Here is a 72,089-nt window from a genome sequence, read left to right as displayed (position 1 = left end):
AGTGTAGGTGTGGAAATTTGAGATCATGAGGGTAGAGTTACGGCTACTTTAAGTAGAAGATTTCATCAACCGTTGGGGCCACTGGAGATTGAAGTGAAAGCCATGGAGGTATGAGTGTCTTTTGCTTGGGATGTTGGTCTAAAAGATGTGGTCTTTGAATGTGATTCTAAGATAGTAGCTAATACTCTTTTGGGATAATACACACCACTTGTGGTTGTCTCAAACATTCTAGCTAGGGTAGCTTTGAAGCTCCTAGATTTCCTATCAATAAAAGTCTCCCATGTAAAGCATCAAGGCAACATACCAGCTCAAATTTTGGCGAAATATGTGAATGATATAGATAATAGTGATAATTATATACTGATTGAATCAGCTATTACTCATGATGTACTGAATTTATCTTCGTCTTAATAAAGTTACAAGGTGAATGTGGATGGGACGGTTTTTGCTTAGTCTCGACAAGTGAGTGTAGGTGTGGTAATTTGAGATCATGAGGGCAGAGTTACGGATACTTTAAGTAGAAGATTTCATCAACCTTTGGGGCTGCTGGAGATTGAAGCGAAAACCATGGAGGTATGAGTGTCTTTTGCTTGGGATGTTGATCTAAAAGATGTGGTCTTTGAATGTGATTCTAAGATAGTAGCTAATACTCTTTTGGGATAATGCACACCACGTGTGATTGTCTCAAACATTCTAGCTAGGGTAGCTCTGAAGCTCCTAGATTTTCGATCAATAAAAAGTCTCCCATGTAAAGCGTCAAGGCAACATACCAGCTCATATTTTGGCAAAATATGTGAATGATATAAATAATAGTGATAATTATGTAATGTGAATAGAGGAAAATCTGTCACTAATTGAGTCAACTATTACTCATGATGTACTGAATTTATTTTTATCTTAATAAAGTTACAATATGAATGTGGATGGGACGGTTTTTGCTTAGTCTCGACAGGCAAGTGTAGGTATGGTAATTTGAGATCATGAGGGTAGAGTTACGGCTACTTTAAGTAGAAGATTTCATTATCCGTTGGGACTGCTAGAGATTGAAGCAAAAAGCCATGGAGATATGAGTGTCTTTTGCTTGGGATGTTGGTCTAAAAGATGTGGTCTTTGAATGTCATTCTAAGATAGTAGCTGGTACTCTTTTGGGATAATACACACCACCTATGATTGTCTCAAACATTCTAGCTAGGGTAGCTCTGAAGTTCCTAGATTTCCGATCAATAAAAGTCTCCCATGTAAAGCGTCAAGGCAATATACCAACTCAAATTTTGGCAAAATATGTGAATGATATAGATAATAGTGATAATTATATAATGTGAATAGAGAAAAATCCATCACTGATTGAGTCAGCTATTACACATAATGTACTGAATTTATCTTCGTTTTAATAAAGTTACAAGTTTTTCATATAAAAAAAAAACTAAAAAGTATTAGGTATCATGGACATTTATGAATATTAAATATAAATGTACTTTGAAGGGTTATTGGAGGTGTAATAGAATATGAAATCACAGTGTATTTTTTTAGTGGTTGTTGAGAACTTCGAGGTAAAGATTTTTTATTTTTAGACTTCGAAATTTGTGTATTGTTATTTGTAGAAAAAGAAAAATATGCCCTCTGCAGGCTTATGATTGTGTTAAAAATTGTTTTTTTTTTTTTGGTTTTTTTTTTAAATCCAACTTAAAATACTAACAATCAATTAAAATTATTCTGGTTATGTAATGTATTATAAACCTAATTTAAAACACTAATATTACTATTTTCATGTGTGTTCTAATAAGTATTACTGTTTACTCAAAAAAAAAAAAAAAAAAAACTCAAAACATCCACACACATATATATAATTAATCGCCTAAAACAAAAGTTTAAAGAAATGTGAAATTATTGTGTACTCTCAAGTATCATAAATGCGTACTCTTTCCTCTCACATAAATGGTGGGTTTCACTAATTAAATTCATGGTGGGACTCACTATTCATGTGAGATGGAGAAATACTCATTTATGATACTTTGAGAGTACCTAATAATTTTCCTAGAGAAATTATGTCATGTCTATTACTTCCTAACTTACAACACAATTCCTATCATGTATGATGGTAAACACGACTTGCTTGTAGAATTTATTGGAACACGTGTGCGATATAATTTTGTATTTATCAATACTGATACAAGGTTTTGAAACCCGGACCGTTCATTGAACCGTAAAAGGGAGATGTTCAAGATTTTTGAGATCGAACCGAGGTTGAACCGGGGTCGAACCGTGATGACGTTATAATTAATTTAATAATTATTTAAAATATAAATAATTATATTAAATTAGTAAAAATATTTAAAAATTAACTAAAATAGTGCAATTAAATATAGAGATCTATTCCTATCAAATATATATATATATATATAGAGAGAGAGAGAGAGAGAGAGAGAGAGAGATCTATTATTCCTTTATAGAAACAAAAAAATTTATCTTTCAAATGTATTTTCTATATCATAATTCATAACTTTAAGAAATATTAAATCCTAGTATTTTTTACGTTTGACTAGTAACTCATGGATTGTTGATTTAGCTTAAACGAATTACAATTTGCATTTAACATATGCTTGAATTTTCCAAGATTAGTTATTATTTGTAATATTTCTTTCACTATAAAATTAAATCCCGCACAAGGCAGGTTTAACACTAGTCAAACTCCCTCAAGTCAGACTTAGGCAAATCTATCGGGAAGCCAATAAATATGCAGACATGTTAGCCAAAACAGGATGCCTTTAACGTGAAGATTTTGTTGTTTTTGATGCCAATAAATATGGAAACTTCTCTTTTGTTAAGCTTTGATGTTTATGGTTTGTACGGTAATAGAATATCTACCTCTCTTGTGTCTTTTGGATGGTTTTTTAAAATTAAAAAAAAAAAAAAAAATTAATCTCCTTATTACCAACAAATTAGAATTATTAAAAATAAAGTAAAGAAAGTAAAAAGTAAAAGTGTGAGAATCGATAAAGCAAGTAAGCTTGTTCATTTATTGGATAAATTACAAAGTTAGTCCCTATTCTTTACACCATATTTTAATTTGGTCCTTAATCTTTCAATTATGTTAATTTGGTGCTTAACTTTTTCAATATCATGTCAAATTAGTCTCGATTATTATATCATAGATGAAAAAAGCTGATTTGTCAAGCATAATAATAAAAAATTATTTTTTATACTACGCCAACTGCTATTTGGAATGCCATATCAGCATAACCTTAAAAAAAATTGTGACTAACCTCACGTCCAAAATTAAATGATAATTAAAAATTTATTTAACATTTAAACATATCACATCAGTATTTAAATGAAAAAAAATCCAAATAACCAAAATTTTCATATTCTTTATACTTTTTTTTTAATTTTTCCTGCACTTTCCCGATAATCAAACATGTCTACGTTAAAAAAAAAATCTAAAAGAAAAACTACAGAAGGCAAACCTATATGAAAACGTCAGCAAAAGCTTGGAGCTTGAACCTAAATCAAAGAAAGAAAAAAACCTATTCTTCAAAGATCACCCAGCCAACACATTAGCTTCCCTACAAACCCAGTTGAAAATACATACACCGAAAGCCTCTGCTAGATTACAAACTATAGCTCTAGCTTGAATTCCTCAATGAACAACTCTGACCCAGCCCCTGAATAGCCTCTATGCAAGCTTTAGAATCACTTTCAACAATTACTCTCGCTAAGTTCTGGGCTAGAAATCGACCCAAACCCAAATCACTCTCTCTTTCTCTATCACTCTAAAATCGACCCAAACCCAGATCTGCTGCCACCACATTCCAAGAAGCTTTTAGATCTCCCATGGCGGACTCTTTGGAGACCAACACATATGGAATGCTCGATTTCAGCTTGGACTATGATTGAGTTGTAACTTGTTTGTTTTGGATTTTTTTTTTTAAGAATCTTAAGCTTCCTTGAAACTTGCTGGGTTTAGGGGTTTCAACCACCAAATGTGTTACTCAAAATGGGTTGTAGTTGGCTTGAGGAGATTGGGTTTCAACCACATAAATTGGTGTTTTCATTTCAAATCAATCTAAGATCTTTCGTTTTTTTTTTTTTTAGAGTAGTGGGTTTGATTATGAATGTGAATGTTTGAATATGTTTTCATTTCAATATGTGAAGGTTATATTTAAATCAACTGAATCGAAATTTGAAAGGGTTGATTTTTGTAGGATTTGATTTCAGAGTGTGTTTGGATGCCAAGAAATATTGAAAGGAAAAAAACGCAGATTAATATTTTCTTTCTTTTTCTTTATAAATTGATGAAGGAAGATTAATATTTTATTTAATTATAATGCTAATGTGGCAATCCAGATGGAAGTCTATGTGGCAAAAAAATCATTTTTTATTTTGGCTGTTAGTCACGTCAGCATTTTCCATCCATCATTTAACAGTAAGGACCATTTTGACACAATACCAAAAGGTTAAGGACTAAATTGACACAATTAAAAGGTTAGGGACCAAATTAAAATATAGTGTAAAGAATAAGGACCAATTTTGTAATTTAGCCTTATTTATTTATGTATTTCTAAATGCAAGCTTCAATCAAGCTTGAGAGGAGAGCATCTATAAATTAATTAATTATTTCTATTTTTTGAAAAAAAAAACGCACACACACAAGGGAGAACAAAAATAGTTACAACACAAATTCACATCATGAATTCTTCTCAAAAGTCATGGTAACTTTTAAGGGGGAGTAGGGCAAATTATGTTACACATAGCACACTTTTTTAAGCAACGTGGGATAATTATCAATTTTTTTAGAAACAAACACACACACACTTAAGAGAGGAAAAAAAAGTTTTAACACAAAGGCATAAATTAATTTTATTTTCATTAATTTCTCATTCTCTCAAAAATAGTTTACATTATTCAAATTATTTTCAAATCAATTGTATGGTATATTAAAAAAAATCATATAGAGATAAAGAAGCTAAAAAAGAAAGACATGGACAATCCGAAATATATACTTTAGTGAGAGAGTTACACCAAGATGAGATTAATGAAAGAATTAGAGCATTCACATAACTTCGTGTATAATAGAAAGATGTATAGAATTTATATAGTTTTGCTTAAAAATGACTCACATTAGTCTATGTATAATTGTGTAAATTTACAAAGTTTGCTACAGTAATCATATAAATTTATACTAACTGTTGGGACACGATTCGCAACCCAAGCCCAAAACGTATGGGATCTTGGCCCAATGAGCCTAACACAATAAATTTGTAGAGAGTGTGTCAAAGAACTAGGCCCTAATGAGTTAAACAACGGTTAGTACTGAATTGAATGGCAATCAAACACAAATAAGATATTCTGATATCAATGGACTTTCAGTCCGAGGAGATCACACTTGTATATATTGATCACAATTGGATAAAAAGATAATTTAGATTGCTATAATCTTATTTCTCTATTTTTCCGATCCCTTTCTCATGGAGGGTCTCTCACATTATATAGCTCCCTGTGAATCGAACATCTTGATTCTACACTTGTTGATTATCTGAGCCTCCACTTGAGTACTTGTTTCATCAGACACCCTCTCTGGCTTTCTGTGAGTTGTAGTAGCCAAGGTAACACTGTTCAGAAGTCTTCTCCACATAAATGCGGCCAGAAAAGTAGCTGCAATGCATTTAATGCAGTGACAGCAGCTTTCCCTAGATATTTTTGGGTTTCCTTCCTTCTTGTATGTTCATGAGGCATGTTCCTATCATTCTAACTTCTTGGAGGGTCATTCTAATTATTGGAATACATATTTGAGCTGCATACGTCACATCCGAGGAGTAATTCCTCCTCGGACCACCCTCCATTCGTTTCTTACTCATGAGACTTTAAATTGAAACCCTAAATAACTATTATATTAGAGAAACTTGAAAATTAAGTTAAATTAACCTATACTTCTTTGTTTGTATTTTTTTACCCCAAAACTAAAGAGTTTGGATCAAATAGAATAAAATTTCATACTTTTCAACCCAAAAATTAAGAATAAATATATAAATTTTGAGCCCGGAACTAAAAAGGAAACCTACGAAAAAATCAATTTAAGGCCCAATTAGTCCAAAATAGACCGAATGGACCAATGAGGACTAAAATAGACCAATTGGACCGAATGAGACCTAAGTAAACCAAATGGACCAAAGTGGACCGAATAAAATTTGTTAATAATGTTGTTGATGTGAAACTAACTAATCATGTCACTTTGTAAATTTTTTTAGATAGTAAATGATATCATCTAAATGTTCTTTTACTATTAAAAATTTAAATGAAAACATTCATAAGATGTATTATATTATTTAAAAGATTGTGCTGTTTGATTAACATTAATTTAAAAAATGCTTAAATAACTTCATGTACTAATAGATTTGGACAAAATAATTAAATTAATTTATTTAGTTATTTAGTAATAGATTTTACATTTGAAATGGATTGAAGTGGATGTAGTAACAATAAATATTATACTTAAACTTTTAGATTTTTATATATATATATATATATAGAGAGAGAGAGAGAGAGAGAGAGAGAGAGAGATTTTCCTCAACCAAAAAAAAAAAAATATATATATATATATATATATTATCACTCAACAATTATTTATTTATTTATTTGAGAAACACTCAACAATTAATTATTTCTTAATTATTATTAGAGTTGAAATTTAGAGCTAGTGTGGTAAGTTAAGGCTCCGATCGGTAACGGTATTTAAACAATGAAAACTATTATTTAAACACCATAACGCATATTTTCATATACTTTTTGACTCACACGTATTTTCACAAAACTTAAACAATATTACTAGAAATCTCTTACCAGTCCTAGACCACTACCAACCCCTTTATTTTCTTCCCTCCATCAGCATACTGTAAATTGAAAATACATAGATCTATTTGAATTTGACCTAAAGTTCAGTTTTTTTTTTTTTTTTAATTTTATTTTATGGGGGGTGCACATGATCATTTTAATTGAAATTATGAAAGATAAATGGAAGAATTTAAGTGAGCTCGATATAGTTACCGGACTTGACATGGGGTGGTGTTCCGAGCTACGATTATTGGTACTACATAACTCTTATCTGTACTAGACCACTAGCTGTCTTTGTACTACTACTACTGCTACAAAAAAAAAGTTCAAACCAAGGACAAACAAACAAATCACTGTTTCGTACACGGAAAAGAAAACACCAAAGTCGCAGAAGCTGGTGTCATGTATGTGTGGAGGCTGGTCCATCTTTTAGGTCCAAAGTTGTTCACCATTTTCAGTGTCCTATTCTGTTTCTATATTTCATATGTGGGATCAGTGGGTCACTGTCTGTTGTCGTGTATTGAGCCATGTTATTGCCCACCTTAAGTTACTCCTAATAAGTAAGGATTTTATTAATGTGTGCCTTAAGGACACACAATAATATACCAATTTTGAAAAAAGTTTTATCGGAAATTGAAAAAATGTTGACAGTTTTTTTAATTTTCGATAAAAATTTTCTAAAAACGAATTTGTTAATGGGCATACATTTGACCAGACCTAATAAGTAATAACTAGCAAAAATTACTGATAAAAACCAAATTTCCATTGAAGTGAAGAATATGTTTTGTCCGTGCTTCTTCCAAAATGGAGGGCAAAAAGATCAAACGTATGATGTAGTAATTTCCAAGGAATGTAATATTGCACGCAATAGATGAGGTTCATAGGTTGATGTAGATTATATTTTTGTTTTTTGGTCTGACTTTTCATATTTGATATTTTCAAAGAAGAGCCAGAGAAATATCTGTGTCCGACTCTTCTCATCCCTTAATAAATTTTTTTTTTTAAAAAAAGGGATTTATTTGGGGAGGAAAATGAAAAAGAGAGAACTATGAGTATAATGACATAAATGTACACGCAGGACCATAACTTTGAAAACTAATTCAGATTTTGAATAATAACTTCTAACATTATAACCAGAGCCAGATAAATTTATATGCATTTTTTTGTCAGCATTACACATGACATGGGGATTCTGGCATTTTACCCCTTTTTTAAAAAAAATTTGGCAATATGCCCGTTTCCAAACTATATAGGGACGTGCCCCTGTTTCGAAACTTGATTTTATCAAAATCGAGTTATGCCCGATCAAACTTAAAAAATAAAAAAAAATTGCATGGAACTCAAGTTTAGGGAGCTCGAGTTCCAAAACGCCACTATAGGGCTCCCTGAACCTGGTATGGGGCGATTACACTTAAAAAAAAAAAAAAAAAAATTGCAGGAAAATGCCACTATGGGGCTTTAAAACGTCACTATAGGGCTTGAAAACGCCACTATAAGGCTCCCTAAACTTGATATGGGGTGATCACACTTATAAAAAAAATTTGCAAGAAAACACCACTATAGGGCTCCCTGAACCTGGTATGGGGCGATCACACTTATAAAAAAAATTTACAGAAAAACGCTACTATAGGGCTTTAAAACGTCACTATAGGGCTTAAAAACACCACTATAGGGCTCCCTGAACCTGGTATGGGGCGATTACAAAACAAAAAAAAAAAATTTGCATGGAACTTGAGTTCCATGCATTTTTTTTTATTTATTTATTTATTTTTTTTTTTTAAGTTTGATTGGGCATAACTCGATTTTTTACAAATCGAGTATTAAATTGAAACTCAATTTTAAGGTAATCGAGTATCAAAACAGGGGCACGCCCCTATATAGTTTGGAAACAGGGGCATATTGCCAAAATTTTTTTTTTTAAAAAGGGGTAAAATGCCAGAATCTCCCACATGACATTAGAAGAATTTATTTTTTGGAATACTAAGTATTTAACACACACACGAGGAGATGAGAAAATGTCTTAATAACATTAGAAAAATTAAATTCTTATTATTGTTTTAAATTTATGAATTTCTCAAAGCTATAGATGGACACTCAATTTTTGATCATGTTGAATTGTCAAATTTATAAATTATGATAAGAATAGCATTATTTTCAAATGAATTCATCGTTGACACTCAACTTATTATGCTCTAATTACAACTTAACATATTAGTTAGTGTAAAATTGGTTGTGTCCCCTAAACTTATTAGAAGATTATTGTGTATTCTATAGCACAAAGTACCATATCCCAATAAGCCCCCAATTGAAACATTAGTAAGGAAAAGTATCTTCTAAAGCCACTCCATGGAAGAAGCCTCTTATGAACATGAAATTGCTATATTATACTCCAAGAGTGCAATAAATGCAAACACTCTCTTCTTACATAATAGTGGTCCTACTAATTAAATTTACGATGAAATTTATTATTCATGTGAGAAAAAAAAAAGTAAGCATTTACTATAGTCTCAAAATATTCCATAATTTTCCTTACCAACATTTAGCTCCCATGCTTATAAGACTAATCAGCTTATGAGAGGTCAGCTTCATAAGTTCTTATTTGTTAGGCTTATGAGAGGTCCGCTTCATAAGATCATATTTGTCTTTAAGGAAATGGTTTTCAGTATTTTTTTTTTTTTTTTTTTGGGTGACAATTTTCAGTTTGGCTACTACATAGGTTTTCTTTTTTAGGAAGACTTAGCATGTATTTGATTTGAATTATTTTGTTTATTTTTTTATGTATACTCTTTTAAAGTATTACTTTTTTTATGAGTAAAATTGTACTTTTGTGCAGTTCCAATAAATACGTAAATCTTCCATAAAAAAAAAATGTAAATATAAACTTTTGCGAACTCCATGGATTTCATATCACCTTTATGTTTTTAAAAAATACACACACATTTGCAACAGACCCAAACCTCAGGCCTTATTATTATTATTATAAAAAAATGATTTAACTACTTAAAATTTTAGTGAGTGTCAGACTTTCAGTTAACTTAATTTGTAAAGTTTTTTGTATAAGAGTCTTGAATTCGAATTCCGCCTACTATTTGATGTTTTGATGCGATGATATATAGCTTGTAAGTCCTATATTCAAATCTTATGGTTTCAAATAATAACAATAATAATAAATTTAATGAATTGAAGGTAATTTCACATAGAAGTTATTTTCCTTTAAAAAAAACATACAAGTTATTTTAAGTAATTGCATTTGAGCGTATTTCATACGCGATACATAAATTATGTGGGACACTACTCTAATCATATCATTTAATCACAATAATAATGAGTATGATAATTGAAGATATAACACAAAATTAACAAAGATTAAAAGCTAGTTAGATTAGTGCACTGAACACATTAGGATACAAACATGTGTCTAGTTTTGGACATGTATCCGTATTCTAATGTGTCCAATGCATCAATGCTCTAGACACTATCCCAACCCATTGGAAAGGAGGTTAAACTCTAAAATGTTCCCCTTTTTATTATTATTATTTTTTAATAAAAAAAGGGCATTTGGCTGCGGTAACAAGAACAAAAAGAGTTTTGAATTCCATCAAGCATTTGTAGTATTTTAGAAAATTTGAAATTATAACTTTAAGTAAAAGTTTTGCAATTTGCAATTTATGTTATATAATTCAGAGTTTTAAAGCATTATTTATTGGAATCTAAAAAACACTCAAATCACTGAAAAGTTTTTTAATTTGAAATTTATATTGCGAAATCTCTCATACTAAACTTTACTTACCAGCATTTTAATTTCATATACCCTCTTTTTGAAAAAATATATTGTGGTGGATGGGGGTAAATTGTGATCAAAGGGGTACTAACTCACAAGTCACAAAAATTTATCTTTGACAAACCCTTTATTGTAATTAGATGATGATCTACATGATGTGCAGTGCATAAAACATTTTGTAAAAAATTATATTATGTCCTATACTCCTATGTATAATATTTATTATATTTAATAATATTTGAGAAATCAACTTCAGTTATACACGTCATTAGAAAAGAGAGGACAATTAAGAATATGAACCAATTGCTCCCATGAATTCACAAATGTTTCATTATTTCCACTAATTTAAGCGTACAATTATCTTCTAATTCTTGGTAGAGTGTTGTACGGCACCGAGGTAGCCAAATCCAATTGGGCCTTGGATTCAAGCCCAGCAGCACGGCCCACATCTCCAATCTCTACAAGCCTCATAAACTACAAGCCCAAGTTTCATCACCTGACCATTGCTCGGCAAAGCGTTCCCAAATAATAAAGAAAGACTAATGTTCAAAAACACCATAGCATGCTTGGCAGTTCCCAGGAAACATCACTACCGAGCATTCCTACTTAAGTTGGAACCAAGTTCCAATGCCACATTCACCACATTCTACCCCCACCTAACCACCCACTTACAACTGATGGTATTGGACCCCCAATTGCACTAACTATGATTGTAATCATGGTCTCTCCACTAATCAAAGCTATAAATATGAGAAGATGGAATAGGAAAAGGGTTGTTAAAAGGTTCTCAAAAAATAGAGAGTAGAGAAAAAGAGTGATTTAGAAAGAGAAAGGAAAAACTACGTTGAATCTCTGTGCCGAGAACGACCCAAAGTAGGAAATTCTAAGCCCACCTTACAAGTAAGTTGTGAGCCCAAGTGAGGTCAGGCCCAACAGTCTCATTTTTTGTGCGCATAGGTGTAATTAAATTGAATAATGTTACAGACACAAACTATTTTACAACATTTTTACAAATTGCTGATGTGACAAATTCTTATTAGTTCTAATATGGGTCAATCACTAACATCACATTTTTACTTGCAATACTATTTGGAAAGAACTAAAGCTACATTAGCAGTTTGTAAAAATATTGTAAAATAATTTGTGTTTGTAACATTACTAAATTAAATTTACTTTTATATTTAAATGAACTATGTTTTAATTGTTGCTAAAGTAACTCAATTTGATCTACAATTTCTTAATTTAAATAAATTGCTTTTTTATATATATAAATCTTATAAAAATAACCATAAAAATTCATTTTCATACAAATAATTATTACACCATGCCACCATCTATATGTAATTAACAGGTGAAAATAAATGCATTTACACTCTATTTAATTATATAGCACAAATTTAGAGTAATGTTGATTCCACGTGTGTGTATATAAAAACATATCGCATGTCATAAAAAAAAAAAAAAAAAATTTAGGATTACTATAATTTTTAGAAATGAACATATTATTTGGGTAAATTCACATATTTAATTATTTCATCCGATTTAAGTATACAATTACTTTTATATTTTTATTGCACGCATCTTATTAAATTTTTTTCTTCCTTTTGATTATTATTTTTTAATTGTTTCCAAAAAAAACACAAAGAAAAATGACATATTGCATATCAAAATTATTGTAAATTTTATAAAAATAACCATATAAATTATTTTTATATAAAAATTAGCATACCATATAATTAATGCATCAAATTAATGCACTTATCACATTAAAACATGGAAATTAATTACAGTATAAATTATTATAGATAAATAAAACCTATAGATTAATATAAATTAATAGTAACATTTATATATACTAGCCTCTGACTACGTGCTCACGCGCGTGCTCAGAGACTCTTCTATTTTTTGGGTAAAGATTAATAATTTGCATTTATTATAATTTGAGATTTCTACTTTTTTCAATCAAAAAAAAAAAAAAAAATGAATACGTTGATGAGTTTTGTAAATTGGAGGAGTTTTAAAACTAATAAAAGAATAGATTCAAAAAAAAAACTAACAAAAGAGTGATCCTATTTTGTAGGAAGTTAGTGAATAGAAGTAGGAATTTAAATCAACATAAAAGTAGGAGTTTATTACAAGTATGAAGGAATTTCAATGCAGAAGTAGGAATTTATTATCTTTGTCAATTTACTATTTTAACCTTATCTTTGAGTTTTAGATAGGGGTATTTTTTACAGTAAAAAAACAATAACTAACTTTTTTTTTTTTTTGCCAATTTACTATTTTAATCCCCATTTTGACAGGAAAAAAAACAATAACTAACTTTCTGAATCTTCTTAATATATACAGGGATATATATATTTATTGAGAAGATTATAGATAAGTACATAAATAGATTCAGATTAGAGTGAGGATAATTTGGTCACCTAAAAAAAAATTGAACTGTACCACGGACCACTATAAATATCTGATCCAAAACGCACAAATATTTGACCAAAGTTCTCAAAGCAAAGCAAAGAAGGTGTTAGTAATTTAATTCTGCTTGAATTATTTGAAACTCTTACTTTTTAATTCAATAATTACGTGTTAGTTCATTTTAATATTTACGGAGATATAGCTCTGTTTGGTTTCCGAGAAAATTTGACCAAAGAAACAGCGTGTAAGGTTTACTCGTCGGTGAATTGTCGTTGTGGTTTTCAATCACGCGGAACTAATTAGACCTTTTTCAAACCTGAATTTTTTTTTTTTCATTTTGATTCTGAATTTTTGTTTTCTTTCACTTTCTTCAGTTTTCTCGGCGACCAAACAGTTGGTAAGAGTTTTATTAACTTTCTCTTTCAAATTATATAACTTTGATGCTTTTGATGCTGATTCTTTTATATCTGGTATCGTATTTTTACATATGATTTGGATCTTTAACTTCAAGTCCCAATTTGTGAGTTTGTGACTTTGTTTGCTCTTTGCAAGTACTTCTCTTTGCTTTAATTTCTCTGATCATTAGCCCTTGTTCTGTAAATGATTAATGTTTGGCCGATTGAAAAAAATATATTTGAACATGAACATTGATACCCAATTTGAAGCTAAACAAGAGTTAAGGATTTATTTTGGGAGCTATTTATGTATTGGGAACTTTGATTCATATGTACAATTAGCTATTCCATGAATTCATGAGCAATACTTCCTTCTCTCTAATAATTCATTGATGGGATTCACCAATAATTTTCCTATCTTTTCTATTTGGGTTTTAAGATTCAAGTTCATAATATTCCTAGTTTCATTGATCATATGAATTTTGAGTTTTAATTGTATCATGTAGTTGTTAAAAGTTGGCTTTTTTTTTTTTGGTTAGAATTGAGAGAATGGAAGTGAAGCAAGAGTTTGAGTGGAATGAAGCACAAAAGATTGTGATAAGTGTAGACCTTGTGACTGCAGCCAAACTGCAGCTTCAGTTCCTTGCCGCTGTTGATAGGAATCGTTACCTCTATGAAGGCCCTGCCCTTGAATGGGCCATCTATAGGTAATGCATTCTAAGAAATAGTTTTTTGGATTTTGCTGCTTGGTTTCAACTAATATGACTAATATACATCAATCTTTGAGTTTTTGGGGTTTTCTATGTTGGGGCAGTAATGGTGTAAGTTTTTGGATTGTAGGCTCTTCTCTGTTTTGGGTTTCTGGTGTTGTTAGTATTGTTATTGTTTATTTTAATTTGGTTTATTGTACTTAATTTGTCAAGATAAACAGAGATAGCTTATGAGCTATAGTATGTAAAGGTTTATGCATTCCTCCTATTAAGGCGAAGAAGGATTGAATTCATGGACTAAACAGTCATTACAATATAGAGGATTTTTTTATAATATTATGCATTGGGTAAAATGAAGTACAATTCCTTAGGTGAAGTACATTAGGTTCCCAATTAAATTCAAACACATATAACTGCAATAAATTTAATTGTCATTGCAAAAGGTAACATTGTTTGTGTTTTATTGATTGATGCAACGATGTGTCTAAATTTAATTAGGGAACCTAATGTACTGCACCTAAGAACTTGTACTTAAGTTTTTTTTTTTATGCATTTTATTCTTTCACCCTTTAGTGTATGCATTTAGAGTCCTCCAATAGAAGTTATGAATTATGAATATGCTGATTTCAGGTATAATGCTTGTTGGCTTCCCTTACTTGCTAAGCATTCCAAGTCCCAGATTTCTGAAGGGCCTTTGGTTGTGCCTCTTGATTGTGAATGGGTTTGGCATTGTCACAGGCTTAATCCAGTAGGATTCTGAACTTAAAACATATAAATTCAGTATCCCTTTTCTATTCTTTGCTCAATGGAGTTAGATTACTAAGCTCTTTTTTTTCTTTTCTTTTTTTCCTGCTTTTTTTTGTGGTTTTGTTATTCAGGTACAATACAAAACTGACTGCGAGAAACTTTATGGAAGAATCCTTGACAACTCTAATGTTGTGTCTTCTGTTCAAGGCAATTGTAATAGGCAAACTGAAGAAATTTGGAATAGAATGTATCCAGAAGAGCCCTACAACTTCAACATAACTCGTGCATTGTCAGAAAATGTCTCTCAGATGCTTTCTGGATTGGAAAAATACACAAAATATGATCTGGTTTCAGCTGTAAAAAGGCAGAGTCCTTTCTTTTACCAGGTATGATGAACTTTTTCTATTTTCTATTTTTATTTTGTGAAGTGTAGCCAATATATTTGAGTGAATTATTCAAATTGAGGTCAGGTCTTTCTTCATAATTTCTTCAGATTCTGATTAAAAAATAAACTGAATGCTTCTTGGAATTGCTATTTCAATTGTTTAACAATATGACAGGATAATGTGATGCCTTGTATTGAAATTGTTCTTAATTATTAATCCTTATCTGGGAGGCATGATATGAAAGTAAGTCTGTATATAATTCCATAATGTGGGTGTTACAAGGAACTTTTGTGTCTGAGACTTAATTTTAGACATGAAATCAGATAATTGGTGCTCTTAGGCTTTGTCATAAGTAGGATAAAGTGATAAGTTTTTTATAATTAATGTAAAGTGCCAGCCCTTACAATGTAAGTTAACTGTTTGGAAACACTGTATAATATTTAGGTAATCTACCTTGCTTGTTCCAAAATTATAATTAATATTTTGTATATTGTCATTATTGCTTCAAAGATTCATGCAGCAACTCAAACATATTACTTGATGTATATCCTCTGGATTTTCAAATTTTAACTTATTTCCTTTCTCATATTTGTGACAGGTGTCCAGACCCCATATGAATGATGGTCTCTTTCTTGAAGGAGCTGTCGCTAGATATAAAGGATTTTTGCATCTAATTAAGAGCAACAGGGATAAGTCCATAAAATGCTTTTGCGTTCCCACATATGACATTGATCTTATCTGGCACACTCACCAGTTGCACCCTGTTTCTTATTGTAATGATCTCATTAAACTACTTGGAAAGGTGTTGGAGCATGATGACATGGACTCAGATAGAACTAAAGGGAAGAAGCTTGATGTTGGGTTTTCTGTAACCACCAAGCAGTGGGAAGAGGCATTTGGTACACGGTATTGGAGAGCCGGGGCAATGTACAGGGGCACTGCCCCATCTCCTGTTACAACCACTCCTTTCTTATCTGACATGACTGGCAAGGAGGTAGTTGCATCCAAGGAGTTTCAGAAAATAATTCAGTTTCCACAGCTGAAGGTTGTGGAGGTAATCTCTGATCACCTCTTTTAGGCCATCTCCAAAATGTGGTATTTTTGTAGTATCTATCAGTTGCATGCCATTAAATCTCTCTCTCTCTCAATAAATATATCTATGTTTTCTATTTTCTTTCTATTTCTTAGCCAGTAAAAAAATACAGCAAATGGCTTTCTACTCTTGGAGCTTAAAATGTTACTGGATGAAGTTAAAGTGAAGCTATATAATATTAGGTTCATAAAGTTTCTTTTTAGAGTATTCTAGGATTTTTCACTGAAAAGTTCTATAATTACATGGGGCAGGATAATTATTATTTAAGATAATTTATAAATTATTTTTAATGACTCAAAATTATGCAATAAAATTCAATTACTACTAAATTCAGTACTAGCACTTTTAATAAAAGCATGAGTTTTCAGCTGCTTGTCTGGTTGTCAATCCTAAGATTTGGTGCTAGTAATGAACTGCTTATTGCTTCTGTTTCTATCTAAAGAATCTTCATGTGTTAAATAAAGGTATATGCAGCTGAGCTACTATTATTGAAACAACTCTAACGTTTCCTATTTTATTTTCTTCCTAATTCCTTTTTCCAGGTCCTTTTGGAGTTTGTTGGAGTTAAGAACTTACCAGAGGGTCATAAAGGAAGTCTGTCTGTCTCATTTTGTAAGATACAGCCTGATTCACTCTTTAATGCTAAGCGGAAATTGAGTATTTTGTCAGAGTCTGGAGAGAAACAGGTTGCTTCTTTTCAATGTGAACCGACAGGAGAGCTTCAGTTTGAACTCATATCCCATTCAACTTCCAACTTACCCATAACAAGGGCTCCCAAAATATTGGGTTCTGCTTCACTCTCTCTTCAAGACTTTCTGGAACCAGTCTCTAAACTTTCAGTGGAAAAATGGTTGGAGTTGGTGCCAAGTTCTAGCAATGTGATCATGAAACCAATCTGCCTTCGTGTTTCTGTCTCTTTCACTGTTCCGTCTCCGGCACCATGTGTGTTTCAAATGATTTGTTCTCGACCATTTTCAAAAAATTCTTGTTTTTTCCCTCTTCCTGGAAAGGTTCAGCATGCCAAGAGATTGACGCATGTCACTGATGAAACTGGTGCAGAAGTCATAAGCCTCCAAATGAGGTACATTTTTTTTCTTTCACAACTTCTGCTAGATAAGACTTAACGCTACCTGCCAACTCTTTGTATGTGGTTGTTATATATGTCTTTTTGTGTATATAGGTGTGTGGCAGATGGCATATGTTTGCATGACTATACTGCTTATGGCTTATGAGTGCATTCATGCTTGTATGTTAGTCATGTTAGTGACCTTGTAATCTATATTGTTAATGTAGGGACGTTACTGTTTCTTGGTAGGTTAAGAGTATGTCCAGCAATCATGAATCATTGCCTATGCAAACTTGGATTGGTGATTATTATTATTTTTTCACTTCTTCAGAATAAAAACCCTTGAGCAAGAACACACACAGACATATATTTCAAACCCATAATGTTGGGCATTCTATCTCCATTTTTTAATTCATGTGAGTGGAGGTTGAGGCTAGAATATATCATTCTATTTCCCAATTTATAGATCATTTCCTGAACCCGACAAGTCAGAGTTGCAACCATACAATCTGTATTATATGGTTGATCGAAATTAAATATATGGGCCATTTATTTTTGTATAAACTTCTGATTGTAATCAAACAATTTTCAAGGTTGAAGCATGCTCATGTATAAAAGCTGTTTATGCCAGCATTGGTTCATTAACCCCATTTTAAATAAGTTGCTTCCAAAGAAACCTTTTGATTACCAATCATACCATCTCATATCTTATGCAAGAGCATAGTGTCAGCTTACATGTCAGCAATGTGAAGGAAAACTGTCAGTCAGTTTAGGTTTCCATCTTTTTTATTGTTATTAATATTTGGTCAAAGTTATTTTTCTTACTTGTCAGCAATGTGGAAGACAATTAACAGTCAGTTTGTGCATCCAAGTATCTTTTTATTGTTATTAATATCGGGTCAGATTTATTTGTAGGATCTTGTTGGTAATTATATAGCTAGTAATCTATAACTTAGGAGTTGTCTATTGACTATCTAGTAAATTGTATTTGCTTCGGACATTGTCATGCATTTATTGTAAGCATTGCTTACTCATACATTGTATTTTCCTATAAATATCTATGAGAAATGTAAAGAAGATAGAGTGTGTTAAATTACCGATTGTCCTAAAAGCTTAAGCTATTAGGAAATGGTAAATTTAATCACTTAACCATAATTCTAATACCCCCCCCCCCCCTCTTTCATGTGTCTAAACTTCCCCTTTAATAAGTGGGAGCCCAACACATGGTATTTTAAACATTTTAAATGGGAAGTAGAGCAAAGGCAAGGATCGAACTAATGATCTTCTGCTTTGATATCATGTTAAATTACTGATTGTCCCAAAAGCTTAAGCTATTAGGAAATAGTGAATTTAATCACTTAAACTTAATTCTAATAGAGTGTTTTTAATTCAGAAAAGTGTTCTCAAGTGTGTCTTGCTTTGGTGTTGAGTGATTCCTTCTGTCAATGAAGTGTGTGGCTTGTTTGCATTGAGTGTTATCCACAATTAGTAGCATTAAGTAGTATGAGCTACCCCTGGTTGAGTGGCATCATGAGACTATCATTTTTTCCCTTAGTTGAATCTTTTGGATTAAACCATCCCCACGGGTCTCAGCCTGCATCAGTATCCAAACTTAGATCTATGAAAGCGAGAAATTAAGCTTGTGTGGAGATTTTTAGTAGTTGCAGTTATGAAAGGAACATGTAATCTAGATTGATTTACTCAAAACTAGGTTCTACATATTCTCGACTTACTAATGTATTTTGTGTAGAGTTTGTAGACCACTGTAATTTTCTATAATAATTAAGTGAACCCTCCAAGTTGAGGCAATAATCATTAGAATATTTTTAAAATATTATATAATTCACTGGTGGTTTTAGATGCTATAAAATATTTTGAAGCTGTGAATAATGATCATGCTGGTGTGAAATGCACTTCAGGGACTCAAAGGACAAGGTGAAGGAAAACTGCATTCCAAGGAAGGAAGTGATTGGTATTACGACTTCTGGTGAAACACTCACTCTTGCAGAGGCTGCTGGGACTGGGTGGTCATTAATGGATTCTCAGTGGTCCCTTTATCTTCAAAAGAAATCCAGTTTAGATGGTCATCTCTTTGAGCTCATGGGCAGTAGAATGGTATGCATAAGCTCTGGTTCCTAATTATCTCTCATTTAGGTCGTTTAGGACTTTGCACAAACATGTTCCTTTCGGTAGAATGGCTTTTGAAATGGTCAGAAATTATGAATAAGAGTTGTCTTAACTTTCTGATTGTCAGTCAGTTTATCAGTATATTAATATATTTTTGTGGAAACTATGAAATGGAACACATTGCTTTAGCTAATGTGACACCCTACTCTGTCTGTTTATTAATTCAGTTTCTAAATGCATTTTTTCGAAGTACAACTTTCTTAAACTTCACTTTTTTGTAAGTGCAATGTTTTTAAATTTCAATTTTTTCTTAGTACAGCTTTTTCAAACAAACTCCATGTTCAAAAATGTTGGTGCCAAAAACTGGACATTTGTGAAATTATGTGAATTAGGGCAATATGTTAAACTGACATTTGCGACATTATGTGAAAATTAGGGCAATATTTTAACCTGGAACCTTTTTCTTGAGCTTACACTTATGTTTTGCAGGAAAATTACCCTTCTCTTTTAGTGTTCTAATGTTTATATATTACAATTTTCTTTGGTGATGCATTTGCAATATTCGCTAGATGTATATGTTTGCGATACACTTTTGTCTGAGTTATTGTACCCTAATGTATAGCATTTATCAAGTTATATATATACATAATTGCCTGCAGGGTAAGTATTGAAGTGCCTCCTCTGAAGTTTTGTCTGGTGAATTTATATTATTGCCACAGGTAAAAATTTTCCCAGGAAGAAAGCTGGAGTATGAACCCAAACATTGTGAGAAGCATAGAAGTGAACAGGACTTTATGACAGCAATTGAATTCTCTAAGGAAGATCCATATGGCAAAGCAGTGGCATTGCTTGACTTGAAATCTGGATTTTTGAGGGTAAAAAGCTGCCAACTATCTTCTTTCTTTTTTCTTTTTTGACAAAAGAGTGTCTGAAATTCAGGATCTTTTTTTTTAATTAAATAGGTAAAGGAAGACTGGATGTTGGTGCCTGGAATTACATCCGCATTTATACTTACTGATATATTTAAGAAGGGAGGATATCACGGATTAACTGTGAATTGCAAAAATTTGGAGATGCATGGTCAAACTGAAGAAGTAGATGAAGTCCATGAGGGCAAAAAATCCAAACTGACCACTTCTGTAGCAAGTGAAGTAGAGTTGAATGTAGATGTGGCTGAAGGAAATGCTGCAATACCTGAAAAAGTTGGCTTGTCCAGTGGAGGTTGTGGGGGAGGGTGTGGTAGTGGGTGTGGCAGCGGGTGTGGTGGTGGATGTGGGAACATGATGAAGAGTGGTGGATGCGGTGGGTGTGGCAGTGGCTGTGGTGGTTGCGGTGGGGGGTGTGGAAATTTGATAAAGAGTGGTGGATGTGGTGGGTGTGGTTCTGGTGGTTGTGGCGGCTGTGGAAACATGGTGAAGAGTGGTGGCTGTGGTGGTTGTGGCAGTAATCCTACAAATGAAAATAAAGCTTGTAATTCATGCACGGATGATTACCCAAAGGAAACAACCATCTATGTCAATGAGGCAGTAGCAGCTTGATGCTTATGAGCATGATGGAAGATCCAAGAACTTCAAGCTATTTTAAGTTCTTATTTATATGTCATAGTTTCTTTATGTACAGGGGTTGCATCAAGAACAGTGTCTGGTCAATACAAGTATCTTCAAATCATCAAATTATTTGGTTTGGAGCATCACCGCGGTGCTCCTTTGGTGTACTATATCTGTGTGAAATATTTGCTCATGCAAAATAAAGTGTGGAGTTTACTGTATGTTGACTGCATTACAGACAATTCCGATTGTAAAACTGAAATATATACTCGTACTGTATTATAAGCTTTGTGCTGAACCGAGTTTATAAGAATAATAGTATTTAGTATACCGTAATATCTAGGGAAGAAAAGTGAGAAACAGCGTGGAGAGAAAATGGAAGACTGAACAAGTTCACTTTTTTTGGGTATAAATCCAATAAAAAGATATTGAGTAAATTTTTTTTTTTTTTTTTTTTTTGGGGAGAATAATATTGAGTGAATTTATTGTCAATGGCTACAACTAATTTTGTATCCAAAACTTGTCTTTAAGATTGAGATCATCAACCTTAAATTTTTTTTTTAAAAATTTAAAAATGGCTTAATAATACTAGTGGAGGCTAACTCATTTGATCAGACATGCTTGAGTGCCTAACAACTTTCCAGGCCCAAACCTAAACTAAGGACTTGGGTTTGGTTAAGTTAAACCACTGAGATGGATTAAAGTTGGTTCTCAAACTTATAAGTTATAATTTGGTGTCATTTCCTTTCTCCAACCTAGCCTCATACTAGACAACACTCATTCTTAGCCAGTCACATGGCGAGCATTAGTGGTATTTAAATGTCACGTTGGTTTTGTGACACTCACACTAGTATGACACTATTTTTTTAATGTACAAAAAAAGAAAGGGTTTTAACATACTTTCTAACCTCTTTCTTTTGTATTTCTTTTAGGACAAATAAAAGAATAAATGAAACATTTGAAAATAATTTTTGAATAATACATAGTGAATGCGTTTGGATTTGCACATTTCAGTCAAGTTTCTGCATTTGGCGTTTTGGACTAGCGTGCCACACACTGTTCATGGACCAGTCGAACAAGGAAAAACGTAACAAGTGTTCATGTACAATGTTTTCAACTTTAAAAATTATTTTGCTACAGTGTTTTCAGCAATAAGTTTTCAATTTTTAGAAAAATAAGTTTTATCCAATCAGACCCATAAACTCTTAGGCTTATTGTTTGGTTATTAATAATAATAATAATATACTTGTCCAACAATTTCATAAAAGAAGAAAAGAAAAGGCACATGCTTGTTATACATAAAGCATGAAATAAAGTTAATTCACCAATAAAAATAATTATGAATTTGGATTAGTTTTTGGTTGAAAGCTTATTTACTTGCTAATAGTTAGTTAAAGTATAATTGTACTTTAAATAATTGAGGTTTTAAAATGTTGTGCATAAACAAATAAGCTTAAAAGTAAAAGATTTATATTTGAGAAATGCACAAATTTTCATCAACAATGCAAAAAGTCTAATATAATTTTAGTAAATATACATTGAAAATGAGCTAATAAAAAAATAAAATTTATAATTTATAATGGATGCTTGGTGAGTAGGTCGAGTTCGGGTTCAACTTGGTTGAGTTAGGTTAATTTCAAGAATAGGTAAAGACGAGTTAAACTAAAACAGGTTGTTATTCCTACCCATGTCCTTTTTTTTTTGGTAATAGCTTAAAAGTAAAAGATTTATATTTGAGAAATGCACAAATTTTCATCAACAATGCAGAAAGTCTAATATAATTTTAGTAAATATACATTGAAAATGAGCTAATAAAAAAATAAAATTTATAATTTATAATGGATGCTTGGTGAGTAGGTCGAGTTCGGGTTCAACTTGGTTGAGTTAGGTTAATTTCAAGAATAGGTAAAGACGAGTTAAACTAAAACAGGTTGTTATTCCTACCCATGTCCTTTTTTTTTTTTTGGTAATTTAATGGATGCAAATCCAATTTCATCAAGTTTAATTACACATTCTTCTCACAAAAATTTTGAGCCCATATAAAGCATGAATTGAATAAAGCTCAAGTTAATGGTGCTATTACATGGAACAATTACTTTTTAAAGATTGAAATTGAAAGTTAAAAATTTTTCTTTTAATTGCAGACCTTGGATCAGAAATTCTTTAAAACTTTTTTTGCTATTTACTTTTTTAATTTTTCTCTCTTACATGCATGATGCCTAAAGTACATTTTTGCACGATGAGAAATGATTGAGTTCGAATAATGCAATAACTTTTAATGATTGAAATTGAAAATTAAAAAATAATAATAAAAATAATAATAATAATAATAATAGAAGTTCAAAAGTGAAAGTAGTTAAAAATAATTGTTAGGATGGGGTAATTCCCTAATTGCACTAGGTGCAGTATCCTAGTCACTAGCATGACACGCTCCATGTCAGTATGTCACCATATATCCATTCAAATTTCAACGGATAACTTATACTATAATGGATCTAACTAAATTATTGGGCAAATTTCAAATTATTTTGGCTAAAGTTCCCAAGTCCCTGTACCATCTGCCACCATTTCTATGAGGTGGACCCCATGGTTTTGAAAAAAACCTACAGGTCAGTCTCTTGCAATAATTTGTAGTTCTCGGGTTTGCAGCCTAAATTGACCATTGTAACCTTCCTCGTCAATGTCATGACTCATGATTCCATTAAATCCACCCTAAATTTAATTAATAAAATTCAACATATGAAAGAAGAAAATAAGATATTACCAGACATTTTATATATATATATATATATAGTATAATTAGTTAATTACTCATTCCATCCCAAAAAAAAAAAAATTTTGAAAAAAGGAAGATTTTTTTTTTTTTTTTTTTTTTTGTGTGGTAATGAATACAACTTATACCAATTTTTTTTTTAATAAGTTGTGATTGATAAATAATTTTTTTCCACATATATTTATTATTGACATCACTTTTATTTTCATTACTTACAACTTATCACTTCAATACATTGTGAAAAATATTTTATTAAAAGTTAAAACTCTACATTTATTCAAATAAAAAATGATAAATTGAAAAAATTAAATAATTTATGTTGATGAATCATGTTTGGGTAGGATCTATTAACTACACAAATCAACATGAGCACTATTTATATAATATTTTACATAATATTTGTGTACCAGTTGATATGGCATAACATTTAACATACTTAATAAACATGTCGTGTAAGATGGACAAATGCATGACTAATCTCGATAAATTATTAGGTCCACTTGGAGAATTGTTGAAGTGATCCTTCCAACTAATGAAATAATGTCACTTATACAAATGTGTGAGTCAGAATCCTAATCAATACAAAAATAAAAAATAAAAAAATCATTAAGTGATGTCACATTTGCACAAATGACAACCTTTTATTAGTTAAAAAGATAAGAAAGACCACTTCAACAGTCCTCCTAGTAGACCTAATAATTTCTCGACTAATCTCAACTTGTTTAATTAATATGACAAAAATTAATTATTATGAATAACATACACTAGAACATAAATTATAATAATAATTATAAAAAAATAGATCTTATAAAAATTATATTTCATAATATCAATTAAAATATTAATAATATATTATATAAACGTTCTTATTTGAACCTAAAAAAAAGTTTAACTAATTTTCATTTTGAGTAAAAGGATCAGGGCATCACATAAAAAACTCTTGATTCACCGTTCGAATTCACTTAATTTTTTAATTTTATATTTAAAATTCAGAGTTATAATGAACAAAAAAGACATTTGTTTGTATAGATTAAATAAGTTAATACTATCAAAATAAATCAACTTGTCTTGACACAAAAATATAAATCGGGTAACTGGAGATTACAGATAATTAACATTATGAGCTTATTAGTCATGCCCAAATTGATGTTTCCAACCATTTTAACACGAATCCAATTACATTAAAAACTACTAACAATCACCGCGTAACCTTGGCGCAATAGTTACTTTGCAAGTATTAAATGCTTATAGAGTGTGAGGGGAAAAGACCGGAATTCAAGTCTCCAGAAAGAAAATTCACACACATATACACTTAAATTAAGCTATAATAAAATTTCTATATTGTATTAAAAAAAAAAACAAAAACAAAAAAAATTGAGTCAAATACTTGTGTTGTGTTCCTCGCCACAAATCATAGTGGATGCTTGCAAAAAATTTCTAATTTCAGCTAAATAACTCATTCTCAAATGAACCCTAATTATCCGTTTAGTTTAAGTTTATTTCCTCACCTTTTTAGTTTTTATGTACCATTTTTTAAAATTTCTTTTATTTATTTATTTATTATACCTACCAAAGGCACAGATAGTCAAACCTATTGATTATGAAAGTTTATTACTACTAGCGATTCTCGAGATCTGTGCGAAACAGAATTGGAGTCGTTCCTTCATCCACAACCCCAAAAAATAAAAAATAAAAAATAAAAAAAGTTTGAAAAAATAGCAACCCAACAATCCAGCTAAAAGCTAAAATTGATGAATAGAGTCTAAGTAAGTACTACACCACAATGATGAAGATAGACAAGAACTAGCCAGAGCTAAAAAGTAAAACATAAGTTTTGCTTAAAAAAAAGTAAAAACATAAGCACGCATGGTAATCCAATAAGAACACGCCCAAGCATTACACCTACAATTATATATTTATAGGAGGTGAAATTATTCTTGGTTGATTAGCAGATAAAGAGAATGGAAGGGTCGCAGCAACACTCGTCAATAAGGCAACAGCAACACAAAGCCGCTAGACTGTAACAAATTAAACATTTAACCAAAACCCCATCAGACATAATAAAGAATGGAATTTTTGTCACATAAAAATGATTATGTAAAATTATACTTTCTAAAAGAGAGAGAGAGAAATATATAATTCAGACACATGAATGGATAGCTAGAGTAGAGACATATATATTTACCATCCCTCAAGGAAACCAGGATCCCTCCTAGGTGGTGGAGCTGCTGCATATTGTGGCGGTGCCATCACTGGGGGTCCTTGATAATAACCTGGGATGAATTGGGAAATATTATTAATTCATTAACCCCACCAATTATGGGGGCAAATAAAATATATAAATTGATTAAAATCTAAAAGAGAAAAGGTAAAGGCATGCACTGCTTTTATTAATATTATATTCCAAAGAAGCAAAAATTAAAAACCCAAAAGTGCAGAATTTATTTTTCAAAACTAAAATCAAATTATTATACAAAATACCATCTTAGATTATGAGCATATTGTGTCCAAAGAAATATATAGGGTTTCAAAGAAAAGTAAAGACAGTCCCTATTGCAAATCCCAAAAACTAAACTTTCAGAGCTTTCACACCTAATACCAAGCAAAATAATAATAAAAAAAAAAAAAAAAAAAAAAAAAAATGGTGATTATACTAAGGTAAAGTTTACCAACTAAATATATTTTCCCTCTTTCTTAGTAATCAGACAGTGTTTCAACCCCTAGTTCAATAAATCAAGAAAAATAAAAGCACAGGCTGTAATCCCAGAATAAAAGAACGAAAACAGAAAATAAGTAAATACTAATAAACAAATTAAAAAAGGTGGTACAAACTGGTTAAAAAAATTAGGAGAAAAGATTAAGTAGGAGTTAAGGAAAAGACTAAAGAGCATACCTTGAGCAGGGTAGGGATACGCATACTTAGGATCGCTCATCTCTGCTTACTTAACAAAGACCAAGCTTTCTACTCTGAAAAAACAGGCCCAACTAAAGAGAAAACGAAACTGGGAGTTTTCTGGAGGAGAGGACTTGACTATGTTTATGGTTTTTATATACTGTTGTTGTTGTTGTTGTAGTATTTGAGTGGGATTTTGTCACTACTCAAGTGCGGTATTATGCGGCGATATATTGAAAATAAGACAAGTGTTCTCGAGTCTCCTCCAAGTTAATATTACGTGGCAATTAATTGATAAAATTATATACCTGTACGTTTAGTTAATTAAAACCGATTTGGGTTTGTTTTTCTGTGTATTGAACTTACAGGATTTTTTTATTAAAAATAAAAAATTTATTGTAATTTAGATAAGTGTCAAATAAATGTCCCGTGTTCATATCTCAATGAGTTTTTAGTGCACGATAAACATTGAATTTGTCTCAATTTTAACGAGTTTAATGCACAAAAACTTGGACTCAACTCTTACCCCCATTGGCAATGTCAACTAACTATTTAGTGAGTTTTATTTTTTATTTTTTATTATTTAGAAGGAACTATTTAGAAAGTTAAGTGATTGGTTTAAACAAAAACATCTCCTTTTTTTTTCAAAGAATATTATGAAAAGGAATTGCTGTAAACTTTTGACGCACACAGTCACAAACACACCAAATCCACAACATACGTATCCCACTTATTTCGTTGGTTTTTTTTTTTTTTCTTTTCGTGGAAAAAGTTTGTTCTTCTTTCTTTTTCTCTTTCTTACTTTTTTTACTCTTTCAGAAATTATTTGGGCACTCCAGCATTTTTAATATATATAAAACGACCACTTTTCCTCCTTGGCCAAACATGCTAGATTGATTATCCAATACAGCTAATTTTATTGAAAATTAATAATTAAAAATATTACAATAAAATAATTTTTAAATATATAAATAGTATCATAGATCTATTTTCAATATTTTCTTAATAAAATAGTTGTAAGTCCGGTAACAATATATGAACGGTATATTTTGTTTTTGCACTGTAAATCTATGTGTATGAACAGTATAAGTTACTGTTTATACACGGTTAAAAATAAATAAATAAATAAAAAAACAAAAAACGCAAACACAGGTCCCTGACACGCATTCAAATGGAGCTAGAGTGTGGGGGAAGGGGAATACAGTGGAGTTGGTATTTGGTGAGAGTAGCAAACATCACAGCAGGACACGTGTCAAATGTACAGGTGGCAAGTTGGACGGTGATCTCATCTGGGGTCTTTTGCTGAGGACAGGTTGTCACTTTAGTTTCTTGCAGAAGAGAGAGTGCCCCAAATAAAACCACATATATGATTAGTTTTAGTGAGGCCCTGACAGCTCACGAGAGCCCTTTTTTTTTCCGACATAACATAAATACCCTGATAGATATATAGCTTTGCACATGGGTGGGTCATATTAATTTACCATTGGCCCTTAAATTGAAATTTTGAAAAATTATTTTATTAATGACAAATATTTGTAAAAAATCTTGTAATTCAATCAGTGAGCACTTCCAAATATTTTCAATTAAAACCTATTAAATTATCAAAAAGTAATAGAGATTCTCTTTACATTGAAAATTTATGATATTCTCGACAAAAGAGAAAAGAAAATTTATAATATTATCAAGAATTTGATGTAAATAGTATCTTAATTAAAGGCAACACAATGGTGCTTTAAGAACAATTCATGAGCCTTAAGCATGCAAAAACCTTTCTTTATGATTCAAGGAACAACACACGAATTTGTCATAAATAGTATCTTAAATTCTTTATTAAAGGGAGCCACTTTAAGAACAATTCATGAACCTTAAGCATGCAGAAACCCTTTTTTTTTTATGATTCAAGGAACAGCACAATTGATTGGTAGTTAGTTCCGTCTCCTTTAAGAATAAAACCTGCTTATAAAAAAAGGCAAAAAGAAAAATGACCCTTCAAATTCTTCCTCCAACTAATAGTAGGTGGTTCGTATTGCAACGTAAGATTTATGATTTGATATAACAAAATGATCTTTCATGGTATTATATAGCCAAATATATCTACTGATTTGGTGAAAAGGAACTATACTTCTATCTAAAAAGAAAAATGCAAAATACACAACATATTTTACAATTTTTTTTTTCATAAATTTCTATGATGATAAGTTGGGATTAATGAGAATATAGATCTACCTCCATCATAATTTTTTTATGCACCAATTATTCATAGTTTATTTCGTCAATAAATTATGAAAAATATATGAAATAGATTGTATCACAAATTAATTTATTCAAAACAAATAGATGGAAACAACTCGATGAGAATGCTTGATTCCCAGAAGGTCTATCCCCCAGGAAATTGCATTTATTGGTTCTAGTTGTTCCTAATTGTCAAAAATGATAGCAGTTGTCTGGGTGAGTGTATTACTTTCGGTCCTAGCTACATTGATACTTGATAGAGACTTCTTCTAATTATTCTAATTCTTTCTCTTTCTTTCTTTTTTCTCCACACGTTATCATTTGACTTGTGAACTTATTGGAAGACAATTTTCTTCCTTTCTTTCTTTTTAATTTATTTGTTTGATATATAAATGATAGTTACACTAAAGGAAGATGAGGGGATTTGAATTTTTTTGTTAAAAACACAGTGTATCAGTTAAGTTACTAGACACTTAGCTTATTTGGAGGCCATCTGATTTGAGACCAAATTTGGTTTACTATTTTAATTAAAAGATGACATTGGTACTCTTTCCTTGCAATAGTCTTTTTCTATTTTAAGTGAAATATAGAGAATTTATTTCAAAGTTTTTTTTTTAATTTTTTTTTTATTTACAGTTCACATAGCATTTGTCATTTAAAATTTTAAATAAATTGACATTATGGTGCGGTTTGGATAGCTAAAACGCAGCTCTAGCTAAAACGCAGCTCATTTTGTGTCTGCGTTTCAGCCTTTTTTTTTTTTTTTTTTTTTTCAGCGCATGAACAGTAACCCACACTATTCATGCACGTGGATTACGCAGTGCAGAGACATTGTGTACTATTCACGGGACCTACAACCACTTTATTCAGGAAAAAAAAAATTAAAAATAAGTTCCACGATACTATTTACACAATTAAAAATTATTTTACTACAATATTTTTAGTTTTTAGTTTTCAGCTATATATATATATATATTTATAATATTTTATTTGAATTATGAATGAATCTATTTAAAATAGATACCATCTTATTCCTATGTGATGTATATAGTAAATAAGCGAGATACCTTAAACTGCCATTAAAAAAAAGGGTTTTTTTTTTTTGTATATATTTGATACATAAAATAAAATCTTTTTCCATAAAAACATAGAAATGCATAAAATAATTAATTGATTCAAAAGGGATGTGAAAATAGAAAAGAAAAAAGAGATACAAAATGCTCATTTGCTGTAAGGGGGTGCGTTCGGGGGGAAAGGAATGGAGACCCTTTACTCTTTAGAATCTTTTACTCTGGCCGTTCACTTTATAACGAGTCTGTCTTTGGGTTACTTTAAAGTTTAAACTCCACGGCCCCCACAGAAGCATTTGCAAAGTGATAGTAAGAAAATAAGGAGTTAGATCTTGTGCAATATTTTAGGGTATTTTATTTGATGCAGTAGTTTTTAATGGTTGAGATTAAAAAAATAAAATAAAATTAGGGTATTTTATTTGATGCGGTAGTTTTTAATGGTTGAGATTTAAAAAAAAAAACCAATAACAACAACATTCAATCGTAACCATTAAATAAAAATAGTTGGATAAAGTAAAAATATAAAAAAGTGATAAAAAAAAAGTTTTGTAAGTGAGAATGGGGTAATTGCACCCGATTGTGATCCAAACAATACCCAATTTAAGATCATGGGCGGCGCTACAGGTTATTTTGGAGAAATTATAAGATCTACATGGTGGACAAGTGATGTGGTCTACTATTCCACTAATAAACTTTCACTTGTTTAAAATTGTTAGTTAAAAAAAAAAATTTAACAGAAATTAATTACTGACTCAGCAATTTTAAACAAATTGAAGTTTTTTAGTGAAATAGTGGACAAGTGACATGGTCCACCAGAGGACTCTATAGTTTCTCATTATTCTGGGAGTTTAAATGAATCCCCTGACTTCAATATATATATATATATATATTATACAAAATATTTTTTTAAGTTTAATACTTTAATTTATTCTTAAAAATACTTTTTTTTTTCACCTTGACTTAAATCTTGTACACCCTTATTACAAGTATTTCAGCCTCTAAGAGTAAAGATTATAAATTTATATTATATGTGTGTGAGTGTGTCAAATATATTACTTTTTACTATAATGCTATTTGTGTGAATTATGATGTGTGTATAGTATAAATATATTATATAACTTTATATAATTTAATAATTAGGAAATAGAGAGTTTTTTTTTTTTTTTTTTTTTTTTTTAAATTTTCGTGTATTGTTATCATATTATAATAACTATTTTTTTTTTTTTATAAAGTTAGTAAAATTCAAGAAAAAAAAATTGTAACATTAGTGATTGTTTAAGTATTTGATTGGTTAAGTAGACACGTAGTGTATAATATTATGTAATATGAATAAGTTTGGTCGTGTGTGTCAATAATTAATACAGAGTCAATGAAATGAGAATTGAGATTAGTAATTTATTTTAAAATATTTTTATAAAAACAAAGACAAATAGATAATGTGGGTACCTTGGATGTACTGATTTTTAGCCTTTGGCTTTTACACAGCATCCTCGAAGTCCCACATTGAAGAGAACTTTTAATTGATGGTACACTACTCCTTCGCTTCATAGCTTATAAGACAGAAAGTGGGGGAAGTTCTCTTCGATGTGGGACTCCAAGGATCCCTAAACAAAATTTCTGGAGCTGCTACTGTTTAAGATGATGGCATTTTGATTTTTTGATTTTTTATTATTGGCATTCTTTTTTTTTACCCCAACTCCATGCAAAGTTATCAAAGTTTGTTGGATGTCTTCTTTTCTCGTTTTTTAGCTATCCATTTTGTTATTTCATGTTCAATTGCTTTATTTATTTATTTTTTTGATACATCCATAGTTGAACTTGAGGGTGTGGAGATTTAGATCCTAATATTAAAGAGTTGTCAAACAATTAATCTACAAGACTTTTGGTCATTAGATAAGAAGAAGAAAAAAAGTGTGCACCCTATTATAATATTTGAAATTATTAATGAGCTTTTTCTTAATATTAATGTGCCTTGATTTACGTAAATTAGAAATCAAAATAATGAGCAACGCTACAAATACAAACTATTTTATAATATTTTTACAAACTGTTGATATAACAAATTTTGTATTAATTCTCATATGGACTCATTACTAATATCACATTTTTATTTATTAATAATTCGTCTATCACATTAGAAGTTGTAAAATAGTTTATAATTTTAACATTTTTCTAGAATAAAAGATATCATGCATGTTATGTCATACTAGTTAGCTGTATGAACGGAGGAAAGTAGAAAACTCCAGAATTCAGGGTAGGTGAAAGGTGAAGTCCAAAATGATGTAGCACATCTTTTATTTTTATTTTTTTATTTTTTATTTTATTTTATTTTTTTGAGAAGAATGTAGCACATCCTTGATTAAATGAAATGGTAGATTAATTTTTATAAAAATTAATCTTTAACTAAAAAAATGCTATGTTTATAACTTTTATACAATATTTTCACAATAAATCTTAAGTGTCAGGTTATTATGAGTTATTATTAATAGACGAAAAAGTAATTTCAATGATAAGTTTAAATTAAAATCAATAACAACTTACCACCTATAATTTGTTGTGAAAATATTATGAACATAGCGCTTCTCTTAACTAGAAGATATAAAATTAAAGTTCTTTGACTTGTAATTGAACTCATGATATTGTGTCATATAAACTTTTATGATTTTACAATTTTACACTGTCATGATTTAATTTACTTTAATTTTATTCTATTTTATAAACCCAATAAGAATCTTAGTACATCATTTTTTTTAAATAGTAGAATATATAATTTCACATACAAAGACAAGTATAAAAATGAGAAATGCTAGAGTATATAGTTCCATCATCTATGCATAAACATTATTATAATAAATGTCTATTAATAAAAATCAAAATTATTAAATTTCATATTTAAATAATAAATAAATAAAAGAGAAATAAAAATCATATTGTGTTAGATTTTTATTTATTTATTTGTGTATTGCATGAATTATTGCTTAGTAAAAAAACAAAAAAAGCCAAAGCCACTTCTATAATTATGATGAGTAATTGTGTAAAGATATTGCTCATAAATGGATTGATATTCCCCAGTAGAGTTTTAAATCAAGGATTTTATTAATGTATACTCTTAGTACATACATTAGTAAATCATTTTAGGAAAATTTTTATGAAAAAATGAAAAAGTTACCAACTTTTTTAATAGTTTTTTCAATTCCTTATAAAATATTTTAAAAAATAAATGATTAATATGTGCTCTAAGGACATACATTAACCAAACCCTTAAATTAATACTAATGGTTGTTGTAGGGACACGATTATTGGACGGCCCAAAAATAACGTTGGGCTCGCACATGAAAAATCCCTCACAATATGATTTGTAGAGAGTGGGCTTAAAAGGCTTGCCTTTGATCATGGGGTGATGGTCCGGACCTGATTTTAGGCGAACTCATGTAAAAAAGGGTTCAACCTGAACATCCAAGCTCTACGGCTTCGTAACCTGAGGGATTGGACTCCTCGGATTTAGTCCGAGGAGCATTAGGTTCTTCCCCCGGTTACCCGGCAGTGGGTTTTTTGTGGTGTGCATACATTGTTAAGGTGTTTTCACCCCTGGAGTCTTTCTCCTAGAGATGGGATGGGAGGCTCTACGTTTTTGCCCTCTCCCCCCCCTTTGGCTTTAGTTTCCTTTTATACTCGTTTCCCTCCACTCTTTAGGGTCCACGTGTAGAGTTGTATTTATGGTCCTGATACTTGTCCCATCAGCCCATCCCTAAAGTCATTGGGGGTGGTGTAAAGGCTGCTTAGCAGGGTTCCTTTAGTTGCAGAACACTTAATGCATTGGTAGCAGCTTTTTCTTGGATATTTACATGCTTCCTTTTGTCCTTTTCCTTCTTAGTACTTATCCTCTTTCATGGAGTGGTCTGATGCGTCCTTTTCTCCTCAGCCTGGCCTGTCCGAGGAGGAATCCTTCCTTGGGCTGAGCCCTTGGGCCTTGATGTATAATGGGCTTGGGCCCTGAATTCTCAGGCCCCACAGTTGTTTATTACAATGACTTTAGCAAAAAGTGCCTTTGTACTTTGTAGGCGTTTTAGAGATTAGGATCCGTTTGGATACAGCTGAAAATTGAAAACTGAAACTGAAAACCGAAAAACACTGTAGCGAAATAATTTTTAAATGTGTAAATAGTACCGTAAGACCCATTTGTAATAAAAAAGTTGTTGAAAAGTGAAATTTGTGGATCTGTGAACAGTACACGATGTGCACTGATTGGTCCAAAAAAAGTTTGAAAAGTCAAAGTTTGCGGTTACTGTTTATTGAACAGTATATGAACAGTAACCGCAATCTGAAAAACGCGTGAAAAAAAAAAAAAAAAAAAAAAAAAAAAAACAAACAAACAAACAAACAAAACGCAGACGCAGACACAAGCAGCTCAATCCAAACGCAGATATGCTTTGGCTATGGAAGAAAAATCCAAAACTGTTTATACTTTGACAGCAATAGGAGACCTCTTTTAATAAAAGCTATTACTCATTAAAATGGACTTCTGCTCTGTCCACACGAATAAAGTTTTCAATCATTTTCGAATGCTTGCTCAAAAAAAAAAAAAAAAAAAAAAAAAATCATTTTCGAACGGTTTGCTAAATTACTCTTTTTTTTTTCTTCACCCTGTCAATCATGTTTTCCTTTTATTATTTTTTTTTATGTGTCCTTTTTTGCAAAAATCGTATCAAAATCAATTATTATTTGAACTCTTCAATTAAAAAATGCATAGGAAGTCTTTATTGTATTTTTATTATTAGGAGTTGGATAAATAAGTAAGGGTGGGCTAATTGTTAAGTTAAATGTGGGTGGGTTAATTTATTAGTTTAGTTTTTGAATACTCTTTATCTACTTGTAAATAATAAATATAGAAAAACAGGCAAAGAAAATATTAAGAGCGGGATTGGTCAAGAAGAAAGACTTCAAATTTGATGATAGGTTAGCATTACATTGTATTGGTATCTTGACTGAATTTTTTAGCATTATATTGTGCATAACAAGATCTCATAACATATTCAAAACAAAAGAGGTGTCTACCCACCATAATTCAATTTTTTGTAGTGAAAAAATTATTCAAGCAGTCCTCGTCCATAGTTTCTATCCCCAAAATGAAATGAGATTTTAGAAAAATAAAATAAAATAAATTATATAAGAATTAACATCTTATGTCAAGATCCTTGTAGTTCCTTTTTTTTTTTTTGGAGAAGAAAGAGCCTTGTAGTTCTTGATATTTCTAAATGAGACAACTAGATTCAAATTCCCCTTCTCCATCAGAGTTAATTCATCAATTTGTAATTTAAAAAGTTGATATTCAGCAAAACCTGTATATTTGCTGGGAATAGAAGTACTGCATACCACAAATATTTGCATAATGCGGATTTCACTTTCAATTATCAAATATTCCATGATACAAAGTGAGAAGTTCCTGAGTTCGCATTAATTTCCATGGATTATCATAATGATTAAACAAAGTAAGAAGTCCTTATACTCAACAAGAACAGCTTATGACAAGCAAATTAAGCTGGGTTACAGTTCATTCTTGTCTTCTCTTTCCTTTCCCCCTTCCATAAGAATTTAATCTGCTTAATCTTCTAGAGTGTGTCTCATGGCTTAAAGAAACAATTGCCATGATACACCAGAACGGCATTAACACTACCAAATGATCATCCAGATTAGTATAAAGACAGTCGAATGTATCATTTTATCCCTTAATGAGGAAAAATTTAATAACTGAATACATTTTGGACATTACCTTTTCCACTCTAGCAAGCATTGCAGGTGACAAGAGTTTAGACAACCATGATTCTCTTGTGAAATTCAATCTCATTTACCTTTTCAACTCATTTGGTTTTCAGGTCCCTATCCAATATCCATGTCCAAGGCCATTGATTTTTGCATCATTTCCATGGTCTTAGTTTCAACTTCTGGGCTCCCATCATGTACTTTATGCATTTAAATAGTTAAATTCAATCGATAACACTTGTTATATATTTACAACAACAAACATTCCAGAATCTGGAAGCCAATGAAATATTAACTTCGTTATCTGAAAGTGTATTAAATGACACCATATTTCCTTTCAAATAATGTCATGCTTCTCACCCCCAAAAATAAAGTCCATGCTTCAATAACAAGATTGATGCTTATTTCCAATAACAGGTGCAATTTTGAATTATAATAGGCCTCAATCAGTTTCAATTGAAATAAAATGTTCCAAATCTCCCAACATTAGTTTATGCTTACCCAAGGGCAATATCATTTTTCCATGATCATTTGCAAAGCTAAGATGTTGACAAGGATCTACTAAGATGCTTGTTTTAGTAGATCCATGTGACAAAGTATGCACACGATTAAATCCAACTAGCTGTTTAACTGGAGTGCCTTTAAATTTTTTTGGCACTTCAGAGAACAACATCACAACATGGCTTCCATCCATATCACCCAGGTTCATAACAGAAATTTGAACAGAAAATCTTAGTGAATTGCAAGATTCCACCTCATCAATGTGAATAAAACCAAGTTCATCTCCTACCTCGTGCAGTACATTTTTGCTGGAATCAGACTTGAGAGATCCCGATAAACTTATTTTGTTTGGTGCTGATAAGAACTTGTAGGTATAATTGGTGTAGCTTAGGCCTTGTCCAAATCCATAGACTCTATGTCCAGTGTAAAATCTGTAGGTTCTTCCAGGATAATCACGAGAAGGATCAGCCCGCAAGTTCATATCATTCATGGGTATGCCGGTGAATGCCTCAGGATACCAAGTAATTGGTAGTCTTCCACCTGTTATTCACATCCAAATATAACAACAAACTTCTGCTTTAAAAACTTTGAAGTATTTAGCTTCCGCAGAGCAAGAGACAATCTTAAATCATTTTACACAGCAATATAAAACAAGTAAACCTCTGTCATGGCATTTACAGTTGAGTCTGTCTCCGAATCATGTGAGAATTGCAGAGATTGACTCATTTCATTACCACTTGGTTATTACTTCTGGCCATAATAGAATGGCGGAAAAGAATACATGTGGCTGACCCTAATAATTTGTTGAGAATTCATAGTTGACCCCAATATTTTGGGACTAAGGTTTAATAATATTGTGTTGGTTATTGCTTCTGTACTTCTGGCAGTGATACTATTCAAGAGGATCGATTCATAAGTTTAGATGTTATGCTAAGGATAATTTATGATCTTGAGGTGCATACATATTCCTTTAAAACAAATTTAAAGTTTCTGATACCAACCAGGATTATAATCTCCAAAGATGACTTCTGCAAGTGCTTTTCCTCCAGCTTCACCAGGGTAACCAATCCAGAGAATGCTTGCAATGCATGGATCTTCTTCCGCAAATGATACATCAAGGGGTCCACCACCAGTAAGAACTAGAATCACAGGTTTTTTACTTGCAGCGGCCACAGAGGATACAAGGGCCTTCTGTTTACCAGGCAAGAGCAGACTAACTCGGTCATGATCTTCTGTTTCTTGGGACAAATCCAGCCCAGCGACTAGGATAACAAAATCAGCTTCTTTGGCAGTACGAACTGCTTCATCAAATCCATTATCAAAATCACAAGATACATTAAAGCAACCTTTTGCATAAGATGTCTTCTTTATGTATGCCTGAAATCCCTCAGAAAGGCTCTTTGGGTTGCAAGGAATTCCTACACAATTAATAAACCGCCAAAAAGCCTCTAGATCAGTTTCCAATATGAAGTTCTATTTTCATTTTATTTATTTATACTTCTAAACATTTTAAAGCTGCACAATTGAGAAGTATCAACAAATATAAGCATTAACATTGAGCATAGTTCAGAAATATATATATATATATATATATATAAAGATTGAATGGGGGAAGGAGGGGCATGCTGTAGTCAAAGAGAAGGGTCTGTGATAAATCCACAATCCATATGTAGTCATTCATACTGTTCCCAAAATTGGATAACTAACTTGTGAATTAGTACTTAATCTGCTTCCATGGCAACAATTGATTGTGAGCAATAAATCAGAAAACAGATTTTGGAAATGTACAAAAAACCGTAAATAAAATCTTAGCATGATCAATGAAAACTTTTATGAACCCATTAACTACACACTTAAATCATAATAGAAACCATACCGGTGTAGCCACCGCCAAGTAAGCTTGCATTGTTTGCCATTGGACCTATAACAGCTATTGAATTGACAACATTTTTATCTAAAGGCAGGAACTTTTTATCATTTTTCAGAAGAACAATTCCCTGCCTTGCTGCTTCAAGTGCCAGTGTCTTATGCTTGGAGTTACAGACATCTTGAGGTCCCAACTTTCCAAATTTCCCTTTTCTGGGGTCTCCGTCAAACAGCCCAAGACGGAGTTGAACCAAGAAAAGATTGAGAAGAGCTCTATCTATGTCTGCTTCCTTCACCTTCCCTTTTTCAATAGCAGATTTTGTATTTCGGAGCATATATGTTCCACAATTTATATCCGTTCCTACAATTAGAGCATACATTGTAACTTTTGCAGGGAAAGATCCACTAATTGGATTTATCACTAGAAATTGTGAACTATAATCAAAATTAACAGTTATAAAGACCTGCTTTTAGGACATCAGCAATTGCATCCTCTGCGGTTTTTGTGTAATTCTGATATTCAAAAACTGTGGCCACAGCATCACAGTCTGAGGTGATATATCTGTATGTAATGCCACCAATGGGCATGCCTATGAGTCTTCTAATCAATCATATTTGAATGTGCAATTTTATCATTCATATCAAATAAAGAGCTTTTAAAAAATCTTTACCCGTTGAAGTCCCATTCAGATCGAGCTTTTTGTAGGAGATCTCCTCGCGCACACGCAGGAACTCCATTAATTGCATTGTAAGAACACATTAAGCAGCTTGCTTTGCCTTGTTGAATGCAGCTACGAAATGGCGGCTGATAAGTGTCCTCCAAATCTTGCTTAGAAACCTACCAACCAAAGTGATATCAATCAAAGCTAAAACAAACTAAACCCAGTTGAAATTAACTTACATACTATTACAAAAACAAGAATAATGAGTCTTACCACAGCATTGAAGCTATATCTACTAAAATTGTGCCACTTTTCTAAGTCATAAGCATTGAAATGCTTACAACAAGCAGAGACCATTAGTCTTTCACTCCCATCATCCCCTTTCAACACTCTTTTCCATCCAGACCCATCTCTGCGTTGACCTTTCCATTTCCCACCTTGAAAGCCCCTCACAAACTCCACAGCATAAGCTGAAGCGACCATAGGGTCTTCCCCTGGTGTCTCTTGGCCTCTCCCCCATCTGGGGTCCCTGAAAATATTGATAGTAGGTGCCCAAAATGTCAACCCAGCTTGACCAACATTGTACATCGCTCTGGCCTCAACAGCAATGGCCGATCCAATGGAGAACCAAAGGCTTCTATTGAAAGAAGCGACTGTGCCAAGGACTTGAGGGAAGTTAGTAGCAGAAGGTATGGTGCCAGAGAAGGAAACTCCAGGGCCATTGGTGGCAATACCATGGAGTGATTCAGACCACCATTCATAGGCGGGTATGCCGAGCCTTTTGATGCCAGTGAAGTTGTTTGTGAGCTGTTGGATCTTTTCTGGGAGTGTGAGGAGAGAGAGGAGAGACTGAGCTCTGGTGGTGATGGGAAGGGAAGTGTTGCAGAAGGGATAGGAGTTATGGTGGTGTGGCTTGCATGGGAACTCAGGGTGTGGATTTGATGTGGAGATTGAGCTGCAGAATTGGAGGAATAGTAGGAAGACAAAGAGTACGAATCTCTGCTGGGAACGCATCTAGGACTAGGTGAGGTTGTCCTTAGACTTACCAAAGGTTTTTGTTTTTTTTTTTTTTTTTTAAGATCGACACTTTTGGGTACTTTTTTGGTTTAGACTTTAAACATGATCTATATACTATTAATTAAGTGGTTACAAAATAGATCAATTTTATCCTAAGCCAGCAAAGAAACCAAGAATCATTCAAAATAAGGAGAATAAGTCTAAGAGTTAAACAACACCAATTTTAGCTAAAACAAACATTAGCATTATACTAACTAATATTTTGAATACCGCTTCAAACCGGACTCAGTTTGTCCATTAGAATGGAAGATTTTAGTATCGACATATTTAAACTTATCGTTTTGAGGATGCTGCTAAAGTTATGTATATATTATATATACCTAAGTCTGCATCAAATGGTTTCTTAAAAAAAAAAAAAAAAAAAAAAAAAAATCTGCCTTACATGATATTATTATACCATATTAAATTATTAATTCAAAATCAAATGGTATACACTCTTAATGTTTTTGCTATATAATATAAGTACATAACATGTCATATATGAGTATATATATATTAATGAAGAAAAAATGCTTTACGTGAGTAAAGTAAACAAGAAAAACACATTATTAAAGGAAAATAATAATAATAATAATAATAATATTTCATATTTAAGTGAAGTAATAAAAAAAATGAGTTTAGGAAAAAAATAATGATTCGTTTACATACCAGCCAAAATCATCATACCGGATGAAATTTAGTGGAATTAATCGAAATGGGTGGAATGAAGCAAAATGGGCCAAAATTTAAACAAGATGAAATAGAAGAGTGATTCGTACTGGCTAACTAATTGAAATGAAAAATTATAGTCATTTTGGGTGGAATAGGATAAAATTTGAAAATTATAAATTATTAAATAGTCACAAACAAGTCTATTACAAAATTACTTGACTTTATCAAAAGTTAGCAAAGATTCCACTATAGGCGGTGGATCATTCAAATTAAGAGAGCCTAAAAGTTGTACAACACTAATTTTAACTAAATTGCCAGTACATTTATTAACTTCTCTAAAAATATAAGTCATTGTGGATTTAAAGAAGTTTCTCATCAAGTTCTTGCAATCAAATCAAATTAAAGGGTTCCAACATAAGGTTAATAGATGAGAACTTCAACATCCATTTCAACATTATTGTTGTTAAATCCTATCTTAAAGGCCTAGAGTTCAGCATGATCCTAGAAATGGTCCCTAAATCCCTTGTAAAACCCAAGATCCAATCACCATCACTATTACAAAGGACAACACCTCCACCAGCCATCTTGGAGCTCCCCATTAGCAATCCATCAGTGTTGAGCTTCACCCATCCTTATATGGAATAATTCCATTTCACTTGCACCTGGGTTCTTGGTGGTTTGTTAAAGCTATTTGCTACAATTGCATAGAACTCTGCTTCTTTCTTTATAAAGTGGGAGTGGATGTTGTTCTTAGCCTTTCCAATTTGGAACAAAACTACATTTATGTGAAGCCAAGTAAGCCATATGGCTTGAGGAAACAAAATCTTCCAAGGGAATATGAGCATGCTTTAAATTATCTTCAAATTCACAATTCCTTTTCAACCAGTTCAAAAGAGGCTGCCCAAAAAAATCATGCCTAGTATCATGGATACCTAGAGCTTCCTAAACTTTTTTGGCCACTCTCAAAACATGAGTAATAGACTTGGTTTATAATCCACACAGATCACAAGTGGGGTTAAAGATTAAAACCCTTTGAACCTAAAACTTCTCTTGTAGGAATGCCATGATGAGAGCAATGCCAAAAAAAATTATTCTTAGTGTAGTACTGTTTTTCCAAACCCACAGGCCACAAGCTAGGAGAAGCCTCTAGATTCAAAAGAGTTGAATCTTTTGCAAGCAAGTAAGCTCATTTTAAGGAGAAGGACCCATCTTTGGAGAAAGCCCATATTAGTTTATCATCCTGACCCGGGCTTGAAGCAAGGAGGGGATACCTTTTATTTCCTGTATAACTCTTTTAAGCAAGATGAAAGACACCCCAATTCCAGAAACAATAAAATCCTTGACTGAGAGGTTCAATTTGGTTCCTTTAAGGCCTAATGACAGCCAGAAATCACCCCACAGACAAGCAAAATCTCCATTAGAAATGGACCATTTTAAGCATTTATTGAGAACTATACCTCCATCTTTGCACACTGTCCAAATACAAGATATGCAGGCAACTATACCTCCTTCCTTTTTCACTGATTCTAGATTGAGTAAGGTACTTTTTAATTAGCATTTGGACCCATGGAGCTTCAAAGTCCTATGCCATTCTCTAACACAATTTGGCAAGAATGGCAGGGTTCCTTTCTTTCATCTGAAAAATACCAAGATCTCCAAGGTCCTTGAGCAAAGTCACTTTACTCCACCCAAGTATATGTTGGAACTTGGAAAAAGATCTTCTGGCTAGTAGTTTTTTATTCTTTAAATGGAAATAAATGTTACTTTTATGGGAAAAAAAATAAATGTATTTACCCCCATTTAATACGTAGCAATAAATATGTTGAGATAGAAAGTTAAAAATGTATACTTTTAGAAATAATTAAATTATATATTTAGTAATGTTAGTCAATTTTTCTTTTTCTTTTCTTATAAAAAATTTCTTAAAATAGTTTATTAATATATATTCTAAGATCATATATACGTAAAATCATATATATATATATATATATGGCAATGAATTAATTAATGTTTTGATATATGTTCTTCCATCCGTACTTCTATAAGGAATGCATGGAATTTTGATCTTCTCTTTAATGAAATTTGATATTTATCAAAAATATTTTTATATAAATGCATTAATGTGAGAGGCAAAAGGCTTCAAATTTTACTACAAGTAACTTTCAAACTGATATGGCAATATTGTCTCCAAACAAAAAATGATTACATGGCAATAAATGTAATTTGTACCACTTCAATAAGTAAATAGATGAGTACTTGAATTTTTATTCATTTTTTATTGGTGGCACATCATTTCTTTTTCTTTTCTTTTCTTTTTTATTTCCCCTTTTTTTATGGGAAGCGGCACATCATTTGGTGAGACCTGTCTAGTAGATTTGGGTTTAATTACCATTTTGGTTTATAACGTTTGTTTTATGTGTTAAAATGATCCCTAAAATTTTACTATTTTAGTATTGTGAAGTTAAAATGGTCCCTAAATATTTAGGTGGTATAAAATATAATATTTTAATATCATCATTAGCCAGAGACTGCTTTAACACAACACCAAAATATTAAAGACTAAACTGGCACATTCAAATGTTAGGAATCATTTTGACACATAAGGCAAAATTTAGTGACCAAAACGATAATCACTTCTAAAATTTGTATTCTTTCCACCATCACTCAAGATGAAATATTTCAATTTTTAAAAAAAAAAAAAAACAATTCAATACTTACAATGGAGGAGGAGGACTTGAACCTTAAATATCTTCATTGGAAACATGGGAGTTGCCAATTGAGTCACAAGACTTTTGACACTAATTTTTTAAGAAAAGTGACATATGACACAAATTTAAGCTTTTGCACCCTAAGTTTCCTTTTTTGGTTTTTTTTTTTTTTTTACACTACATTTATTTCAAATAAATTGTTTATAACAACTTCACATCACTTTCAGAAAAATAATCATATAAATTCTTCTCATATAGATAAGTAATACATTAAAATAAATGTACTTACTTTATTAACACATGACAATGTTAATTGGTTTTAGTGAGCTCAATTGGTATAATTTCTTATTGTTAAATAAAAGAGATGAGATTCAAACTCACCTACACCAAAAATCAATTGGTGTTTGAGTCTGATAATAGAAGGCAAGAACATCATAGATTGAATCTCTCTCTCTCTCTCTCTCTCAAAAACAAATCAATGCAATTGCAGGTTCAAAGTACCCAACATGATATTAGACATTAAAGTTAGGTTTTTACCCAACACGATTAAAGATCAAACGATTAAGGAACTTGTAATTTGATCTAGCGGAGCAATTATAGCAATAATTTACTTGTACATGAAAATTTTAGTCACCTCCACCTTTTACATAAGTTGTTAGTATGCCATTTCACAATTGCCTTCGATTCCCATATTAATCAGCCTAATTTATTTTGGGTTGTGGGCTTGTGGGAGTCTAATTTGTTGAAACAAATAATGTCCTCGTCCTGGGCTGCATAACCTTTCCTCAAATTGTGGGCTCGTATTTGGCTTCACACTGATTACGTATGTCTGTAATCGGCCTCAGATTTGGGCCTAAACATAAACCCAGCTAACTTTATTGTCTAATATATGGACTTGGATGGGCTGAAGATTTAATTGTGTCCGCTAGTAATATTTCAGTGACTCTACATCAACAAGCTTGACAAGCTCTCTCTCTCTCAACCTCTGTACCAATCTCTGCTCATAAAATCCCATGACCGATAATATATAGTGAATTGAACTTAAAATCTCTAAAATTATGTCATGCCTCACATCAAAGAGTCCACCGTTAGATACCTCGTAGAGTTTTATTCTTAAGTTCTCTTAGTAACTAGTAAATTGTGGGTTGTTGCCTTTCCACCCACGCCAAAGTTTTGAGTTGTTTAATTTGCTAAAAAACGCTGTTGACACTAAGGGAGGGAGAGGTCTATTCCATTATGTATCTTGACAATTGCAGAGCTGCAAGACAGATTTGACTTTCAGTTTTGGAATATATACAGAAGTATCAATCTTGACGCTAGCAGACAGTAGAATTTACGAACCTCTCATGCTCCTATACTACATCACATGGTCCTTCAAACTCATTTAAAAGTCCAGTGCTCTATCTAGGTTAGATCACCATAGTGCTCAGCTGAATCAATTTATTAAAACCAATCATAGGACTCGCAATTCTGACATAATGACTAGCATGGGATTAAACATCGTCGTCATGTCACATTCTTTTTACAGAACAAACAAAGCCTTCCAAGGCTGAGAACAACAAATTAGACAATAATGGGAAGGTGGACCTGAACATGTACAAATTTCTCCAACCCATATGTATGAAACATCTTCATCACCTACTGTCGTTTGTGATGCCGGCACCAAACGTAAAGCTTATCCAATAACCTTCTAAGTCATTTCATTTGAATGGAAATATTTGGCTTCAATAAAGTTATAACAAGCCGAAGCCCTACTTAAGCAACAAAATATATTCTCAGAAGTTAATCTTAGTAATAAATTATGATGAAGCCAAACATCTGGTTGGATAGGTTTTTATTTGCCTTATCCTTAGTATAATTATGTAATTGTTTATATAGATTGACATCATAAATGTATGTGTTCAATGAATTTATATAAATATATGATGAGATTATTAGGTAATCAGAGTAACTGAGTTAGAGTAATGACTTTTGAATTTAAACTGAAGATAATTAGAGTACATTTTTAGTAACTTCAACACGTGAATATATATTGGCGTAAACTGACATTGAAGTTTTAACAAGATTGGAAAAGGTTAAAAGAAGATAAAGTTCATGTCCTGGGATGAGTTTAGGTTTTTAAGTATGCTAGAACCCTAGCTAGATAACACTCCACCACAAGAATGTGGTTGTGGTGTGCCATGCATTAATGACATTGATAAAATTCTTCCTTTGGTTGATAACACTGTCGTGAGAAAAACAAAATGAAAAAGGTGAAGTAAGGGCTAAATACAAAAAATATAATTGAGGTTTTGGAAGACAGAGAGTCACACGTGTCCAATTGAAAGTTGATATACTTAAAGAGCTCTCGGCTTTGATCTCCTAAAGAAACCAACTCATCCATCAGCAAGACATGATCATTACCAAGGTTTGGGACCATCTTCAAAGGGTACTTTTTGCAAGTAGAATGATCACTAATGGACTCCCATGGGTTTTGTGAAATGTGATTAATATAAAAATAAAAATGAAGGTGAAGGTGAAGGTGAAAATAAATAAATAGTGCTTCATCATTTGACTTGTAAAGATTCAATCATATTGGACGTCCTAACATATATAGCCCACTTTGACTTCATTAAAAGGCAATTACTACGTACTGGGGCTGCTTTTACTTTTATCAATCACCACAATGATGATATGCTATAAAGTTTGACAAAGGAAAATATTCTTTTCATCATTACCAATTAAGAATATGCACGTTAGATTCTGGTGCTTCTGGAAAATTTTCTTCAAAAGCTGCAGCTACAACTACAGCATGTTTCAGCTGCAAGCATTAATATTACAGGCTCAATTTATATATAGTATGCCCTAATAGCCAGATATTGACTGACTTCTGATGCATTGATGGCCTTTTAGTGCATAATGGGTTGATTACCAAGAATTTCTCAATGCCAATGCAGAGGTTGTCTGGCTAATTAGGAAAGACAACTTTCTGTGGATCAAAGTTCTTGAGAAGTATAAGCTACTTTTAAAGGACCAACTACCTTCAGTAGCTAAGTGGTGTTTATTTTTCATTAAAAATGAAATTTAGCAGATAAAAGTTTAACTGCTTGCCTAATTAAAATTCAGACTCCCCCTTATCAAACATCCATGTCCTGAACAAACTGCAATTACTTCAAATAATCAAGTTGTTTTTCAAAGTGCGAAGTCCTTACAAGATGGACATGTCTATAACCAGTTTGCACTTTGCAGCCTTCTACAAATACAACGGTTTTAAATCCAATACATCTTACCTATCAATCTAGCCTTTGCCATTACTGCTTTGGACAAAATAAGTTAAGTAACTCTGCCTCATTCTTCCTCCTCCCCAACAATGGAGCAAATTAGAGTAGCGATTTTCAGCCAAAAAATAGAGTAGTGATATGAATTTTCTCATGGGGACAAAACATACCATATTTGATGTAGAACATGCAACAGACTTTTCTTGAGCAAAGAGATTATCAAAAGTCAGTGCACAAGAAATTCAAGAAATAGAAAAGTACCTATAGAAATTATCAGCAACAATGATGAAATTGCAAGAAAATTGGCGATGTGAAGGAAAACAGTGTTAGGATCACAACTCATCGCCATCCATTGGCCATGACTAAGGCTGCTTTTCTGGCAAATTCTCATTTAGCCCCTAACGTATGTCTTTTTTTTAGAAGTATTTATTTTATTTAATTTTTAGTTTAGAAGTCAGAATAAGATCTTATTTGTTTTTGGACATCTTTTAGAGACAGTGTTTTTTATTTTGGCAATTATCTCAATTTTGTTATTTTTGGCAAAAATTACTATTTTGCCACATAATCTTGTGATTAGCGTGAATTAGACACTAATCCTAAACTTAATTACCAAAAAATTGGCGATGTGAAGGGAAACAATGTTAGGATCACAACTCATCGCCATCCATTGGCCATGACTAAGGCTGCTTTTCTGACAAATTCTCATTTAGCCCCTAACATATGTCTTTTATTTAGTAGTATTTATTTTATTTAACTTTTAGTTTAGAAGTCAAAATAAGATCTTATCTGTTTTTGAACATCTTTTAGAGACCATGTTTTTCATTTTGGCAATTATCTCAATTTTGTTATTTTTGACAAAAATTACTATTTTGCCACATAATCTTGTGATTAGCATGAATTAGAGTTTTCTAGGTGTTTTCCTTGTTACCTTTGGATTTTCTTTTTACTATTTAAATGCATTGTATCTTTCAGTATCAACCAAATTTATCTTTTGTCTATTATTTCTCTGTAATAGATTCAAGAACTTTTTCTCCTTGTAAATTCAAGAACCCTCATTTATTCTAGGAACCCTCGTGGATTCAAGGTTGCTTTTCAAAAGCAAACATATTTTGTTTCTTATATTTTAGAAGTAAATGTGTCTACTTCTTATTGCTTCTGCACCCTACATCAATGTTTATATAACTTATGTGGATTTTCATTCAACAAGGCCAACTTATGTATTTTGCTTTGTTATTGGAAACACACAATAAGTTTGAATGAATTGTCACTCCCAAAATCAATGGATGTATTGTATGTATTATTTTTATATAATGTAGAGTATAAAATAAGGCTTGAAACATATAAAGAATATATCATTTCAAAACTCAAAAGTGCTAGGAAGATAAGTACCAAATAAATAAATAAATAAAATACGCCCCCTTCAAGTTTAAAGGGTTTGCGGAGTAGAACTTCAACTTGTCATGTAGGAATAAACATCGGGGAAGAGAGTTCCTATTGGTCATGAGATCAACTAACTGATCTTTAGTAGAGATTAAACGAACTTTCAGAGCATGGTGGGCAACTTTGTCGTGAATAAAGTGGAAATCAATCTCAACATGCTTCGTATGAGCATGAAATACAGAATTGGCAGCAAAATAAGTGGTCTCAATGCTGTCACACAAAAGGATTGAAGCATGAGTAAGCACCACACTAAGGTCGAATAGTAAGGATCAAATTCATGAAATTTTAGTTACATTATCTGCTAATGCTTAATTTGTATTTAGACTTAGTTGAGGAACGAGCAAAATTGATCGTGTAGCTTTCTAGAGGATCAAGAAATGAGACTGTGACCTAGAAAGCTTGCATAATTGTCAATAGAGAATCAATCATCCACACAGTCGGCCCCTATCTACATCCAAAAATTATTAAAGTTGCAACAATGAGTGTATGTAACTCCCATATGGAAGGGACCTGATACCAGTATTTGGGGAAATAAGATCTTGGGAGCCTCCAATTGAATAATTAATATATATATATAGAAACACTACCTAATCCAAAAAATTTAGGCCTATTGAATTTGGGCCCAATTATATTATATTAACCATTCACCATTGTCATTAATATTCAATGTAAAACTTCACTCATATGTGTATTCCCAACAAAATGCTTTGAGATAAACAAACTAAGATCCGTGGTTTGATTGAGACATTAAAGAAGGCATGGGTTTGTGCATGAACTGACATACCTTGTTGAGGGCAAAATCTGTCAGATAGGTGTGGTCATGTATTGCAAGGCACCCATTTGCACTCTAGAACATTGAAGCTAGGTAATGGAGGAACCAACACCTATGTCTAGTGGGGGAACCATGATTTTACTTCGGGGGTAAATTTAAAAGATACAGTTGAAGATAAAATTAATACTAAAAGTTTTAATAAATTTTAATATATATAATATAATATGTAATTTTCATACAAAATATAAAACAATATAAATTATATTTATATTTTATTTTATTTTATTTTTCATATCTACCTTTAATTTACACAGTTGCCCTCGACAGTTTTTCATTTTTTTTAAATCACTTCATGATTTTTTTTCATTTTAGATCATTTTATTACTTAAAATAAATTGTGGAAATCAATCGATGTAAAAGTTTTAAAATTTTAACAATATGCTTCGAAATATGTATACTCAATGTCTTGATTGCTTAAAAAATTGTAGAATTCAATCTTTCTTTCTCTATTCTTTTGATTATTTAAAATTTGGATTTATAACAAAAACTTAGAGTTTGAAACGATGAGAAAGTCAATAAATTAATTGAAAAATGTTAGTGAAAGGTTGAAGACATTAGGGACTTATTGCCGTAAATAAGACAGAAGCATTAATTTTTTTTAAAAAAAAATTATTTTGAGTTTAAAGTATAATGCCCGCTATTTTGAGTTCCAAGTATTGTGATAAAACTTCTTAATTTGTTTTGAACTGTAAAAGGGTTGTGATATGGAATATGGAACATTGAATTTTAGTTGTAATAAAAGACTATTATTTTTATGGTAAAAAAGAAAAAAAAAATTCTATTTGTCAAGGGGGCAAGCTAACATTACAATTATAAACGAGATCTCACTGGATCGTAACAGCAAGACCACTCTGTCACTTATAATACCTCGTCGCATATTTAGGTCATCTATAAAGGATTAGATCCACCACTCAGTGAGAATTATACTTCAAGGCAGTCCACGTAGTTCTTCTACCTCGTTGACTTAGCCAAAGACACGTGCATTTGGGGGCCTAGGATATAGTACTACGTATATAATGAGGTTTGGGGGAAGTGGGTGGGGGGACACCTTATACATAGTAACAAGAAGCTCAAGAATTTACTCATTTACAATTTTGACTTGATTCCATAAACACTTACTAGTCTTCATTTTACTCATTTTTAATCGTTATATGGGCCTATGGAAATGGCGATTACCCAAAATCTAAGGCTACTAACCACTGTATTATTATTTTGTACGATAGTTTGATAGTTTTTCTTTTTTTGGGAGAAAAATGCAGCATTAGTTGATATAGCCTGCCGTGCTGGGTGGGGAAGACCTAACTACCACAATGATTGTATTTTAAATGTTGAAGTCTTAGTTTATTTATGATATATAATGGACATTGCGGACGATTAAAACTTAAAACCAACCCTACATGTGGGATCAAAAATGTCCCTTTCTCATCCATTAGGCATTATTATTGAAGAAGCATTATTTTCCATACTGAATTGCATTCCGACCAAATAACTTTGCTCCACTGGGAACTAAACTGCAACGTTGATTGCATGAATATTCAACCAGTTATCAACTTGAATCAATTGGCTAGAATAGGCTGCACTTAATTCTTAGTTAATAAGTTTGCTATATCAAATTTTCACTTAATTTTGTCATGTAATTAACAAGCTAGACAACCAGAGTAGACTCAGTAGAGTACTGCTTAAATCCCAAAATCTTCGAGTATGGCTATTAGCCTATTACACTTTTTTGATGAGTTCTCTCTTTGTACGCAAAAGATGGGGGGACATGGAAGGATTGATGATAAAAAATCTTTCCCATCTCAACCCAAATACAACATGAAATAATTCTTGTATTCTAGCTTAAATGGTGAAATTTAAATTCGAGGGGAATCGTCTTCTTGCGGTTGTTCTAACACACAGCATTTATATCCCTTCAAAAGTACTCATCTTAATTTGCATATATATATATATATATATATATATGACAGACATCTTTTCATGTACAAGGCCCTTCCAGATTTGACTATTGAGAGAGCACACTCTCTCTGTAAAATATCAAATTCCAGAACAATATTGTCAAAAAAATGAGGAGACGTGATGAACTTTTTTCTCAAATGGCATGAGAAGTGAGAGAAGTAGTATTTGTTACTGTTAGTTTTATTACACGTCTTTTGATGTGCACATTCTTTTGGGTCTGCCCTCGTTTTCTTGTGCTGAAATGACCCGTGAGAGATATCACAACCTCTTTTCATTTTACCTTCAGACCCAACAACGTACCCATTGTAGACCAAACCACCACCCCCTCTCTCTACAGATTTAGGAACAATTTGTCATCACCACGCGCCACCAAAGACGTGAACTGCTAATCAAAAAATAAGCTAATTACCACTTTATACAATACCAACTATGGTAAAATGAGAATATATGATTAGTTTTTTTTTTTTTTTTTTTTTTTTTTTTTTTTTTTTTTTTTTTTTTTTTTTTTTTTTCATGTAGAACAGAATGTCATGACTTTCCTGGACTCCTACATGTGCTTGAAATCAATGCCCAAGGCAAAAAGGCACAAGTAGAAATCATAGGCCTCGGAGTTGGAGTTGCATGAAATTTTGCAGGCGTGGTAGCGAAACAATCTTCTGAACAATAGTCATTACTTTGCTATGTGGTACCCCTTGAAAATGGCGAATTCCTTCATTTATGCCCCAAAAACTATGATTTTACCGTTATAGTAATATTTGTTTCTTTAATAACTTTTTGCTTAAAAGTCATAATAAGGTTCCGCTTGTTTTGGGACAACCTTTAAGGTCAGTAATTTATGATTCTGCATTTAACTCAATTTTGTCTTTTTTAGTAAATTTTGGTATTTTGTTACCTAATTGTTAATTAATGTGAATTAGGGTGTTAGACGTTTTTCTTAGTATTTATATGTTTTGGTCCCGCTTGTTTTGGAATGGCCCTTAAAGTCAATAGTTTATAATTCTGCATTTAACTCAATTTTGTCATTTTTGGTAAATTTTGGTATTTTGTACCTAATTGCGTAATTAATGTGAATTAGGGTGTTAGACGTTTTTCTTAGTATATATATTTTTTGTAGCCGTCAGAGGTAAATCAGACCATTATCAATAAACACAGACGTTTTTTCAAAATTTCTTCTGTTGGATTCTAGTTTTTATCTCCTTGTGGATTCAAAAAAACTCATCGTGGATTCGAGATTTACTACAAAAAACTAATAGTTTAGTTTCTGTTTCATCAAAGAGAGCATCATGTGTGCTTTTTTCAGACTTCCATTACATCATTTTTATACAAATTGCTTTGATGAGCAAAAAATTAGTTAGTTTCTAGTTTTCTATTGGTTTTTTTTCTTTTTCTTTTTTCTGCTATATTACAAATTATATCCTCTAATTTTATCTAAAATTAAATTTAACTTTTTAACTTTACTTTTGTTTAATTTAGTTCTCTAACTTTCAATTTTATTTAATTCAATAATTTTTTAAAGATTCCTAAACAATACCTAAAAACAATGTCATTTTAAGACACTTTATGGCAACCTATCTAATAAAAGTGAACAAAAAGCCTTAATTAAATAAACTTGAAAATTATAAGAAATAAAATTAGAGAACTAAATTAAATTTTAAACAAAATTAGATGATGCAATTTATAATTCATCCTATTTTTTTCTATACTAATCGATGTTGTGGTGTTGTGGATTTTTTTTTTTTTTTTTTTTTTTGTGTCAAATATTCCGTTTTTGCAAGAAAAAATTATTGAAAAAACTCTACCCAAACTCATTTATTTATGTAGCACATTTTTAAAACTTGAATTTGCTAAACTCAAGAATCAAGTGAACAAGTTCAAGGTTCACTTATCTTAAAACGTTTTTAATTACAAAGCATTGTTTATTTTTTGGTTCATAATATATTAAATTCAAGCTTAACAAACTCAAATTAAAAAAAAAAAAAAAAATATCTAAAAACTCGACTTTATTTGCAATGCTACATATATGACTTTTTATGTAAAGAATGTGAATGCACGTAAGTAGGTGTGACGTGGTCACAACATACACGAGTCATACGAGTCTCATGCAGAAGGCCGGTCTGAACAGTACATATTAAACAGAGAGAATCGATGTGGGACCTTAGTCAAAGGAAAAAAGCAAACAAAAGCGAATGAAAAAAGCGGTTTTGAGGTTCATATTGTGGGCGCTGCCTGTTGGATTGATCATAAAATCAAATTTAAATCCCATGCAAAAGCAAAGTGACAACAAATAAAACAAAAACAACAAAAACAAAAACAACAAAAACAAAAACAAAACAGCTACTATATACAACCCACTGTGTAGTGTGAAATGTGTTGTACGACTACCACACACACATTTCCTCGCAGCGAAAAAACAAAAACCACTCTCTCTATTTATGTGATAGTTGTACTCAGTTCTAAAATCGCCGCGGTTTTTCATGCATCATTTTTTTCTCTTTAGTCCTTATCTATGTCTACGTACGCACGTATGATTGATTAATTACTCACTCTCGTGATCTTGTCACAAGGCCTTGCCCTTTCTGCGCAAATGCCAATGCAACTATGTCCATGACACTCTTAAAAAGACTCTTGGATTCTTACTCATTTTGTTTGTTTTTTCTCATAAACATATTAGGAAATAAAAATTTGTAGCACTTATGTTCGTTTACATTTATATATTTTATAAAATTCTTCTTCTTCTTCTTCACATGTTTTTGTTTACATTAAAATAGCATATCTATGTTTTTTTTTTAATTATGTGGTATATACTATATACTCGTGTGTGTAAATGTAAAAACTATTTCAAATCCACAACATCACAAATGTTATTAAACATTGAAAGTTCTTAATTCGCTCAGAATGCCTAGCTTGATTTTTTTTTTTTTTTTTTTTTGGGGGGGGGGGGGGGGGGGGGCATCATCCGTGATGACACAGAGAATCGAGTTGGGGGGTTTCTCGAAGAAAAAAAAATGATATTGTTATCAGCATTGTAGCAAAATTGTGGGCCTTGCGCCTCCTTTCGTGTCAAAACCTTCATTTATCTGTTGTTGGGATAAAACTAGATGCTAAAGCTATAGTTGGCCTGATTGCAAATCCTAACTCCTCTAATAATGTTGTTTCTTCTATCGTGAATGACTGCGTGCAATTGGTTTCTTAGCTTCTCTGCCCCCCTCCTCCTCCTGGTGCGGTTTAACCATTACTTTTGTGAAGCTAACAAATGCGTAGATGACCTAGCTAGAATGTACACGCATCTATATCCAAGGATGGAGGGAGACTTGGACTTGGGGGGCAATGCCCCCCCCCCCCCCTATTTTTTTTTTTAAAATTAATATATACATAGTCGTCAATTTTAGCAATTTTGTTCTATAAAATCATACTTTACCCCCTTAATATTATCATTGATTCTTTTAGGAGTACTACTCTAGTCACAAAATTTTCTATAACATTTTTACAAATTGTTGTGGGAGTAAACTTTTATTGGTTTGCATCTGGACCCATCACTTACATCACATTTTTACTTACTAATAACCACTCACCACATTAATAATTTGTAAAAAAAAGTTTGTAATTTTAGCATTTTCCTCCTTTTAAAGACTAGATCTAAAATATAAAGCAAAATAAACAAGCCCAAAAAAATTATTCAACAACAAAAATTACCAATAGTAAAGCTAAAAACAATTAAACTCAATTAACCAATTTTACCTAAAACAAACAACCTAACCCTTAAAAAAAATTTAAACAAAATAATTTTGTCCATACCTAGATGCACACATAAAAAACACAAAAAAAAAAAAAAAAAAAAAACCCTCATTAGCTGTTAAACAACTAAGCCGGCAACTAGAGCCACCGCACGTAACTAACAGCAAAACTAGCCTTCCTAACTTCAAGTTCTAGCTCCGTTCCTGTCTATATCAATATTCTATTTTATATGATAAGCCGCCTGTGGATTTGTTAAATAATCTAGATTCAGTTTTGATTGGGTTGTATGTTAATAGTCATTTTCTTCGAGCTTATTAATTTTAAGTTCCCAAATCCAAATGCATCCTAATTTTGTAGGGAAAATATAAATAATAGAGAAGAAAAGGCTCACCCAAAGTTCTCATATTATCATTTCAAACCTTTATCAATCCTTATAATAAAAATTCACCTAGTCCACTTTTCACCTTCTCTAAGTTAATTACTTAATAAAAGAAACACGAGTAATTAAAACTCACCTCCTTTCCAATTTCGTGCAATAACGACCGTATGGTGTTCTTCAATATATTCGCATCCTCTACTTTATGATTCAAAGAAGTAGTCACTAACATATATGATGCATCCTATAAATAAATAAACAATCATGGAAAATTTTAACAAATTTCTATTTTATTTTTATGAATGATGCACACAAAATAAAAAGGTAAAATCATAAAATTCATAGTAGAGATGCGACGTTATAAATTAGATTTTTTTAGAAAAGACCAAACAGAACTCCATCAAAATATGTTTATTGCTAGGTTATTTTATTCAGTGAGTTCTAGTTTGTTTTAACTAACAAATTAAAAAAACTAAATTATAATGTTGATGTTGGACTCTCCAAAGCTTACGTGAAACAAATAAAAAATCAATCAAAAAGTCAAAATCTTCCATTGTTTGTTTAGTGTTGGGTTGTTGTATCTATTGACTTCTAATAGGTTGCAATTGACATGTAATGAAAATAAACATAAAAGTTTTATATCATAATGATGATGTGGAATGATGTGAGCATATTTGCATGATAAAGGGTAAACAAAATATCTAAAGAATATATTATTATTATAATATATAGAGAGAGAGACTTATAAATGCCATAATTGTGAGTAATTATACAATATCCCGATGGTACAATAATGTCATAATCATATGAGAATTAGGGTGAAATTTACTATTCATATGAAAAGAATGATCATACAATATTATTGTACTTTTGATTCTCTAAGCATTGTATAATTTTACTTGAAATATTTAGGAAAGTTTGGGGAAAACTTTTTAATTTAATTATGTCCACTAAAATGAAAAAAAGGTTTGGCTTACCTCCAATATTTCTTTAACTGGACATATTCTTTTGTTTTAAATATACAATAGCAAGTGGTAGTGGGTTTTAATCTCCACAATTTATTTAGTTAGTAGATGACATAACAATTTTTCATTAAAATAAAAGGAGATTCCAATTAAAAAGTATTGAAGATAAATCAAACCCAATGAAAAACTTTATTAAAAAATTGTGATTGAAAGAAGGCTAGACAAGATGCTTTCTAATAATCATTAAGTCTGGTGAAATTCCAAGCAACCTATAGGGTGATGCTTACAGACACCATAAAAATACATCACACTCAAGACCAACACCAAGCAACCTATAGGGTGATGCTTACAGACACCATAAAAATACATCACACTCAAGGCCAAATCTTGGCCTAGGTTGCTTAGGCCATTGCCTAAAGTCTCCATTAAAAAAGGAAAAGACTTCAAAATTGTGAGTCAATAATTAGTTTAAACCAAAAAATGGAAAGAAAGTATAGGTGGACTATGTACTGTCTTCCCCACTCCAAAGAATACCCCAAAAAAGTTGGCAAATAGAAATAAAATCTAATCGAAAACCCTTTTTCTCTTTTTCTTCTTTTTTTTTTTTTTTAAGAAAAAAAAGAACAATGTTAAGAGTGTTTGGAATTATTATCTATAATCAATTTTCTCTAATAGATTAAAGCTTCAATTTTTGTTAGCCTATCTTCCACATAGTTTGTTGTCAAAATTAGCACACAATCTCCTATACGGTTATACACAAAACAATCTCTCCATCCCTCTTCTCACTATCTTTCTCTCAATACCAAAATCAAAATTGTATATTAAATTTCAACTTTCCTTTACTAGGCATCACATTAATCCAAGTAAGGAAAAATACTTTTTTTTTAATTCTTTTTATTAAAAATTATATTCCAACTTTCCTTCACTATTCATCGCCTTAATGTGAAGAAAAACTCATTTTTTAAATAAAAAAAAAATTAAAACTACAAAACATAGTTTAATTAGTGAAAGGAAAAACTAGTTTGTAGTTTTTTGCCACCAACTTTTGCATAATATTAGTTTGTTTTGGAATATAATTTCTAGCGTGAAGGCTTGGTTAGGGTAGTCATTTGTTCACTAACAATTTCGGTAATTAGTATTCATCATGGAATAAATTCTATATAGATTAAAAAAAAACATAAATTAAATACAGGTTATTATATTTTGCAATAAAATTGGGATACAATAATTTTACTATATTCCTATATTTAACTCCATTTTTTTTATGAGCCATACGTAAGTGAGGTGGTAGATTATTTTGGAAAATTAATAACATTGTTAAGAATTTTTTTTTTTCACTTTAAAAACTATATATATATATATATATATATTTTTTTTTTTTGACTGAAGAAGGTAGAAATCTCAGATAATCCTAACCAAAACTATCTGGTCTAATCCTATTAAATAGAGAAAATGGACTATCATAACTTGCCGTTTAAGTAAGGAAAATCGAAGTTTGCCTAAATAGTATATATAGTCTATACAAAGTAAACTTTTTTTTTTTTTTTTTTTTTTGGGGGGGGGGGGGGGGGTGTTTGGAGCTAAGCTACAATTACGTCCATCTAACATCTTATAACATAATCTTATATATAATATGATGTCGACTTAAATACTTTAATGTTTTAACAAAACGGGATACATTAACTTTTTTATTTATATAATTCATATGCAACTACAATTATTTCTCTTTTTGCTTTCAATCAAAAAGTTTGATATATATATATATATATATTTTATGTATATTTTCGTCAACTGATAATGACTTAATGAGTCCTATGCACCAACTACTGGATTAAATCCAAATATACGAGGGAAGATGTTCTCTGTGCATGCCTTAAGCCAAAACATAAGCCAAAACATGAAGTGCCTGACAAGTGACAATGACATTTAATAAATTACGTTTATATTGGTTTTCTGATAAGAAATTTTTTGAACGGATCAACTAGTGCACAGATATAATAGTTGTACAAAGGTATCAAACATTTGCAATCTATTACGTTTATATTGGTCTTCTATTTTTGAAAACATTTTTTCGAGAATTGAAAAAGTTGTTATTACTTTTTCAATTCTTGAGAAAATTTTTTCATTTTTTTTTCTAAAAATGAAAGTTAATATATATATATATATATAAGTTTGAATTAATGCTAGGGAGGACAAAGCAAATAGAAAATATAAAGCATTAATTGGGCACTTAGAAGAAGTTGACACGTTGTACATATTCAAACATACACACTTGGATCCATTGATGATATTATACAATAAAATGCTAAAATTACTATTAATTTGTGATTTGTATCACATTAATAATATAATAAAATATATAATAAACAAATGTCAGAATAACTTTACTAATTATTGTTGCTCTCTCGATTTCATAATGTGAACGGTTAAAGTATTTTTTGTTCATAATAAGTTATAAAGTATAAACAAAAATAGATATAGTGACAAAAAAAAAATGGAAAAGAAAATAAAAAGATCATATCAAATTATATTTAATTGAGTAATGCATGATAAAGATCACATTTGTTCATCAAAAAAAAAAAAAATGATAAAGATCACATCAATGCATGAACAGTGTGTTAAAGTTAACAGACAGAATAATGAAGAACTATATATATATATATATATATAGATTTTATAAGAAGGAATTATATATACCATCTATTTTTTTAAAGTAGTTTGGCGCATAGTGGAATTTTTGTTGGTTGCTTATTAAACTGTAGAGCATATGAGTCATCTGTCCTTGTCTCCTGCCGATTATGTTCACGCTGTCGGGGTAACTCTTTGTCGAATAGTCTCCTTTCCTTGATACGTGTGTTTGGCATGATTTATCAGTGTGTGAACTGTACGTTAAATTGTACAAATTATTTTTGTGCTAATCAAAAAAGATGCTGTATAAGCTTAGAGCATATACAATAGTTTTTCCAAAATTCTAACCGAAATTTTACATAAAAATCCCTTCTTTTTTTTTTTTTATTACATATAGTAAATACATTTTCTCTATTATTTTCTAATTACAACTAAAGTTTTCCGATACATACACTCTGCCAAGTTAGTACATAGAAATCAAATCAAAACCTAACACCTTCACATAACATGTCATCAAGTTGTGTCAAAATTTATGCAAAAATTAGGGGTATTTAGTAGAGGAGTTTGAGTAATGTTATTTAAGTGTTTTTGATATACATATGGATAAAAAAGTATATGAAAATATGTGTAATATTGTTTAAAATGCTAAAAGTGTGTTCAAACTCACTTATCAAACACCCCCATAACATTAAAGTACATTAAAGTATTTATGAGTTTGATCAAAATACCCAATAACTCACCCACTGACACTACAAATAGTAGTCATGCGAATATCCTGCGAGCAATTCAAACCCTAGTTACTACATGAGGAAAATCAACACCTAATAATTGCCTTGCCGATGGCTAAAACAAAATCCATGTTGACCAAACCTCCATTTCACCCAAAACAAATCACAACTAACATTCACGAAGAAAAGCCACCAACCACCATGAATAGCCACCGCCATACCCATAAAGGAAAATTAGCAAATTCATAAAAGCACAAGATCAAGCCACTAGCCACCCATTTAAAACTATTTCTTATCAATAAAAATTAATCCAAATTGTCTTACCAATTACATTGTTAACGTAAGTATAAACTTCAATGAAAAATTTACCATTTTCTAAATATAAAAAAAAAAAAAAAAAAAAAAAAGTTGTGCCATTTCAATAGATTTTTATAATTATTAAATTTTCATAACTAATTTGAAAATTGCAATAAAAATTAATAAATTCATTGTATAATAGTTGAAAAAAAAAAATTATAGCACCAAGTAAAACTATAAGTAAACAAACAAGTTAACAAACTACCTCAATTTTCTTGTTTTAAATATATATAACTCAGAGGGAAAAATCAAAGGGAATAATGATCTCGATCCTTTTAATTCTATCATGAAATTTATCTGCTTTTCCATCTATTTTAAGCGCTTTAAGCCATGGTCGAGTGTATTATTGTAAAAGGGTTTTTTTTTTTTTTTGTTTTTTTTAAGTTCTGGTTTGATTAACTCTTGAGAATAATTATTCAGTATTTCAGAAGTAATATTTCATTTTATTTTTTTAAACTGGAATTTTCTGATTGCTTGAGACAATAAAGTTAAGGGAGAAGAACCATATGGTACCCATGTTAGAGGTGGAGAGGGGATCAATGTGAATGATTAAAGGTCCGATTATATTACTGCAATATGGACATGTGCTCATTAAAGAACACATTACTCGGCACAGTAAGTAATTAACTCCTCCTGTCCCCTGAAATTCAAGAACTTGACTGTATCAGCTTATCAATTAGAGCTCCATTTGCAACATTCATTAGCTGGGAGCTAATTAATGTAATTATGTTCTCTTAAAGCCTTTTCTTTTTAGAAGGATTATTATTCTCTTAAAGCTAGTGCAGCGTCTCCCTTCTTTAAGAATTATTGTCCTCTCACAAAATAAAAGTCTTTCATTAATGATATAAACAAGTAGTACTAATAATGATAATTCATGATGGCATAACAAATTTAAGATGCTGTTGCACAGTTTGTGTGTGTGCCCACTGCCCAAACCAAGTGCCGACTGCCGAGCTCACCAACCGCACTACATTGTCAAGCCAAGTTATTTTATGGTGTTTTTCCTTCTTACCTTTCAATTCCATCTGATTATTGCTAATAACTATTGGGCCATCCTTCGCATTTTGCATGGTTTAATAAGTCACTATTGGAGTTATTCGCTCTTATCAATTGTACCCTTTGAATTGAAGAGGCCTATTTTTGTATATTGAATTGAAAATGTTAAAAATCAATGGTAATTTTGCTAATAAAATCACATTAAATGCCGTACACTTTTCCAATAGAACTTGATCCAAAAGAACTCCTTATTATAAGCTAATTATATAAATAATGAGGAAGCAATTAGATAGTGTTGCGAAAAGAAACACCATAGAGACAGTTAATATAACATATGAAAACACCTAGTACCACACTTGCCTTTCGGCTTTGATACTACTTTTTGAAGAGAGAAACATCTTGGGGAGATTCCTTGAGCGGTTAATATAACATATAAAAACACCACTTAACCTAAAAGGTCTAAGCCTTATTATGAGTATGAATTCGACTATATTATATTAACTATACATTTTTTTAAGAATAATACTAGAAATACAAACTATTTTACAAAAAGTTTTACAAACTGCTAATGTGGCAAGTGATTATTAGTAAATGAAAAAGTAATATTAATGGTGGGTCTAGATAAAAACCAATAAGAGGTTGGCCACATCAGCATTTTGTAAAAATATTGTAAAATAGTTTGTACTTGTAGCATTACTCTTTTTATTATTATTAGTATCCAATATGAGACTTTATTAATTAACCAACCACACTACTCACATGTGAATATTCCGACAACCAGTATGTGCCAAAAAAAGCTACTTGTCTCGTAGAATAATATATTACCAACATTAATTAGGTATTTATAGGCGTTGTATGTTAGCAATTTTTAGTTACGAGATCTATATCAAAAAATTCACTTTTAATCTCAATCTTAGGATCAGAAGTTTTTTTAACTTTTTAATTTTTTACCTTTTAAACTTTTTCATCTCATAACACCATGATAATTGCATCATGCAATTATTGCATGAGATCCAAATCTCACTCATTAATTAACTATTGCATGGTGCAATAGCTGGATCCTCCGGTAACAATGCTAGCAATTCTCTAAGTGACGTAGCCATTTTATTCGTTTCCACATTCTTACAGGCTTCGTCTAAGCCATTTTCACACTTTTTTTTGGTGCAGGTGATGTAGTAATTCTCCGGTAACCCAGGCTTCGTTTTCATGAATGACTAATAATATTTTTTAGAAGGTGATGGCTAGCTCCTCCACAGGCTAGACATTTCATGTTTCTAATAATGCAGAAATCACCGGAGGTCCTTTTAATTAACAGTGATTTCAACCATAGTTATTAAATCCGTACCAAACTACTAATTGAACCATGAAACTTGTGAACCAAAGCATTATCCGGAATGGTTTGGGGTAAAATACTGGATTTGCAATACCGGATTTGCAATGACCTATTATGAAACCGTGTAAACCAACAAATTACATAGGTTAATCTTTTTAACCCACGTGTAGATAAAAGAAAAAAAAAATTGTGTGTATCTGTGAAAAAACTCAAAAATACTTAACTAAACTATTGAAGTCATTGAACTTTAAAGTCATTAGTCGTGAGATTTAAATAATTTTGTTATGCTCTAGGGTTTAATGATTAAGCTAAAAATTTCTTTTGAATTTCTGTGAGACATGTTGTTTCAAGACTTTTGGACTATATTACTTGGTTATTTGATGAGATGTGTTTTTTTTTTTTTTTTCTCTCTAACTTTATGTGATATGATTTAATTTTTTTATTGTTATAATTTATTAATTTACCTAAATGTAGTATTTTTATTTTATTTTAGTTGCCTTTTATAATTATAAAATATATTAATTAATTAATAAACTTATAATTCAACCAATGAACCACTGGTTGAACCAATAAACCAATTCTTTAGCCGGGTCAATCTCTGGTACGGTTTGATAACTATGATTTTGACAATACTTGCAATGCATGCTTAGTTTTGTTTTTTGTTTTTTGTTTTCAAAGCCTAATGTATGCATTTTCTCAGCAGCCTTAAGTTAGTAAAGTAATAAATGAAGCTTAAGTAACTATTCAAGTAACTCTACTTTATTATTTGAGGGTTAATGCACATGAACAAGTATAAAAAGGCTTAGTTGGCCATTCTTTTATGTATGGAAGACAATGATTTGTAGCAGTATCTTCAAAATATGTTTTTATGATGTTTTATATTTTCCATAAAAGTGATATCAAAATTAAAAAAAAAAATTAATTAATTAACAATTGCCCTAAGGACACCCATTAACATGAACTTATATATATATATATATATATATATTTATATAATTCCTTTTCTCCATTATCATGAAGACATCATCTTATTTCACTAAACCCCAATATATTTCAGTATTAGAGCCATCTTACAACATGTTAGGTTTAAAATTATTATGTGTTGCCAACCCATTTCCAAAATCTTGTCCAATTATATTTTGAGTTGTAAGATCGGTTGATGATTGAAAAAGCACATCAAGCTATGTATGCATTTTTGGATTAGGAGTATTTTCTTGAGCATCAAAAAAGCAATATTGTGCGGCACAATCTTCAGAAAAACTATGTGGCAGCTAAACAGCGTCATCTCAAGCAATTTGGTTACGAAAATTTTTGGAAGACATTAGGATGAAACAGGAAAGAGTTACAAAGATATACGTTGCGACAAGAAGTTCACTATTTAGAATGTTGTTAGCCATGAATGCACAGAGCACATATCCATCAAATACCACTTTATACAAGAAGCAATTGAAAATGACAAAATTGAAAATGACAAGATAGAACTAATATATTATGGGTCATATTAACGGGTGCTCTTAAGGCAATTGTTAATAGGGCGTGACTTCTATCCAGTACCTTCAGTGCATTGGACCCGTTGCAACTATGACATGTGTCATGATCACAACGGCTCCAGTGTCACAAAGAAGCCACACCTTTGTTAATAAAGCATAATAAAAAAGTTTTGACACAATTTTTATGCAAAATATAAAAAAATGTCAACAATATTTATTGTTTTATCATTCTCCCAAAAAAATGTTCATAAAAATAGTTCATAAACTAATACTTTAAAGGTATTGATTAACATTTCCCATATATTATAAGCAAATGATCAAATTGTTGACAATTTCACAAAGGCGCTTTCCAGTGAAAACTTTATTCACTTAAGAGAAATGCTCAAGTTAGTCAGAAAATGCTTTAAGTGGGAGAGTTGAAACTAATTAATGCATTTATAGCTATCTTAAGTTAGTTAAGTAATAAATGAAGTTCGAGTAATTATTCATTGAACTCTACTTTATTGTTTAAGGGCAGTTTGTGAACAAGCAAATGTATGAAAAAAAACATAATTGATCATTGCTTTATGCATGTACGGAATATAATAATTTAGTTTTTTTTTAAAAAAAGGAATATAATAATTTGTAGTAGCATTCAAGAAATATACTCATTCCACTAAATTGATTTTTTATTTTTTGGGGAGGGGGAATGGGTTTGGGGATTTTTTTTTTTTTTTTTTCCAGCTCCTCTTTTCTTATGGTTTGTCAAGGGCAGTGTCAGAATTTTTATTCCTTAAATGGATAGAGAATATTATCGTTAGTAGTGTCTATTTAACCTTTTCTTAAATGTTTTTCTTTTCTCTTGCTAGGATTATTGAAAAAATTAATATAACTTCCATTTTTTATTGTTAAGCAAACTGAGTTAACAAAGAAAACCCATTCATTACAAAGAAGTACAGGACTAGTCAGACGTTGGTCTCAAGACCAATCTAGAGGCAATTTGAACATTGTTTTTATGATGAGAAAAATTGATGAACAATCAACCCCCATAGTGGGAAAGTGTGAGACAATGACAGAGTCTCATAAAATTATCCTCTCATAATATGTAAGATCCAAAGACCATTTTATAAGATAATGTTTTCCTAATTAGAGTATTAGATGTGAGATCATCATGGATTTATTGCTATGAGAGAGAGAAAAAGAATAAAAAAAGATAAGAGGTGCATTAATTATGTTAATCAATAAGTAATTTGTTTAGTGTTATATATATTCCCTTTTAACCAAAAAAAAATCATTAAGTAATTTTTAAACCACCAAGGAGGTCTATTAGAAATATATGGTTAAATGATTAAATTTATTATTTTACAGTAGTTAAATTTTTTGGAAAAATCAATAATTTAACAAGGGAACTTAATAATAGGAACTTGGAAGCCACCATGGCCTATCACCTTGTGAGTCAAAGGTTGTAGGTTGAAATAGTGATTAGTTCCATCAAATACACTGAACTCTTGCCAGTTTCATTTTTCTAATTTTGATTATATACCCAAAAAAAATCAGTAAGTAATTTTTAAGATGTTATTTAGACATACAAAAGGAACTTGTAGTCATCTCTTATAAAAAATAAATTTTTTTTTTAAATGTCATTATGCTAAGTTATTAGAATAAGGTTTCTCCAAAACTAGGTTTGAGAGAAATCTTTCAAAATTCTCTTTTATCTTTTTATTTAATGTGAATTTTGAAAATCTAATAGTTAGATTGCAACTTCTTTGTATTAACATATATGTCAAATTCCATTCAAATCGGATGTTATTTACTATTTACTCAATAAACTTATTTTTTATACATATTTTTAGACCATAAAATTTTGTAATTTAAACATTTAATAGATGACATAACTATTAATTTTTTATTTTTTTAATGAAATTTTACAAATATAAAAGATATAATAAAAACATATATAAAAATTTTAAATTCTTATCTAATAAAAAATATATGATAGAAGTTTGAAGAAGTTTTCCAAATACGAACTCCATGGGTCAAAGGTTTCGGGCGATTGGAATTAAAAATATTAAACTTCTCCAATTGATAATTTCGGTGAAAAAGATATTAATCATACTAGAGAGAGTTAATAAAAAAAATCAACCTAGAGAGAGAAAGAAAGGTACCAAAAGTAGATTCCATTTCCATCTTAGCTAGCACTAGCTCTAGGTGCTGCTACATACAAAACTCACTATAATGAACACAATGCATTTTTTTTTTTAATGAAAAATGGACCCAGGCTTATAATAAAATGTTTTTATATATACTCTTCAACTTGGTGCAGCTTCGTGTTATTAATAAGTCTCTCTTTCTTCAACCAAAAAAATAAATAAATAAGTCTCTCTTTCTCACTAAGTTTCTCATTTGGGAGGACTGTTTCTTTCACTTTATAATAAGATCTGTATCTCTCTGAGAGAGAGAGAGAGAGAGATGGAGCTCACACAACATGGTTTCTTGGAGGAGTTGCTGGCTCCAAGAAGAGACACTTGGAGTGCTTTTTCTAATGGAGTGAACGAGTTGTTCCCTAATGGGTGGAACTTCGATGCCTTAGAAGAGAACCCAGTTTTGGCTACTCCAACAGCTCCTCCATTTCTAGGATTCTCCACACCAACAGGACCCAGCTTTGAATGTCCTTTTAGTGACCAAGCTTACCCTTTTCTTGATGGATTCACAGAGATTGATTCATCATACACAAAGAATGAAAAACCACTCCCATTTCTATCCCAAGAAGATTATCCATCGATGGTGGAGGATGAAGAGCTTGGTTTTCTTGGCTGTGAAAATCTCAGTTTGCAAGACAGGAATAGTTCTGGCTGCAAAGTTGAGATGGAAGTCATGGAACAAGCTGCTGATATTCCAGGTTTCAACATGGGTTTCTGTGGAGAGAAAAAGAGTAAGTCTAAGAAGTTAGAAGGGCAGCCCTCAAAGAATCTAATGGCAGAAAGAAGAAGAAGGAAGCGCTTAAATGACCGCCTTTCTATGCTCAGATCAATAGTTCCTAAGATAAGCAAGGTGATCTAAAATTTTCATCTGTTCTTCTTGTTCCATAAACAGTAAATCTATTAGTATTTTCTTTCAGAAGTTGGCCAATTCATGTGTGCATATATATATATATATATATAGAAAGAGAGGGAGGGAGAGATACCATTAAAATATAAAATAATTTTCATGATCACTGAGATTAAATTGAAGAATGTGAATGTTAGCAGATGGACAGAACATCTATACTCGGAGACACCATAGATTACATGAAAGAGCTCCTGGAAAGAATCAATAAATTGCAAGAAGAAGAAACGGAAGAGTCTAAAAATCAGCTTAACTTAATGGCCATCTCCAAGGAGCTAAAGCCAAATGAAGTATTGGTGAGAAATTCCCCAAAGGTAATATTTTTTGTCTTGCACTTTTATTACTACCCATTAAGTCCTATATATTACTCAGTTACTGAATTGAATTTTATGCCTCCGTGACTTCACAGTTTGATGTGGAGAGGAAAGACATGGATACCCGGATTGGTATATGCTGTGCAGCTAAGCCAGGATTGTTGCTATCAACAGTGCACACCATTGAAGCACTAGGCCTTGAGATTCAACAATGTGTTATAAGCTGCTTCAATGATTTTTCAATGCATGCTTCTTGTTCTGAGGTATGTTTATACATTGTCTTAGTAAGCGCCTCACATTATTATTACCCTTAGTGTTTTCTAATGTGTATTTGTCAATATATGATGGTGTTAGGGAGCTGAGCAGCAAACATTTGTGAGTTCTGAAGACATAAAGCAAGCATTGTTTAGAAACGCAGGTTATGGAGGAAGATGTCTGTAGAAGAAAAGGATGAAAAAGGATTCTGGATACAAGGCTTGAAGAGATGGGCTTTTAAAGTTGTTCTTCTTCAAGGAATTTTACAAGTGAGAAGTTGTCATAATAATGTCTTCTAAATAAAGTGTCACTCATTTATCTGGTCCATCGATCTCAAAGCAATTATGTATTGTCTACTAGAATATTTTTTTTTCCAAGGATCATTTTGGTCCCTCTCTAACTCAGAATTCTATCAATAAATCAATAACAAAATAGTTTTGTTGAAAATATTTTTAATGGAATTAGAATGTATACATATGTGGAATATATGTACAGAATTTGTTGGTTGATTAAAGTTTTTTCTAGGAGCTGAAACAACTGATTATTGATACATATTGCAATATTGGACATAAACATCCACCATAATTGGCACATTTGGGATGTAAACCATGGTGACCTGTTGTCCCTTAATCTACATAAGAATATGAACAACATTACTGATAAGCAACATAGAAATCATAATGGCCAAAACAGCAAATTCAATTTGAATGGGCGAAATGGTCGGTAACATGACATAACATGCTAATTAATGGAATGCCATCAAACTATTCTTTCCTATCCTTCTTTTGTTTGATGGGGGTATTAGTCTTCCAATGGTAGCTCTAGTTATCACTAACTTCATTTACTAAGTTTCCTGTTAATTGCAGTTCAAAACATTTAGGTGGTAAAGGAGTAACCTATTATGGTGAAACAATACACAGTCTAATAGCTAGGTCTAAGACAGGTGGAATTTATTGCTAATTCAATGGTTTTTTAAAAATCCAAGTTATAGTAGTTTTTTTTTTTGGTAATTTGATAGAATATAATTCAGAAGAATCTAACTTTTGACATCAGAATCTAGTTTATTATGCATGTGTCTCTGAGAGAGAGAGAGAGAGAGAGAGAGAAAGAAGGGTTGTCTATATAGTAGATTTATGTTACATGTAATACCAGTATACCACAGACGGTGGACCATGAACCAGTTGCAAAAGTGGAGTCCAGTTCAAGAACCAGCACTATGGTTATCAACATGGTACTCGTGTCTAAACTCCAATGAAACTTATTGATGGTGGAGTGGCAGCCATTGAGATATCTGAAAGCAACTAAACAAACGGAGCAAATCAGAGACAGCAAAGCCAGGATTGAACCAGGCGAGCTGCAAGTTCCAATGTTCTTTTCAATTCTTTTAGTACTGTATATCTACTCCATGCTTCTTCTTCTTCTTCTTTTTTCTTTTTTTAGGCTTTTGGTAGGGTAAGTTACTTCATGCTCATATGGGAAACTTTAAAAAAGAGCCGAAAAAATAAAATAAATAAAAAATAAAAGACAGAAGTGACTTATTAGCAAACTTAATTTCCTTGGTAGTACTTTAATATTCTATTATTAGTACGGTAAAGTTGATTTTAGATGCAATCCAGGATTGATACTCAGTCATGTAGCAGATTAATAGTTCTTAAGTCTTAACTAAGCATCTCCACACAAAATAGACCCCCAAAGGAATCCCAAGTAGAATTTTCATCAATGGGCTGTAGCCCAAATGGCATTTCACACTTGGTGGTAGGAAAAATTATATACCGTCTCTCTCACAGAAGGTGGGTCCCAATTGTGGGACCTATTTGCTGTGAGAGAGGTGGTATATACACCAGAAAGAGAGGGGGGGTGGGGTTGGTTTAGAATTTCATTGTGGCTATGATTTTTCCTCATAGTATGATTATGTATGATCCCCACCTGGTTTGGCAAAATCCTAAATTTTATTTTCTGAACAATGCTGGCGGGAAATACCAAATGATTGCTATCCACAAAGCTTGCCTAAAAGTACTACATCTTAAGGTTCAACAGCATGCTACTCAATCTTTTCTCCAAAAAAAATAGCATGCTTCATAATTTTGATAGTAATGATCAAAGTAAACTTCTTTAAGAGTCTGAAGGGGCTAGAAATAATATATGTTGTTAAAAAGTTGAAAGCCATGTTTGATTTTTTATTCCTTAATCAATAGAAATCCTGCACAAGTAACTAAAATAGTGCAACCACGACTAACTTGAATCGGATAAGGATTGAAGTTTCATCATTTTATGAAAATTCTAGCATAAGATAAGGACTTTTTGTCCTTTACCAAATACTTAACGACACCATTCATGAACTTTGGAATAATTTTAATTTGGAATGAGAATTATTTAAGCAAAATAGGAACATAGCTAAACAATCCAAAATCATTTTTTAAATTGCAACTTAACGGCTGAACAAAACTTCAATTGTTACTGTCTTTCTTGTCTTCAAGCCCACAATTGACGCTCCATGCTTAAATTTTGGTTCATAGAATTTAGTTTGTCAAACAAGTAGCCGACATATCCAACCCATCAAAATCGTCTTGAGTCTTTCATATTCCCCATTTAGGTAGGTTAGACCCAAATATACAATGATCCATAAGAAACAATCCAACCCAAATGTGTCGCATCTGAAAATATTATAAATTTAGATTTAAAGAAAAAAAAAAAAAAAAAAAAAACAATACTAACAAATTTTTTTAATTATTGGTTGATCAATTAACTCTTTTTTTTTTTTTAATTAAGTAATAAAAAAAAGCTTCTCTTAAATTTCAAAGGAATGAATCCATCAAGGTAAATTTCACCCTTACGTTAGCAAAAACCAAATTTACCAAATGAAGGATTTCCAAAATGGGTTAGATTCAAAAGTCACCAGTTATACATGGCAGCTTCCATTAGCAATATGAAGAAAAGTGCATACTAATTGATCTTGAAAACTTTCAACTAAAACAAGAACTAAGTTCCATCTTCACTTTCATCATCATCGCTATCAACACTATCATCATCATTGAAATCAGAGTTGCTCATGACATTAGCTTGTAAGTGTTGATACTGACTGATAACATCTCTTGCATCAGATGCCAAGGCATTCTTTGCAGCCCTAACAACGTCAATATTCTGAACAGGGATATCTTTTCTATCCTCTTTAACGATAAAGAACTTGCGTGCCCGTGCTGATGCTGCTTTTCTTTTAACTTCCCTGCAATGTAATTGGTCAATATACTTATCATGTAAGACCCTGTTTTTGACCTGCTTCAGTACTGGGGGACTAGCAAGGGTTGTCAACGATGAGCTGCTTAATCTAGAAAGGGGCTTTTTATGGCTTGAAGGTCTCTCATGGCACTTTTTAAGAAATCCTTGTTTTCCTGAAGACTGCATTGGAGTGGAAAGTATAACACCCGGCTGAATAGCTTGAGTAGACGGATCCATATTGGGCTCAAGTACTGAAAATAGATCTGCCTCATAATCCTGGTCCACAAAATAATGCTTTTGTATTAAGTGTCTGAAAATTTTTCGTCCAGGACGAGCCTTCTGTTTATTGCAACTCAACCTTTTAACCATCGGCTTAAGCAATTTACTTTCTGAAAGAGAAAAATTATGAATGGGTGAAGACTCTGATTTTTTAGTCCTCAATCGAGGCTGAGGTTGAAGTGGGGTTAAATTGTCAGAGTGAACTTTATCAAAGCACTCCTGTGCAGACTTTCCTGGCACCTGTGATAGATTTTTGTATGGATATAAGTTCACCATTGATAAAATTTGAATAAACATTGTTGATAAAGCTAACTCCACAATTAAAAATGGCAGAGTTAGTGCACTAAATAAATATTAAAGAGGAAGTATATGCCGACAGCAGGCTTTAGCATAACATTCTCAATTATATTTTTCAGATAAATCTAATAACAAGACTTATATGCCAATGCTACGATAAAAATTTGTTGATTGAATATGTAGTTGATAATCACAACAAACTGATGCAATATGTCCTTATCTAGTTCTCTTATGACTTCATACAAAAAAAGAGAGGCTAATTTCCCCCTATTCCCCCCATTTTTTTGACAGAATAGTGTTAGTGATCATACTGTAGCTCATCAAGGCGCTGTGTCTCAACAAAAAGTGATCAACAGCAGTGAAGTTAGTTAAGCAGTTCTTTGCAGTTAGTAACGGCACCTAGATTAGTTAAACAGCAGTTAACACTTAACAGACTTACCTAAGTTAGTATCAGTGCTTGACAAATGATTGAATACAGATTCATTCTCTCTTTCCATCTCAGTTTTTCAGTATCTTCTTTTCCTTTCTTTTCACCTGTGCCATCTGGCATTACATTGATCAAAGGCATACCAGATGCACAACCATCAAATCTTAAATACAGAGTTCATTCTCTCTTTCTTTCTCAAATTTTCATTTTCTTCTTTTCCTTTCTTTCACCAGTACATCTGGCATTGTATTGATCAATGGCATAACAGATGCAGACAACCATTAAATCTTGAATACAAATTTCATTCTCTGTTTCCTTCTCAGTTTTTCAATTTTTTTCTTTCCTTTCTTTCACCTGTCCCATGACTCCCATCTGCATAGCATTGATCAAAAAGGCATACTAGATACACAACCATTAAATCTTTCAAATATCACTGTCACCAACCGAGGGAAGATTAGCTGCATCTGTGCTATGCCCTAAAAGGGCTGGTTGCATTATAATTAGGGCTCCTCTTAAATACTAATATAACCCAGATTGATCTAGTTCGTGCCCAATGCAGGACTCAACAGACATCCACAAAACAACACTCTTTGTACAATCTAATCCAATCCAAAAAAATTTGGAATATAACAAGTTTAGACACTTTACAACTGACTCTAGTATGGGCTTTTATGTTAATATATATTATTTGAAATGACAATAGAGGTTCGAAGCTCTCTTACAAGTCCTGCAATTGGTTGAAAGTACCTAGACTTGTACTCCAAGTTGAACAATGATATCTCCAAAAAACAGTAGTTCATAAAGTTTATGGAAGCTAACAAAATTTACACAATCTC

At 31.5% G+C, this 72,089-nt stretch overlaps 4 protein-coding genes and 1 long non-coding RNA gene across 7 annotated transcripts in view; 2 read left to right on the top strand and 3 right to left on the bottom strand.

Annotated features, from left to right (window-relative positions):
* Window positions 1–13,069: 13,069 nt before the first annotated feature.
* Window positions 13,070–21,384, top strand: LOC126733004 (glycine-rich domain-containing protein 1). 3 transcript variants are annotated; one of them, XM_050436112.1, is made up of 10 exons: window positions 13,070–13,130; window positions 13,399–13,421; window positions 13,959–14,126; window positions 14,760–14,877; window positions 15,008–15,262; window positions 15,861–16,316; window positions 16,898–17,436; window positions 19,341–19,536; window positions 20,268–20,423; window positions 20,511–21,384. In XM_050436112.1, the coding sequence occupies exons 3-10, from the start codon at window positions 13,969–13,971 to the stop codon at window positions 21,084–21,086; spliced, it is 2,454 nt and encodes an 817-aa protein (XP_050292069.1). In that variant the 5' UTR covers window positions 13,070–13,130; window positions 13,399–13,421; window positions 13,959–13,968; the 3' UTR covers window positions 21,087–21,384. The 3 variants fall into 3 exon arrangements, with proteins under 3 accessions (XP_050292069.1, XP_050292071.1, XP_050292070.1); XM_050436113.1 differs by lacking the exon at window positions 13,070–13,130 and adding an exon at window positions 13,253–13,268; XM_050436114.1 differs by lacking the exon at window positions 13,399–13,421 and having other exon boundaries at window positions 13,112–13,132.
* A 4,200-nt stretch (window positions 21,385–25,584) lies between these two features.
* Window positions 25,585–26,952, bottom strand: LOC126733003 (uncharacterized). Its single transcript, XR_007659594.1, has 3 exons — window positions 26,762–26,952; window positions 26,054–26,141; window positions 25,585–25,886 (listed from the first exon to the last, which is right to left on the bottom strand). It is a non-coding gene; the product is annotated as an uncharacterized LOC126733003 (long non-coding RNA).
* Window positions 26,953–36,026: 9,074 nt separating this feature from the next.
* On the bottom strand, window positions 36,027–39,959 carry LOC126733002 (probable beta-D-xylosidase 6). The gene is made up of 6 exons (XM_050436111.1): window positions 39,126–39,959; window positions 38,862–39,028; window positions 38,655–38,752; window positions 38,201–38,551; window positions 37,326–37,742; window positions 36,027–36,864 (listed from the first exon to the last, which is right to left on the bottom strand). Exons 1-6 carry the CDS (start codon window positions 39,864–39,866, stop codon window positions 36,266–36,268), a joined length of 2,373 nt encoding a protein of 790 aa, XP_050292068.1. The 5' UTR covers window positions 39,867–39,959; the 3' UTR covers window positions 36,027–36,265.
* Window positions 39,960–65,717: 25,758 nt separating this feature from the next.
* LOC126733001 (transcription factor bHLH93-like) lies at window positions 65,718–67,495 on the top strand. Its single transcript, XM_050436110.1, has 4 exons — window positions 65,718–66,411; window positions 66,609–66,779; window positions 66,875–67,042; window positions 67,134–67,495. The coding sequence occupies exons 1-4, from the start codon at window positions 65,830–65,832 to the stop codon at window positions 67,218–67,220; spliced, it is 1,008 nt and encodes a 335-aa protein (XP_050292067.1). The 5' UTR covers window positions 65,718–65,829; the 3' UTR covers window positions 67,221–67,495.
* Window positions 67,496–69,869: 2,374 nt separating this feature from the next.
* The window catches only part of LOC126733000 (uncharacterized), a 3,644-nt gene continuing 1,424 nt past the window's right edge, over window positions 69,870–72,089 (bottom strand). The window contains exon 2 of the mRNA XM_050436109.1: window positions 69,870–70,769. Within this exon, the coding sequence (XP_050292066.1) occupies window positions 70,014–70,769 (756 nt within the window). The 3' untranslated portion in view covers window positions 69,870–70,013. The remainder of the gene's footprint in view (window positions 70,770–72,089) is intronic.

Source organism: Quercus robur, chromosome 6 (assembly GCF_932294415.1).
Source record: "Quercus robur chromosome 6, dhQueRobu3.1, whole genome shotgun sequence".
NCBI lineage: Eukaryota > Viridiplantae > Streptophyta > Magnoliopsida > Fagales > Fagaceae > Quercus > Quercus robur.
This window is presented reverse-complemented; position numbering and strand designations above follow the sequence as displayed.

Bases quoted from the DNA above. Each gene is read 5' to 3' on its own strand.
- LOC126733004 (XM_050436112.1), top strand. From the start codon at position 13,969: ATGGAAGTGAAGCAAGAGTTTGAGTGGAATGAAGCACAAAAGATTGTG. The intron at 17,437-19,340 runs GTACATTTTTTT...AATGCACTTCAG, and splicing joins GTCATAAGCCTCCAAATGAG to GGACTCAAAGGACAAGGTGA. The intron at 19,537-20,267 runs GTATGCATAAGC...TTATTGCCACAG, and splicing joins AGCTCATGGGCAGTAGAATG to GTAAAAATTTTCCCAGGAAG.
- LOC126733002 (XM_050436111.1), bottom strand. From the start codon at position 39,866: ATGCGTTCCCAGCAGAGATTCGTACTCTTTGTCTTCCTACTATTCCTC. The intron at 39,029-39,125 runs GTAAGACTCATT...TTTGGTTGGTAG, and splicing joins GATATAGCTTCAATGCTGTG to GTTTCTAAGCAAGATTTGGA. The intron at 38,552-38,654 runs GTCTTTATAACT...CTCTAATTGTAG, and splicing joins TGCTGATGTCCTAAAAGCAG to GAACGGATATAAATTGTGGA.
- LOC126733001 (XM_050436110.1), top strand. From the start codon at position 65,830: ATGGAGCTCACACAACATGGTTTCTTGGAGGAGTTGCTGGCTCCAAGA. The intron at 66,780-66,874 runs GTAATATTTTTT...GTGACTTCACAG, and splicing joins TGGTGAGAAATTCCCCAAAG to TTTGATGTGGAGAGGAAAGA. The intron at 67,043-67,133 runs GTATGTTTATAC...TGATGGTGTTAG, and splicing joins TGCATGCTTCTTGTTCTGAG to GGAGCTGAGCAGCAAACATT.